Here is a 72,089-nt window from a genome sequence, read left to right as displayed (position 1 = left end):
CCAATAGCCCTGCACTATGGTGATACTAGATGCAGGGCTGGTGGTGGCTGAGGTGCTCTTTGGACTCTTACCAGATGGAGGGGGTGGGTCAGGTGATGCAAAGAGGTTAATTTTGGAGAGGAAAAGTTTTTTAGGAGCAATGGGAACGGTAGGTGCAGTGGGTTTTGGAGTGGAGGAAGAGGATGTGGTTGTAGGAGAGTCAAGTGTGCTGTCTTTGGGTGCAGGTGCTTGGGTTGGAGGCTGTCGTGAGGTGGATGGCTGTTGGGTGGGTGGCTGCCTGTGTTTGTGTGGTTTGGAAGAGGGGGTGACAGACACAGTGGGAGAGGACACAGGGGACGTGTAAATGGCAGTGGGGGTGGTGACTGCAAGTGTGCTGACTGTAATGGAGGGTGTGCTGGTGATGGAAGTACTGGCTGATGGTGGTGTGTATGCAGGTGTGAGTGGAGACGTCACAGGGAGGGAGGAGGGAGACGAGGAGGAGGGGGACACAGAGGTGGTAGTGACTGTTGGCATGTCTGCATCTGGATGTTGTTTGTGTGAATGCTTGTGGGATCTGTGGTGCTTATGTCTGGATGAGCTGCCCTTGGGTGTTGAGGTGTGTGCAGGCTGGTCTGATGGTGTGGATGGGATAGGCTGAGGAACAGGAGACTGGGACTGGGTGGAGGGAGTTAGAAGAGGGAGGCTGGAGACAGGGACAATGGCTGCCGTCAGTGCTGAGGCCAGAGCGTTGAACGATCGCTGATGGGCAGCCTGACCCGAATGAATGCCCTCCAGGTATGCATTGCTCAGATGCACCTTCCTTTCCACCCCCTGGATGGCATTCAAAAGGGTAGACTGCCCAACAATGAGCGTCCGGAGGAGGTCAATGACCTCCTCACTGAGGGCAGCAGGGGTAACTGGGGCAGGGCCTGAGGTGCCTGGGGCGAAGGAGATGCCCGCCTTGGTGTGCGAGCGGGCACGGGGCGAACGCTGAGGGGCTGCTTGGAGGGCGGAGCTGGTGCGCTGGGTGGCGGCTGTACCTGTAGTTGCGGTGGGCACAGATGTTGCCGCCACCGCAAGGGAGCTCCCTTCCGAGGACGTGTCGGTGTTGCTGACGTCTCCACGGGTCCCCGCTGTGGAGCTCCCCTCGCCCTCCGTCTCACTGCTGAACTCGGAGTCCGTTGCATGGCCCTCCGGGGCCATGTGAGATGCAGCTCCCTCGTGCGCCGATGCCACTTCTCCTCCGCCTGATGATGCTAATGCACACATGCACAGGAAGAAAAAGAAAATGGGTGGGGGGAGAAATGAAGACAGGTTGAGTGCATGCATTGGCAACACCGTTGGCGGAGAGGACAGACACAGAAGCTCCCTGCACTACGCTGCGCAATCGGGGTACACTACTCAGTTCTTGTGACTAGGCCTACAGGTCTATGGACGACAAATGCACACATGGGTGATGCAGGACTATGGATAGCTGTACTTGGCACCCTACAGAGGTGGGGGCGGGGGTACAGGGCCATGCCTAACGGAGGGGACTAGCCTACAGAAAGCGCCCTGGCCTTGAGTTACCCACAGCCCTCCTCCCCCACCCAGACACCTCCACTGCACGCAAAGATAGCAGAATGTGCTGATACTCACCCCCTTGTGTCTGCTGTGATGTCCTCACGTGCCCATCCAAATCGGGGTAGGCCACCGCCAGGATCCGGGACATCAGGGGGGTCAATTGGCGGCTGGCACCCCTCCTATGTTGGGAGGCCATCCCCAGCAGAGACTCGGCGGTCTTTCTGGTCCCGCGGCGGATGTCCTCCCACCTCTTTCGGCAGTGGGTGCCCCGTCTGTTGTGGACCCCCAGGGCCCGGACATCCTTGGCGATGGCACGCCAAATGTCGACCTTCTGATGGGCGCTGACCTATTTGACATGTACAGGGTGGGAAAGGAAATATCATCACTTTTCAGCATGGTAGATGTGAGTGGCCCCCCCTCCCCAACCTTGCATTGTGGCACATGTTCCCATCTGTCATGCGTTGCACTCCTCATTCGCTCCCCTCCGCACCATCTTACAAACACCCCACTCAACACAGGCATAGCCCATTCAGCGTGCACCCTGTGTACTAACCTGTTGGTCTGGAGGACCGTAGAGTAGCGCATACTGGGGGAGGACCCCATCAAGAAGTTTCTCCAATTCTTCGGAAGTGAAGGCAGGGGCCCTTTCCCCAGTCGCAGCAGCCATTGTATCTCCCAGACCGAGGTCACAGCAGCACTTGCAGTATAGGTTCTCTCCTGTGGATGATCAGGTCTCGAGTGATTAATCAGATAGAAAATGGCGGTCACGCCCGCGGCGGTGCGTACTGCGGCGGTGCGTACCGCGACAGCCGGCGCACATCGTCACTGGCTCCTGAGACCCATAGGGTTCAATGTTAACCAATGCTGCTTTGCGCCGCGGTCTTCGACCGCCTACCGCCACGGTGTGCCACGCCAGCGCAGTGACCTCACATCCCACTGTCACACTTCACAGGTCAGGCAGCCGCTATTTCAAGGGCCCACATGGCATGATTTCTACTGCGTCACACAGGCCTAGGCCTTGCATTGCCACTCATACAAGCCGTTCCATGCATAGCGATTCGTGTACTGTGCAAGCTGTGTGAACAAACCTGTGGTTTGCTTGACTCTGTGCTCCATGTTGTCCTTCCTAGGCACCGTCCACTGGGACTTGCGAGGAGAAGGATGAATCCTCCCGTGTACCGACCGCTGGTGGACCTGTCGACAATGGAAGAACGACATATCATACTTACATACCGGCTTGACAGAGCAACTATACATGAACTATGTGCCCAGCTGGAGCCAGACCTGATGTCCCCCATCTGCCAACCAACAGGGATTCCCCCTCTGGTGCAGGTTCTGTCAGTACTCCATTTTTTGGCAAGTGGGTCGTTTCAGACAACAGTGGCCATATCATCTGGGATGTCTCAGCCTATGTTTTCTAAGGTTTTGTCCAGAGTGTTGTCTGCCCTGATGAAATACATGCGGAGCTACATTATTTTCCCTGAGGTGGGCGAATTGGCTACAGTGAAGGGTGATTTCTATGCCCTTGGCCATATCCCCAACATCATTGGGGCCATTGATGGGACCCATGTGGCTTTGGTTCCCCCCAAAGACAGTGAGCAGGTGTACCGAAACAGAAAAAGTTATCATTCGATGAATGTCCAGGTAGTCTGTTTGGCTGACCAGTACATCTCCCATGTAAATGCCAAGTTCCCTGGGTCAGTGCATGACGAGTATGTCATGCGAAATAGCAGCATCCCTTATGTGATGGAACAGCTACAGAGACACCATGTGTGGCTAATTGGTGACTCTGGTTACCCCAACCTGTTGTGGCTACTGACCCCAGTGAGGAATCCCAGGACAAGGGCAGAGGAACGGTACAATGAGGCCCATGGGCGAACTAGGAGGATCATAGAAAGGACCTTCGGGGTCCTGAAGGCCAGGTTTAGGTGCCTGCATATGACAGGGGGATCCCTCATGTACTCACCAAAGAAGGTGTGCCAGATCATCGTGGCCTGCTGTATGCTTCACAATCTTGCATTGCGACGCCAGGTGCCTTTTCTGCAGGAGGATGGTCCAGATGGTGGTGTTGTTGCAGCTGTGGAGCCTGTGGAGAGTGAAGAAGAGGAAGACGACGGGGACGACACGGACAACAGGGATACAGTCATACAACAATACTTTCAGTAGCACACAGGTAAGATACAGCCACCCCAATTTACATTTACTTAAGGCCTCATGCGTCTCCACTGTCTGTGTTTCCCCCCAGTTCCTGTTAACTGATTTGTGACTTTCCCTTCCCTTTTCAGAGCTGTATGACCCACTGCCTGACTTCAGCTTTGTTTGCCCATGGACTAAAGCTTATTGAAATTGGTATGTTGTCATCACAAAGTAACTGGACATTATTGAACCGTTATGTGTAATACATTTGTTAAGAATACAAGCAGACTCCTGTTTATTTAAGTGGAATAAGTGATTTATTTTAAGTGCTAGATATAGGTAAATGATTGGGAAGCGGGGATGGGTGGGGGTGGAGTAATGTCCATGGCAGAGTCCAGTTCTCAGTCGCACAGGTGCATTGTCCATATGCCTGTGGAAGGATGGAGCAGGGGCAGTTCAAGGTTGGACAGGGTGACAATGTGGGACAGTGGGATGACATCAGGGGGTATCTTAGGCTGGCGGGGGTCTTGCAATCCAACTCTGTCTTCTTGTGAGATCTCAGGTTCCGCTTGCGGGGTGGTTCTTCTTCTGCAGGAGGTGGGGTTCTGGTGGCCTGTCGTTGTGTGGGGGCCTCCTGTCCACTGGCGCCGGCGGAGGTGGTAGGCTGTTCCTGGCCTGGGCTAGTGACAGGGGCCTTTTGGGGTGCCACATGGTCCCGCAATGTGGTGACGATCTGGGTAAGGGCCAGGACGATGGTCCCCATTGCGGAACCGATGTTCCTCAGTTCCTCCCTGAACCCCATGTACTGTTCCTCCTGCAGTTCCTGGATCTCCTGGAACCGGGCCAGTACCGTCGCCATCGTCTCCTGGGAGCGGTGGTATGCTCCCATGATGGTGGAGAGGGCCTCTTGGAGAGTCGGTTCCCCGGGCCTGTCCCCCCCCCCTGTCGCACAGCAGCCCTCCCAGTTCCCCTGTGTTCCTGGGCCTCTGTCCCCTGGCCGGTGTGCCCACTACCACTGCCCCCAGGTCCCTGTTGTTGTTGGGGTGGTGGGTCAACCTGGGTGCCCTGTAGTGGTGGACACACCGCTGATTTACGTGCCCTGGAGACAGAGGCATGGGCCCGCTGGGTGGGAGCTGTGCTGGTGTTCCCAGAGGGGGTTGAGTCTGGTGTAGCCTGTGCCTGTCTGTGGGGAACCAACTGTCCAGAGTTCCCCGATGGGCCGGGCTGGTCGTCTGGCTCCAGGGAGACAGAGCTGCTGTCATCGCTGGGGGCCTCTTCTGGGGGTGGGATGGACATCTCTGGACCCTCCGTGGCGGTATGGTGGCATTCGGGTCCTGAAGGGGTATAAAGGTATGGTTATTGCTTCTGTGTGTGGCATTTCGTGTGATGGGTGGGTGTCCGTGTACCCATGTGCAGGCATTTCCTTGTGGGGGCTTTTGTGAGGGTGGCTTGTGGGGGTGATGTGTGTGTGCAGTGGGCATGCTTTGGTGATGGGTGTCCATGCTTTGGGGTCGCATGCAGGGCTTGGTGTTGGGATGGGTGGGTTGTGATGGTGAGGCTTTTGCTAGGGGTTGGTGTGATGGGGAGGGGGTGAGGGTGGGGGTATGATTTGGCATTCAGATGGGGTGGGGGTGGGAAGCAGTAGTGAAGATTTGCCTTACCAGAGTCCATTCTTCCGCCTACTCCAGCGAGGCCCTCAGGATGCAGGATGTGCAAGACTTCCTCCTCCCACGCGGTAAATTCTGGGGGAGTAGGTGGGGGTCCGCCACCAGTCTTCTGCACCGCTATGTTGTGCCTTGATACCATGTAACGCACCTTCCCCCGTAGGTCGTTCCATCTCTTCCTGATGTCCTCCCGATTGCGTGGATGCTGTCCCACCACGTTGACCCTGTCCACTATCCTTTGCCATAGCTCCATCTTCCTGGCAATTGTGGTGTGCTGTACCTGTGCCCCAAAGAGCTGGGGCTCTACACGGACTATTTCCTCCACCATGACCCTGAGTTCGGCGTCACTGAACCTGGGGTGTCTTTGGGGTGCCATGGGGTGGTGTGGTTGAGGTGTGGGGTGGCGTTTGTGGTGATGAGTGTGGTGCGTGTGGTGGTGTGTGGTGTTTGGTGCGTGGATTCTGTGTGGGTGATGGTGTTGTGTGCCTCTGTGTTGTGGGATTCTCTATTCTGTGCTCTGTCTCTAGCCTTTGTCAATGATTTCGGGTGGTAGGGGCTTGTGGGTGATGTGGGTGTGTGTTTTATATTGTGTTGTGTGTGTGGTAGTGGTGTTAGTATGTGTATCAGGTGTGTGTATTTCGAACTGACCAATGTGGCTGAGTTTTCTATGGGTGTGTGTATTTTGACCGCGGCGGTGTGTACCGCCAATGGAATACCGCGTTTGAAAGACCGCCGCGTGGATTTGTGGGTCGGAATGGTATGGGCGTATTTCTGTTGGCGTGACGGTGGAGGTTTGGTCAGCGCCATTTTTTCGCTGACCTTTGGTGTGGTGGATTATTGAGGATGTCGGGTTTTCGGCGGTTTGGCAGTTGCGGGTCAGAATGACTGTTGCGGTTTACCGTGGCGGTGTTATGGCGGTCTTCTGACCGGCGGTAAGCGCCTTTTACCGCCGAGGTCAGAATGACCCCCTATGACTGGTGCCGCTGCAACACCAAGCTTGGATTTGGGGAGGTGGGGTGGTACTGTATTTTACAGGCTTAAAGGCACCTGCTGCTGAGTGCTTTGTGTGTAAATAATCCTCAGGCGGTAATAAAAATGTCAAGATAATACTTGTGTTTAATGTACTTGCTAGAGAGATCTGAGTGTTGTCTATTTGCAGTTTTGACAAATCATAAAGAAGTATGGAGTGTTAAAAGTGCCTATTGCAAATCAAAACGTGTAATATATTCTTTTTAATGCAGACAACCCCAACCACTGCTACCTTCAACATTTTGACTTTGTGATTCTTCAGAGCAAGCAATCTTAACAATCATGCTTACTAGTAAGGATGGTATGTGACATCTGCCCCTTGAAGCCTTCATTGTCTTATGAATCATTTTGTATGCATTGCTTTAAAACGTGTATTATACATTGTCTTTCTATGTGTGTTTGATTTAAAGCACCCTGACAGTATACATTGGGATGAGAAGCTCCATAAAATAAATTAATTAAATGTGAAAGGTGGCTATGTAGAGATGTGGGGCACCGTTGGAGGGGGGTAGTGAAGGAATCCGTGGAGAAGAAGGTAGTTGGATGGGGGAGGTGCCAACAATGGTTGTCACACCGAGCACCCCCAGTGCTAAAGCTGGCCATATGCCTTGCACAAACCTAGGCAAAATGTAGCAGAGCCTAGTGTACTGGAAGACAGTTTTCAGGATTGGGTGTAGGAACTCTACAATCACTGGTTAGTCCACAGAATAAGACTGACCCTCAACACTACCTCTTTAGAACCTTCTTGTACCTAAGAAATCATCTTGAACAAAGAATGCAGCCTCTGACCAGATGCTGGAAAAAGAAGACCCAAGGACTACAGACTCCTGCTGCCACCCAAGTACTGAGACTGTTCTTCAGGGGTCGAGAGGCTCATTTCATATTACAGGCTACAGGAACACAAAAAGCAGAATGACCCTTCTCCTGAATCTAAGAAGGCCCATTTACCACTCTGGACAATCACACTTAGTTTAGCACACTCTGGGCTTGTGGGGAATTTACTGTCAAAAGGAGAGCAGGGGCACATTATCAGAGGTTTGCTGCAATGGCATGTTCACCAAATTATAGGGGATACCTCTGTAATTACAGGGGCCTATAAGCTTACAAATAAAGTATGGTAAAGCCTATTAACCCCGCAGTGCCCTGTATGTAACGGTTACGTCCTGGGCAGCACCACTTGGGTCCAGAGAGGGGCCCATGGGGGAAGCGCTAGCACTCCCCCCGGGGGCCTGGCACCCCTTCCCCTGGGCAGAGATGGCAGGGGAATCGCTTCTCCTTTCACCCCGCCCCCCTAGCCCCCTTGTGGTGTCTGATGACGTCAGCGTTCACTCTGGTGCTGACTTCATCAGAGGCTGCCCCCACAGCTTCCAGCACGGATCCGAGGAGAAATGCAGAAGCGTTTCTGCTCCGATCACGTGGAGGGGGCGAGAGAGGCATGAAAGGAGAGGAATGGCCTTTCCTCTCCTTTTATGTCTCTCTCAGCATTTCTGCTGCCCGATCGCGATGCGTTCGGGCAGCAGAAATGCCACTAGACACCAGGGAATGCTTTCGGTTTTTTTGTAATTGAATAAGGGGAGCGGCCCATTGGGGGGGCAAGTTATTTTTAGCCCATTTCTGTCCCCCCGGGGGGAAGATCGGCCTATTATAATTAGGCTGATCTGCCCCCAGGGGGGGGCAGAAACCACTAGACACCAGGGATCATTTTTTGTTGGTGTTTTTTTTTTGTGCTATGTATGTGGGGAGCGACCCCTTAGGCAAGGGTCACTCCCCGGGGGTCAAAATTACTTTTAAGCCTTTTCTATCCCCCTTGGGGGCAGATCGGCCTATTTTTATTAGGCCAATCTGCCCCCAAGGGGGCAGAAACCACTAGACACCAGGGAATTTTATTTTATTTTATATTATTCAATGAGGGGAACGGTCCCTTGGGCTAGGGCCGCTCCCGAGGGAGGAAATATTATTAGGCCTTTTCTGCCCCCGTGGGGGTGGATTGGCCCATTATAATTAGGCCGCTCTGCCCCCAAGGGGGACAGAAACCCCTAGACACCAGGGATATGGGCGGCAAATTGTATTTAGGCCAATTTCACGCAAGGGGAGCGACCACTTAGGCAAGGGGTGTTCTCCTGGGGGGCAAGTTTATTTTAGGCCATGGGGCAGATTGGCCTATCTTTATCAGGCCGATCTGTCCCCCCTTGGGGGTAGAAACCACTAGGCACCAGGGATTTTATTTGCACCAATTTCACACAAGGGGAGCGACCCCTTAGGCAAGGGTCGCTCCCCTGGCAGGGGCAAATTTATTTTAGGGCATTTCTTCTCCCTTTGGGGGTAGATTGGCCTATTTCTATTAGGCCGATCTTCCCCCGGGGAGGGGCAGAAACCACTTAGGCACCAGGGATTGGTATGTGTGTGTTTTCTTTGGGGGGGCAGCAAGGCAAGGGAAGCTCCCCATGGGGGCTTATTACTGTTGGCCATATCTGCCCCTATTGGGGGCAGATCAGCCTATTTTTGGAAGGCTCATCTGCCCCCAAGGGGGGCAGAAAGCTGACCAGAGACCAGGAAAGATTTTTTTTCCAAAATAAGATGGGGGGGTATGGCCATACCCCCACCCCAACTGAAGAGGGGAGCAGCCTTTCAGCTCTCCCACTGCACACTAAACCATCCTATACCACGGCAAGCAAGAGGACATTTGGTTATTTTGGGTTTTAGTTTTACATTTGGGCCATGAGAGCTTGGCTAACTCTCAAAATCGTCCGACTTGGAATGGCGATGGCTGCACTTTTTGGACTTTGGGACGCTGACATGTTGAAAAATCCACAAGACCTAGACACATCTGAAAACTAAACATCTGGAAGATTCCAGGGTGGTGTGCTTCACATGCACCCCACACCATTTTCTTATCCACAATGCCCTGCAAACCTCCAACTTTGCTGGAAATCACACATTTTCCCCACATTTTTGTGATGGAACCTTCCAGAATCCACAAAATTCCTACCACCGCGCATTGTCTCATCTATACTGATAAACATTCTGCTGCACTTGTCAGCCTAAAAATGTGTTTTTTTCAAACTGCCCCTTTGGACCCACTTTGGTTCCCCCTCAATTTTGACATATTTTTCGTTCTTCCCTGTCAAAGGCGCTTGGCCCACCTACACAACTGAGGTATAATTTTTACCGGGAGACCGAGGGGAACGTTGGGTGGTAGGAAATGTGTCCAGGTGTGGTGATCTCACACAGAAATGTGAGGAAAATGTGATATTTAGCTAAATTTGAGGTTTGCTGAGGATTCTGGGTAAGAAAACATTGGGGGAATCCACGCAAGTCACACCTCCCGGGACTCCCTTGGGTGTCTAGTTTTCAGAAATGTCTGGGTTTGGTAGGTTTCCCTAGATGGCTGCTGAGACCAGGGCTAAAAACGCAGATGCCCCCCGCAAAAACAGGTAGTTTTGTATTTGATCATTTTGATGTGTCCAGATAGTGTTTTGAAGCTTTTCCTTTCGCAAGCACTAGGCCTACTCACACAAATGGGGTACCATTTTTATCAGGAGACTTGGGGGAACACTGGGTGGAAGAAAATCTGTGGCCCCTCTCAGATTCCAGAACTTTCTGTCACCGAAATGTGAGGAAAAAGTGTTTTTTGGCCATATTTTGAGGTTTGCAAAGGATTCTGGGTACCAGAACCTGGTAGAGCCCCACAAGTCACCCCATTTTGGATTCCCCTAGGTGTCTAGTTTAAAAAATGCACAGGTTTGGTAGGTTTCCCTAGATGCTGGCTGAGCTAGAGGCCTAAATCCACAGCTAGGCACATTGCAAAAAACAGGTCTGTTTGCTTTGGGAAAATGTGATGTGTCCACGTTGTGTTTTGGGGCGTTTCGTATTGGGGGTGCTAGGCATACCCACACAAGTGAGGTACCATTTTTATCGGGACACTTGGGGGACTACTGGATGGAAGGAAATTTGTGGCTCCTCTCAGATTCCAGAACTTTCTGTCACCGAAATAAAGAGGAAAAAGTGTTTTTCTTGGCCACATTTAGAGGTTTGCAAAGGATTCTGGGTAACAGAACCTGGTGAGAGCCCCACAAGTCACCCCATTTTGGATTCCCCTAGTTGTCTATTTTTCAAAAATGTGCAGGTGTGGTAGGTTTGCCTAGGTGCTGGCTGAGCTAGAGGCCAAAATCCACAGCTAGGCACTTTGCAAAAAACTATTCTGTATTCTTTAGGAAAATGTGATGTGTCCACGTTGTGTTTTGGGGCATTTCCTGTTGCAGGCGCTAGGCTTACCCACACAAGTGAGGTACAATTTTTATCGGGAGACTTCGGGGAATGCTGGGTAGAAGGACATTTGTGGCTCCTCTCAGATTCCAGAACTTCCTGTCACCGAAATGTGAAGAAAAAGTGTTTTTTGGCCAAATTTTGAGGTTTGCAAAGGATTCTGGGTAACAGAACCTGGTGAGAGCGCCACAGGTCACTCCATCTTGGATTCCCCTAGGTCTTTAGTTTTCAAAAATGTGCAGGTTTGGTAGGTTTCTCTAGGTGCGGGCTGAGCTAGAGGCCAAAATCCACAGCTAGGCACTTTGCAAAAAACGGGCCTGTTTTCTTTGGGAAAATGTGATGTGTCCACGTTGTGTTTTGGGGCGTTTCCTGTTGCGGGTGCTAGGCATACCCACACAAGTGAGGTACCATTTTTATAGGAACACTTGGGAGAACACTGGGTGGAATTAAATTTGTGGCTCCTCTCAGAGTCCAGAACTTTCTGTCACCGAAATGTGAGAAAAAAGTGTTTTTTGGCCAAATTTTGAGGTTTGTAAAGGATTCTGGGTAACAGAACCTGGTGAGAGCCCCACAAGTAACCCCATTTTGGATTCCCCTAGTTGTCTATTTTTCAAAAATGAGCACGTTTGGTAGGTTTCCCTAGGTGCCGGCTGAGCTAGAGGCCAAACTCCACAGCTAGGCACTTTGCAAAAAACTGGTCTGTTTTCTTTGGGAAAATGTGATGTGTCCACGTTGTGTTTTGGGGCGTTTCCTGTTGCGGGTGCTAGGCATACCCACACAAGTGAGGTACCATTTTTATAGGAACACTTGGGAGAACACTGGGTGGAATTAAATTTGTGGTTCCTCTCAGAGTCCAGAACTTTCTGTCACCGAAATGTGAGGAAAAAGTGTTTTTTGGCCACATTTTGAGGTTTGTAAAGGATTCTGGGTAACAGAACCTGGTGAGAGCCCCACAAGTAACCCCATTTTGGATTCCCCTAGTTGTCTATTTTTCAAAAATGAGCAGGTGTGGTAGGTTTCCCAAGGTGCCGGCTGAGCTAGAGGCCAAAATCCACAGATAGGCTCTTTTCAAAAAACTGGTCTGTTTTCTTTGGGAAAATGTGATGTGTCCACGTTGTGTTTTGGGGCATTTCCTGCCGCGGGCGCTAGGCCTACCCACACAAGTGAGTTACCATTTTTATCAGGAGACATGGGGGAACACGGGGTGGAAGGAAATTTGTGGCTCCTCTCAGATTCCAGAACATTATGTCGCCGAAATGTGAGGAAAAAGTGTTTTTTGGGCCAAATTTTTAAGTTTGCAAAGGATTCTGGGTAACAGAACCTGATGAGAGCCCCACAAGTCACCCTATCTTGAATTTCCCTAGGTGTCTAGTTTTCAGAAATGCGCAGGTTTGGTAGGTTTCCCTAGGTGCCGGCTGAGCTAGAGGCCAAAATCCACAGATAGGCACTTTTCAAAAAACGGGTTTGTTTTCTTTGGGAAAATGTGATGTGTCCACGTTGTGTTTTGGGGTATTTCCTGCCGGGGCGCAAGGACTACCCACACAAGTGAGGTACCATTTTTATCAGGAGACATGGGGGAACACGGGGTGGAAGGAAATTTGTGGCTCCTCTCAGATTCCAGAACATTATATCACCGAAATGTGAGGAAAAAGTGTTGTTTGGGCCAAATTTTTAAGTTTGCAAAGGATTCTGGGTAACAGAACCTGAGGAGAGCCTCACAAGTCACCCTATCTTGAATTTCCCTAGGTGTGTAGTTTTCAAAAATGCGCAGGTTTGGTAGGTTTCCCTAGGTGCCGGCTGAGCTAGAGACCAAAATCCACAGCTAGGCACTTTGCAAAAAACTGGTCTATTTTCTTTGGGAAAATGTGATGTGTCCACGTTGTGTTTTGGGGCATTTCCTGTTGCGGGCCTAGGCTTACCCACACAAGTGAGGTACCATTTTTATCAGGAGACTTGGGGAAATGCTGGGTAGAAGGACATTTGCGGCTCCTCACAGATTCCATAACTTTCTGTCACCAAAATTTGAGGAAAAAGTGTTTTTTGGCCAATTTTTGAGGTTTGCAAAGGACTCTGGGTAACAGAACCTGGTGAGAGCCCCACAAGTAACCCCATCTTGGATTTCCCTGGGTGTCTAGTTTTCACAAATGCGCAGGTTTGGTAGGTTTCCCTAGGTGCCGGCTGAGCTAGAGGCCAAACTCCACAGCTAGGCACTTTGCAAAAAACTGGTCTATTTTCTTTGGGAAAATGTGATGTGTCCACGTTGTGTTTTGGGGCATTTCCTGTTGCGGGCCTAGGCTTACCCACACAAGTGAGGTACCATTTTTATCAGGAGACTTGGGGAAATGCTGGGTAGAAGGACATTTGCGGCTCCTCACAGATTCCATAACTTTCTGTCACCAAAATTTGAGGAAAAAGTGTTTTTTGGCCAACTTTTGAGGTTTGCAAAGGACTCTGGGTAACAGAACCTGGTGAGAGCCCCACAAGTAACCCCATCTTGGATTTCCCTGGGTGTCTAGTTTTCACAAATGCGCAGGTTTGGTAGGTTTCCCTAGGTGCCGGCTGAGCTAGAGGCCAAACTCCACAGCTAGGCACTTTGCAAAAAACTGGTCTTTTTTCCTTGGGAAAATGTGATGTGTCCACATTGTGTATTGAGGCATTTCCTGCAGGGGCGCTAGGCCTACCCACACAAGTGAGGTACCATTTTTATCGGGAGACTTGGGGGAGCGCGGGTGGAAGGAAATTTGTGGCTCCTCTCAGATTCCAGAACTTTCTGTCACCGAAATGTGAGGTAAAAGTGTTTTTTGGCCAAATTGTGAAGTTTGCAAAGGATTCTGGGTAACAGAACCTGATGAGAGCCCCATAAGTCACCCTATCTTGAATTTCCCTAGGTGTGTAGTTTTCAAAAATGCGCAGGTTTGGTAGGTTTCCCTAGGTGCCGGCTGAGCTAGAGACCAAAATCCACAGCTAGGCACTTTGCAAAAAACTGGTCTGTTTTCTTTGGGAAAATGTGATGTGTCCACGTTGTGTTTTGGGGCTTTTCCTGCAGGGGTGCTAGGCCTACCCACACAAGTGAGGTACCATTTTTATCGGGAGACTTGGGGAAATGCTGGGTAGAAGGACATTTGTGGCTCCTCTCAGATTCCAGAACTTTCTGTCACCGAAATGTGAGGTAAAAGTGTTTTTTGGCCAAATTGTGAAGTTTGCAAAGGATTCTGGGTAACAGAACCTGATGAGAACCCCACAAGTCACCCCATCTCGAATTTCCCTAGGTGTCTAGTTTTCAAAAATGCGCAGGTTTGGTAGGTTTCCCTAGTTGCCGGCTGAGCTAGAGGCCAAAATCCATAGCTAGGCACTTTGCAAAAAACTGGTCTGTTTTCCTTGGGAAAATGTGATGTGTCCACATTGTATATTGAGGCATTTCCTGCAGGGGCGCTAGGCCTACCCACACAAGTGAGGTACCATTTTTATCGGGAGACTTGGGGGAGCGCGGGTGGAAGGAAATTTGTGGCTCCTCTCAGATTCCAGAACATTATGTCACCGAAATGTGAGGAAAAAGTGTTTTTTGGGCCAAATTTTTAAGTTTGCAAAGGATTCTGGGTAACAGAACCTGATGAGAGCCCCACAAGTCACCCTATCTTGAATTTCCCTAGGTGCCTAGTTTTAAGAAATGCGCAGGTTTGGTAGGTTTCCCTAGGTGCCGGCTGAGATAGAGGCCAAAATCCACAGCTAGGCAGTTTGCAAAAAACTGGTCTATTTTCTTTGGGAAAATGTGATGTGTCCACGTTGTGTTTTGGGGCATTTCCTGTTGCGGGCCTAGGCTTACCCACACAAGTGAAGTACCATTTTTATCGGGAGACTTGGGGAAATGCTGGGTAGAAGGACATTTGGGGCTCCTCTCAGATTCCAGAACTTTCTGTCACCGAAATAAAGAGGAAAAAGTGTTTTTTGCCCAAATTTTGAAGTTTGCAAAGGATTCTGGGTAACAGAACCTGATGAGAGCCCCACAAGTCACCCTATCTTGAATTTCCCTAGGCGCCTAGTTTTAAAAAATGCGCAGGTTTGGTAGGTTTCTCTAGGTGTCGGCTGAGCTAGAGGCCAAAATCCACAGCTAGGCACTTTGCAAAAACTGGTCTGTTTTCTTTAGGAAAATGTGATGTGTACACTTTGTGTTTTGGAGCATTTCCTGTTGCGGGCGCTAGGCTTACCCACACAAGTGAGGTACCATTTTTATCGGGAGCCTTGGGGGAGCGCGGGTGGAAGGAAATTTGTGGCTCCTCTCAGATTCCAGAACATTATGTCACCGAAATGTGAGGAAAAAGTGTTTTTTGGGCCAAATTTTTAAGTTTGCAAAGGATTCTGGGTAACAGAACCTGATGAGAGCCCCACAAGTCACCCTATCTTGAATTTCCCTAGGTGCCTAGTTTTAAGAAATGCGCAGGTTTGGTAGGTTTCCCTCGGTGCCGGCTGAGCTAGAGGCCAAAATCCACAGCTAGGCAGTTTGCAAAAAACTGGTCTATTTTCTTTGGGAAAATGTGATGTGTCCACGTTGTGTTTTGGGGCATTTCCTGTTGCGGGCCTAGGCTTACCCACACAAGTGAAGTACCATTTTTATCGGGAGACTTGGGGAAATGCTGGGTAGAAGGACATTTGGGGCTCCTCTCAGATTCCAGAACTTTCTGTCACCGAAATAAAGAGGAAAAAGTGTTTTTTGCCCAAATTTTGAAGTTTGCAAAGGATTCTGGGTAACAGAACCTGATGAGAGCCCCACAAGTCACCCTATCTTGAATTTCCCTAGGCGCCTAGTTTTAAAAAATGCGCAGGTTTGGTAGGTTTCTCTAGGTGTCGGCTGAGCTAGAAGCCAAAATCCACAGCTAGGCACTTTGCAAAAACTGGTCTGTTTTCTTTAGGAAAATGTGATGTGTACACTTTGTGTTTTGGAGCATTTCCTGTTGCGGGCGCTAGGCTTACCCACACAAGTGAGGTACCATTTTTATCGGGAGACCTGGGGAAATGCTGGGTAGAAGGACATTTGTGGCTCCTCTCAGATTCCAGAACTTACTGTCACCGAAATGTGAGGAAAAAGGTTTTTTTGGCCACCTTTTGAGGTTTGCAAAGGATTCTGGGTAACAGAACCTGGTGTGATCCCCACAAGTAACCCCATCTTGGATTCCCCTAGGTGTCTAGGTTTCAAAAATGCGCAAGTTTGGTAGGATTCCCTAGGTGCCGGCTGAGCTAGAGGCCAAAATCCACAGCTAGGCACTTTGCAAAAACTGGTCTGTTTTCTTTGGGAAAATGTGATGTGTCAACGTTGTGTATTGAGGCATTTCCTGCAGGAGCGCTAGGCCTACCCACACAAGTGAGGTACCATTTTTATCGGGAGACTTGGGGGAGCGCGGGTGGAAGGAAATTTGTGGCTCCTCTCAGATTCCAGAACATTATGTCACCGAAATGTGAGGAAAAAGTGTTTTTTGGGCCAAATTTTTAAGTTTGCAAAGGATTCTGGGTAACAGAACCTGATGAGAGCCCCACAAGTCACCCTATCTTGAATTTCCCTAGGTGCCTAGTTTTAAGAAATGCGCAGGTTTGGTAGGTTTCCCTAGGTGCCGGCTGAGCTAGAGGCCAAAATCCACAGCTAGGCAGTTTGCAAAAAACTGGTCTATTTTCTTTGGGAAAATGTGATGTGTCCACGTTGTGTTTTGGGGCATTTCCTGTTGCGGGCCTAGGCTTACCCACACAAGTGAAGTACCATTTTTATCGGGAGACTTGGGGAAATGCTGGGTAGAAGGACATTTGGGGCTCCTCTCAGATTCCAGAACTTTCTGTCACCGAAATAAAAAGGAAAAAGTGTTTTTTGCCCAAATTTTGAAGTTTGCAAAGGATTCTGGGTAACAGAACCTGATGAGAGCCCCACAAGTCACCCTATCTTGAATTTCCCTAGGCGCCTAGTTTTAAAAAATGCGCAGGTTTTTAGGTTTCTCTAGGTGTCGGCTGAGCTAGAGGCCAAAATCCACAGCTAGGCACTTTGCAAAAACTGGTCTGTTTTCTTTAGGAAAATGTGATGTGTACACTTTGTGTTTTGGAGCATTTCCTGTTGCGGGCGCTAGGCTTACCCACACAAGTGAGGTACCATTTTTATCGGGAGACCTGGGGAAATGCTGGGTAGAAGGACATTTGTGGCTCCTCTCAGATTCCAGAACTTACTGTCACCGAAATGTGAGGAAAAAGGTTTTTTTGGCCACCTTTTGAGGTTTGCAAAGGATTCTGGGTAACAGAACCTGGTGTGATCCCCACAAGTAACCCCATCTTGGATTCCCCTAGGTGTCTAGGTTTCAAAAATGCGCAGGTTTGGTAGGTTTCCCTAGGTGCCGGCTGAGCTAGAGGCCAAAATCCACAGCTAGGCACTTTGCAAAAAACTGGTCTGTTTTCTTTGGGAAAATGTGATGTGTCAACGTTGTGTTTTGGGGCATTTCCTGCAGGAGCGCTAGGCCTACCCACACAAGTGAGGTACCATTTTTATCGGGAGATTTGGGGAAATGCTGGGTAGAAGGACATTTGTGGCTCCTCTCAGATTCCAGAACTTTCTGTCACCGAAATGTGAGGAAAAAGTGTTTTTTGGCCAAATTTTGAAGTTTGCAAAGGATTCTGGGTAACAGAACCTGATGAGAGCCCCACAAGTCACCCCATCTTGAATTTCCCTAGGTGTCTAGTTTTCAAAAACGCGCAGGTTTGGTAGGTTTCCCTAGGTGTCAGCTGAGCTAGAGGCCAATATCCACAGCTAGACACTTTGCAAAAAACAGGTCTGTCTTCTTTGGGAAAATGTGATGTGTCCACGTTGTGTTTATTGGCATTTCCTGTTGCGGGCGCTAGACTTACCCACACAAGTGAGGTACTATTTTTATCAGGAGACTTGGGGAAATGCTGGGTAGAAGGACATTTGCGGCTCCTCACAGATTCCATAACTTTCTGTCACCAAAATGTGAGGAAAAAGTGTTTTTGGCCAACTTTTGAGGTTTGCAAAGGACTCTGGGTAACAGAACCTGGTGAGAGCCCCACAAGTAACCCCATCTTGGATTCCCCTAGGTGTCTAGTTTTCAAAAATGGCCAGGTTTGGTAGGTTTCCCTAGGTGTCAGCTGAGCTAGAGGCCAATATCCACAGCTAGGCACTTTGCAAAAAACAGGTCTGTTTTCTTTGGGAAAATGTGATGTGTCCACGTTGTGTTTTGGGGCATTTCCTGTTGCGGGCGCTAGGCCTACCCACACAAGTGAGGTACCATTTTTATCGGGAGACTTGGGAGGAACGCAGGTGGAAGGAAATTTGTGGCTCCTCTCAGATTCCAGAACTTTTTGTCACCGAAACTTGAGGAAAAAATGTTTTTTGGGCCAAATTTTGAAGTTGGCAAAGGATTCTGGGTAACAGAACCTGATGAGAGCCCCACAAGTCACCCCATCTTGAATTTCCCTAGGTGTCTAGTTTTCAAAAATGGCCAGGTTTGGTAGGTTTCCCTAGGTGTCAGCTGAGCTAGAGGCCAATATCCACAGCTAGGCACTTTGCAAAAAACAGGTCTGTTTTCTTTGGGAAAATGTGATGTGTCCACGTTGTGTTTTGGGGCATTTCCTGTTGCGGGCGCTAGGCTTACCCACACAAGTGAGGTACCATTTTTATCTGGAGACTTGGGGAAATGCTGGGTAGAAGGACATTTGCTACTCCTCTCAGATTCCATAACTTTCTGTCACCGAAATGTGAGGAAAAGGTATTTTTGGGCCAAATTTTGAGGTTTGCAAAGGATTCTGGGTAACAGAACCTGGTGTGATCCCCACAAGTAACCCCATCTTGTATTCCCCTGGGGGTCTAGTTTTAAAAAATGCGCAGGTTTGGTAGGTTTCCCTAGGTGCCGGTTAAGCTAGAGGCCAAAATCCACAGCTAGGCACGTTTCAAAAAACACATCAGATTTCAATGTAAAAATGTCATTTGTCCAGGTTGCGTTTCCTGTCCTGAGCATTAGGCCTACCTGAGGTACCATTTTTATCGGGAGACTTGCGGGAACCCAGGATAGCAAAACAAGTGTAATTGCCCCTTGTCTTTCTCTACATTTTTTCCTTCCAAATGTAAGACAGTGTTTAAAAAAGACTTCTATTTGAGAAAAGCCCTGTAATTCACATGCTAGTATGGGCACCCCTGAATTCAGAGATGTGCAAATAACCACTGCTTCTCAACACCTTATCTTGTGCCCATTTTGGAAATACAGAGGTTTTCTTGATATCTATGTTTCACTCTTTATATTTCAGCAAATGATTTGCTGTATTTCCGGTACAGAATGAAAACTCATTGCAAGGTGCAGCTCGTTTATTGGCTCTGGGTACCTACGGTTCTTGATGAACCTACAAGCTCTATATATCCCCGCAACCAGAAGAGTCCAGCAGACTAACGGTATATTGCTTTAAAAAATCTGGCATCACAGGAAAAAGTTGGTAGTAAAACGTGGAGATAAATGGATGTTTTTTAACCTCAATTTCAATATTGTTTTATTTTAGCTGTTATTTTCTGTAGGAAACCCTTGTAGGATATACACAAATTGCCCCTTGCTGTATTCAAAATTGTGTTTACTTTTTAGAAATGTTTAGCTTTCTGAGATCCAGTATTGGTTTCACACCCATTTTTGTCACTAACTGGAAGGAGGCTGAAAGCACAAAAAAATAGTAAAAATGGGGTATGTCCCTGTAAAATGCCAAAATGGTGTTGAAAAATGTGGTTTTCTGATTCAAGTCTGCCTGTTCCTGAAAGCTGGGAATGTGGCGATTTTAGAACCGCAAACCCTTTGTTGATGCCATTTTCCAGGGAGAAAACCACAAGCCTTCTTCTGTAGCCCTTTTTTCCCATTTCTTTGAAAACAAATGAAATTTTCGCTGTATTTTGGCTAATTTCTTGGTCTCCTTCAGGGGAACTCACAGTCTGGGTATCTCTAAAATATCTAGGATGTTGGAAAAAAAAGGACACAAATTTGGCGTGGGTAGCTTATGTGGACAAAAAGTTATGAGGGCCTAAGCGCGAACTGCCCCAAACAGCCAAATAAAAGGCCTGCCACCTGAGGGGAAAAGGCCTGGTAGTGAAGGGGTTTAAGGCTATCTGGCAGTGCAGTGTGGTACGCAATTAGAATAGGCTTAAATATAACATGGTACAATCAATATCAACCAATTTGGGATTCTTCAGACACCCATGTTTTTGGTAGGATCTTTTCAAAGCTTATAAACCCCTATATTTAGTATTCAGAAGACAAGTGGTATGTTGGATGGAGAAGTCCTTTCCTCATGGAAAGAAATACAAGAGAGATTGAACTGACATTTCTCCTTATTCTGAATTATGCAGGCTAATTCTTGGTACTACTCCTTTACATTGGCTCTCAAAATCAGGACAAGCTGGATTTTATAAAAATACTTTGGGACAGCAAATTTACAAGAATAGAACTGACGGCAAGGTGGAATCTTCTATATTGGTGGGTAAGGTACAGATGTTGTCAATCAGTATTGATTATCCACATATCTTTATGGATCATGCTATGCTAACTTGTCTCCAGCACATTCCATAGAAAAGAAAGTGACCCCGCTATAAAATAGGCTAAGCACTCGAAGTTGGAGTGCAAAGATATAAAGACAAAACATATGTAAACTGCACTGTAGACCTAAAACGAAATCAACAGTTAGTCGACTTCAGAAAACCGACACACATTGGGCAATTTAATTTCTGAGTTAAAAAAGTGTGAAAAGGGGAATGAGTGGGGTGTGGCCAACCTAAGATGGCATTAGACGCGAGCCTGTGAAGCTCTGTGATCCGGGCCCTCCTGGGAACAGTTGTCCGGTGTAATCAGGGGCCAAAAGTGGAGGACGACTGGTGCAATAAGTGGGGATGGACCCTGACTCAGTGGGGGCAAAGGATTTTGCTTTCTGGATGGTTCCGGGCCTCCTCACCTGGAGGGTACCTGTAGGGGGAAAGCCAAAGCCTGAAGCTCTAACTCTTACAAGATGTGGGAGCAGCAGTGGCTCCCATGCCTTGGGGGACAGTGAAAAAGGCTGGGGAGGCGTCAGGAACACAGAGAGCAGGGAAAGGACCCCCGTGGGCCCACGTGTTTCCACACGAACGTTCGCCCCACAGGGCCTGCTGCACCTGTCTGCTGTAAAATGGTGGCTGCCCTCCGCTGATGACAAGCGGGAAGTGTGGAGACCCACACTCAGGTATTGTGGAGTGGGGGAGAGAAGAGGTGCATAGAGAGACCAAGAAAGCCCACATGGAGAGGGGGTCACCCGAGTGAAAGAAGGCCTAGTGACTGGCCTCTGGGAGTGCCAGCGTGGAATTCCTTCCTCCACCAAGGAGCCAAGCTCATCAACTACATTGGAGGCCCCAGTCCTAGGTGACCAAAATCTAGGCACCTGGAACAGGGGACCTTAACTATTCTCAGGCACTCCCCCGGCTTGTACGGGAGCAAAGACTGGAGCGGCAGCCAGTCAAGGACCGGGCCATGAGAGGTGTAGCCCCACCCGGTAGGTACTGACATACTGAAGGGACAAAAATGTCTCCAAAGCCTGGGGCCTGTGGGACAACTGGCCATCTACAAGAAAAGGAGGGGTGAAACCGAGGACTCCACCGGGTCGATGCCCAATGCTTGCCAGACTGCAAAAGCTGCTCTTGCGTGAAGAATCATGGACTGAGGTGAGCTGAGGGCACTTGTGCAGGTTGGAGGAATTGTTGGTCACGGGGGGTGGTTAGGCTGACACGGCTGCCCAGGCAGGTTTCTTCCCGCCAGCCTGAGGAGTCGGCCCAGAAGAGGGAGGAGGGCGGCAGGAGTCCTCCAGGGGGCCCCAGGAGACCCTAGTGCAAGGATGTCCCCATGGTCCTCGCCCTGGGAGACACGACACTGGAGTGTGCGATAAGCTGACCCTGGAAACAATATTGTGCACACCAAACATAGGCAACCAGACCCCACACTGACCGAAAAGAGCAACCACATAACCATGATACTGCCAGCCCACTCCACGCCTACAGAGGGACTGGAAGCCCACACAGCAGCCATACTAGTGGCCGTACGAGAGACCAAGTCGATGCTGGAAGGGAAGATCGATGAAGTGGCAGTCAACCTTAGTTTGCTGAGGGCAGAAGACTGCACTTTGGCTGGCAGGGTAGGAGAAACAGAGAAAGAGGGTAGAAAACGCAGGCTGCCGATTGCAATAACATTTGGGTGGTGAGCCTTCCAGAACACTCCAAGGGGCACAACATGGAACTCTACATGGAAAATGTACTCCTACAAGAGGTCATGGGGGGCAAGGCATTTCAATTCTTCACCATTGAATGAGCGCAAAGGGTGCCCATGGGACAGCCAAGGCTGGAAGCGCCCCCTTGGTTGGCAGTTGTCCGCCTCCTGAACTACCGCAACAGGGATAACACCCTGCAGCGTGCCCGGGCACAGGGCTCATGGCAGGTGGAAGGCAGGCAGATGAATATCTATATATCTCCACTACACCCAGGCAGTCCAATGCCAAAGAAAAACATTTGCGGCCGTAAAACAACAAGTGCGAACTCTTGGTTTGAAGTATGTGCTCATCTTCCCTGCTCAGGGTGGTAGACCAGAAGCCCTTTCCTTTACAGGCCTGGAAATGGCTGGAAAGTAAGCCATGTGCCTGTGCACAGGCGATACCACAGGACGCAGGAAAAGTGGATAGAGATCAGGCCAAAGAGGAAACACGGACAAACCTGTCAAAGATTTTAAGCAAGTGGTGTTTGCATGTCTAGAGAATACAATGCGGAACAAGCATTGGCAAAACCAATAGGTCTTGCTTTTGCTAGAGTTAAAGCTATTTGCATTGTAAATAGACCATGTGTTACGGAGTGGAGAGGATTATATGGTGTGGAGTGGAATTTTGTGGGTTGGATTGCAATTGTAAATTGTGGAATTATGTGGTGTGGAATTATGTGGTGTGGAGTGGATTTTTGTAGTAGAACTATGTGGCACAGTGTGTAGTGGAATTATGTGGAGTGGGATTGTGTGTCATGTAGTGTAAGTATGTGGAATTGTATTTTGTGTTGTGAAGTGGTATGTAATGGAGTTTAATTATGTGGTGTGCTGTTGGATTTTGTGGGAATGATGTGGAATTCTGTGGTAGATTGGACATATGTGGTGCATTGTGTAATTGTGTTGTTGAGTTGAATGATGTGGTTTGGTGCTGAATTGTGTGGTGTGGAATGGAAATGTGTGGAGTTGAATTGTGTGACTTGAAATGTATGGCATTGAGTGGAATTATGCTGATTTGAATTTTGTGTCATGATCTGGAGTGTATCTATGTGGATTGTTGCTATGTGAAAGAGTGGTTTTATCTGGGGTGTATTTATGTGGTATTGAGTAAACTCAGCTCAACCGGAAATAATAATAATAAAAGTATTACTGGCACAGTAATATATATTACAGTCATGTTCATTGTGGCAAGTGACCCGAGTGAAATGAAGGAGCTAGTTTGTGAAAATATTGATGGCTAACTGGCTCTATTATTATGTTGTTTGACAGGGTTTCCTTTTACCGCAGCCAGGCTATGTTCCAAGCCCAGCAAAAGTGTAAGTCTATCAAGTATTACCACCGGTGCCCCTACACTGTAATTTTACGCAAAGGCATTGTTTGCGCATGTTGGCAGCGTGATGCCAATAGAACGGATGCATAAATAACCAATGAGTAGATTGTATGTGTGCACCAAGAGTTTGATTTTGGAGTGATGGGAAACACGTCATGTTGCGCACCTCACCTGCAAAAACATCATGGTGGGTTAGTCAGTATTTGTAGCACGCCGGGTTATGTACGTGCTGCGTTAACTGAAGCGTCTTGCATAGTCTTTCTTAATACAGATGATTAATTAATGTGAATCTATACGGCTGTGAATGGCCTTGGTCTCTTACTTTACCCCACTAGGATGCTGATCACCATTTGCTACAGGTGATTATTGGAACCATCATTCACAGAATGAAATAGATGGAAGCAAAGAGAGGGCAGACATTAAACAGGTGGGGGCATATTTAAGAGCCCCTAGCGACTCCTTGTGCTACATTAGTGTCATTTTTCTTACGCTAATTTGGCCCAAAGAGGCCAAAATTGTCATGCCATATTTACAAAGTGGCGCAATGCATGCATTGCGCCACTTTGTAAACACTTGCGTGCACCAGGCATTATGCAAGGAGAGGGGCGTTCCCCTGTTAGGGGGAACCGAAAGAATCTAAAAGATTTTTTTGTGTCATTTTTTGGGGCAGTTTTATTGCCTGCTCAGAGCAGGTATTAAAGGGGGCCTGGCATTGTTTTTGTATGGGCCTCTTCGTACTGCTCAGGGTTATCCCTGAAAAGTACATCAATAAAAAAATCGTAATCAAACAAATTATGAGAGTTCTGTTGCCACAATACTAAAATAACCGGACAGAATTATAAAGCAAAGTCTGATTTTCGTTGCAAGTGTTATTAAACCATTACAAGTGTCCATAAAGTAATTCGAAATAGAAGTAAACGCTTGGGACCCCAGTCTTCTACGGTTTATCCAATGCCTAGGACTAGCTGCAGAAGCACATCAGTGACACCGTGTGGTAAAAGTATAAATGTGCCAGCAAAATGAAAGTGTAGGGCAACGGAGTCTGAAACATGGCGTACTTGAACCTACTTGGATTTTCATTCTCTCTGTGGGGCTACCACTACTCAGAATCAGTCTATGCTGCAAATCATTTCATAAGTAACACAAACGATAAGAAACAGCGATTCAGTTAGCCCAGTGATGCCCTGCTCGACGGAGTATTTCTAGCGCATCAAAGAATTACATAAAGAAACTGACGTCGCTCCTCAGATGGTGATTTATCAATTATCACGTTTAACTTTGCAATGACCATGCCACATGTGACATTTAAACAGTCATTACACACCTACTATAAAGATAAATACGCACCCATTTGTCTGTGAAAAAAATTAATATACTTAACTCACCAGGCAGACAACCCATGAGAAATAAATAGTTCTTGAAAATCTAAATGAAGAGGCCAAACAATTTAACTCGAGAGAATCTTTTAATTTAGGCTATAATTTCCAAAAGATGATGGTCTCCTCAGCCGGGACGGGCCAGTTAATCAATATCAAGGTGTCATTCTGCAAGTGAGAAAGGCCACACATAAAACCTAATGAATCGAGGGCGGTGTGAAGCAGCAAAACTTACCAAAGCATTCACTGCGACCTGCCAAGTAAATAGAAAGATATTGATCACACCTGATAAAATCCGACTCAGCCAAGCTGGAATGCATCGGGTGTGCTAAATACCAGTCAAGTACCATTTTGGGAAGGAATTAACATGCGGGTTTTGGTACCACAACACCTGGCATTTCTCTTCCAATGAGTATTTGTAGGTTTGTTGAGCCAATATTCGTTACAGGACCCATAATTGCGACATGTGCACTAAGATTTACTGCACATATCAATTAACTGGCCAGCTCCTAACGAGGCCCATAAGAAAAGCTGTGGTGGGGGAAGACACGTGTTGGTAAACATCAGGGTGCAGGGTATCTAAATTGAGGAGATGCTAGGACCCCCAAATTATCCTGAAACTATGTGCAAATAGTTTAGAGACCTGGATGGCAAGTCCTTAATTTGTAAATAAAAACGTGCCTGTGCCCAAAGCTCTCCTCTGAAACACGCGACTGCAGTAATTAAATGTGTGAGCATGGAATACTGTGGCAGCGTAATCCTAAAGCCATCTCGGGCCTCTTTACTCCATTTACAGTCACCCCCTGCCCCTTCAGCTCACTCCAACAGCTTTCTGCTTTTTCTCCATGTGACACTTTCCTTTTTCTCTTCCTCGTCTTTCCCATATGTGTATGTTGCTCGTGGTAAATGCTTGAGGCAGAAACGTTAGTGCCGGCCCTCAAAAATAAGTGCCGGTGGCCCACACCGGCCACTACCGCTCAAATTAAGCACTACTGACGCTCATCCTTCCCCCAAATCTATTACCTCGAGGGCTACAGCAAGAAAAAAAAAAGGAGAAAGAGAGAGGGTTTTTTATAACCTCTGCGAGTTCTTGTGAGCGCCACTGAAATGTCTACCTTGCAGCCATTCACAGTCCGAGATGCAGAAAGCCTCCAACACATAGGATGAAAAGACCACCATAAAGGTAGGGTGACCAGCATAGGCGTAGGAAGTGTGGGGGCCGCGGGGGATGTATCCCCCCCAGATTTTGGAGAGTGGGGGACACGGGGGACGAAGGTGGGGGGGACAAGGGGACAAAATAATTTACCCTTTTACATCTATTATTCAGAGGGCCATTAGCGCACAAAATGGCCCTAATGGGGCTACCTTTAATAGCCCTGTAGGGACCATCCTCCAATCTGATGGTAACAGAATGAAGGTGATTCAGGAGGCCCTCTGTCGTTTTGTTTGTCCTGTTCACAGCTGTGGGCATTAAGGGTGCTCATAAGAACAAAGGGCACGAGGAGGAGAAGAGTTTTGGATGATTACTGTCTGCATCACCTGCTGCCGCCTTGAAGAGGAGCACTGCAGGAGGCCTTTAAGAGGAGCTGCAGAACAATGAGGAAGATCTAAAGAGGAAACAGAGTCCCACTCAGCCTCACACCTGCAGGCTAGAAAGGAGACTGTGAAACACAGTATTTGTATTTGCCTAAGATCACACCAGTTGGTAAAACAGTGAAGTCGAAATTGGGCCCAGATGTTACCCTTTCCCACAACAATTTAGGAATTAGAAGGGTATATTTTTCTAAGATTTATGCTTAATGCTTTTTTTATCTAGGTAATGAAGGGCTTGATTATAGCGTGGCTAACAGGGAGAAGCTATATATCATTTTGGGCCGTTATGCCTAGCGTTATTATTTATGTTGTTATTATCGTTACATACTTGAGCATATTGAAGTATATTATCTTTTCTTTATCTTTTCTTCACTCTACTCTGAAACAATCTACCCTATGCCACTGCACCCTACACCACTTTTCTCCACTCTGTGCTACTCTACGGCACTGCAATCTATGCTGTACCACTCCACTCTACATCACTCTACTCTGCAGCACTCTACACTACGCCACTGCAATCTATGCTATTCTACTCTAACCATTGTACACTACACCCCTGCACTCTGCCAGTGCACTCTTCACCACTTTACTCAAAACCAATGCACTCTATGCCACTGCACTCTATGCCAATCTACTCTGCACCACAGCACTCTATTCCACTGCTTTCAATGCCACTGTACTCTGCGCTACAGCACTCTAGGCGACTGCACTCTATGCCACTCTACAATACACCACTGTACTCTGCGACCCTCTAATCTGCAACATTACACTCTGCCACTGAACTCAACGCCACGCCACTCTACTCTGCACCACTGCATTCAATGCCACTGTACTCTGTCCCAATGCACTCTTTTCTGCACCACGGCACTCTAATCTACTCTACTCTACACCACTGTAGGCACTTCAGTCTACTTTGAAATCATCTCCCCTATGCCACTGCAATCTACGCAATTCCACTCTTTGCTATGCCAGTCTAATATACCCTGCACCACTGCAATGTACCCTGCGCCACTCCAATCTGCTCTGCACTGCTTTATGCTACTGCACTCTACATCACTATGCTCCACTCTGCAACAATCTACTCTTCACCACTATACTGTACTCTGCAGCAATCTACTCCATGCCACAGCACTCTATGCAACTCTAATCTACTCTGCACCACTATACTCTAAGCCACTCTTCTCTACTCTGCATTACTCTACATCACTGCACTCTACGCCAATGCATTCTATGCCCCTCTACTCTACACCACTGCCCTTTATGACACTCTGCTCTGCAACACTGCACCACAGAACTATACTCCTCTCTACTCTGCACCACGGCACTCTACTCTGCACCGCTCAACTATATGCCACTCTACTGCACTCTACACCAATGTACTATATGCCACTACACTCTATGCCACTCTACTCTACATCACTGCACTCTACACCAGTCTACTCTACCTTGCACCACTCCACTCTACCATGCACCGCATCACTCTATGACACATCACTCTGAACCACTGCAATCTATGCTGTGCCACTCCACTCTGCCCCCCTCTACTCTTCACCACTCTACGCTACTGCACTGTACGCTAAACCAGTGCAGTCTTCGTCAATGCACTCTACACCACTTTACTCAAAACCAACACACTCTATACCACCACACTCTACACCAATCTACTTTGCACCACTGTACTCTATGCCACTTCACTCTAGACCACCCAACTCCACTCTATGACACTTCACTCTGACATTACACTCCATGATACTAGACTCTGACACTCTATTCCATTAAACTCTAACACTTTCTCCACTCTGTAACTCCCTACACAACTCCCTATACACCACTCCATTCCACCTTACTCCACTCTATGCCACTCCACACCACTCTATGCCACTTCAATCTACGATACTCTACTCAACGCCACTGCACAACCCTCTATGCCACTCCACTATACAACAATGTACTATGTTCACTGTAACACTCTACCCAACTTTCTCTATGCCACTTCACGTTACTTTACTTCACTCTACTCCAGTTCACTCTTCCTTATGCCTTTCCACTCTACGACACTCTGCCACTCCGCTCTATGACACTCTATTACACTGTGACACTACTCCACTCTACTACTACTTTATGGCCTTGGCGCTTGATTACAGATTCAGATCTCCATTGATTGCCTTCTCACTCATATGAGAAGTAAGTCCGATTTATCTTCGCCGTTTTGGTTACAAGCACTCTGTAACCCTTTTATCTCAAGCCTAACGAAGGCTTAGGATGATCCTGATACTTGTCTAGGGGATCGAAATATTGTCGGCCAAAGTACCTTGACTTGAATTTGTGATATTGTACATAAGTTGGCATAAGCATAGGTACTTTGAGCTAATGACTTCTTGATTCACTATTTGAGTCATTCATGTAAAAGTCGGTGTATAAAAGCTTGTAAATCATTATTGTGAATGCTAACCTTGTAGGAAAGTAGCCTCTTTCCAGCTTGGTTACCCCCACATTTGGCCTGTTTGTCAGTGTGTTTGAGTGTGTCTACTGGGATCCTGCTAATCAGGACCCCAGTAGTTATGCTCTCTCCCTTAAATTATGGTTGTTGCATACTGGTAACTCAGTATTTCACCCAAGATTTGCATACTGGTGCCCCCTTATAAGTCCCTATTATATGGTACTTGGGTACCCAGAGCACTGGGGTTCCAGGAGATCCTTATGAGCTGCAGCATTTCTTTTGCCACCCATAGGGTGCCCATGCAAAGGCTTCTGCAGGACTGCCATTGCAGCCTGCGTGAAAAGGTGCATGCACCCTTTCACTGCCAGTTACACTGCACCAGGTCACTTATAAGTCACCCCTGTAGCAGGCCCTCCACCCCTGAGGGCAGGGTGCAGAGTACCTGTGTGTGAGGGCACCCCTGCACTAGCAGAGGTGCCCCCACGACCTCCAGGACCATTTTCCTAGACTTCAGGAGTGCGGGGATGCCATTTTACACGTGTACTGGAAATAGGTCACTCCCTATTCCCAGCTACATAATGGTAACTCCGAACATAGGTATGTTTGGTATCAAACATGTTGGAATCATACCCCAAGGCTTTTGCAAGCATTGGTTGTATGATTTCATGCACTCTGGGTGCTCCTTAGAGGACCCCCAGTATTGCCATTCCAGCCTTCTGAGGTTTTCCTGGCAGCCCCAGCTGCTGCCACCTCTCAGACAGGTTTCTGCCCTCCTGTTGCTTGAGAAGCTCAAGCCCAGGAAGGTAGAACAAAGGATTTCCTTTGGGGGAGGGGTGTTACACCCTCTCCCTTTGAAAATAGGTTTGGAAGGGGTAGCTTCCTTCCCCAGGCCACTGGAAATGCTTTGAAGGGCACATTTGGTGCCCTCCTTACATAGTCCAGTCTACACCAGTTCAGGTACCCCCAGTCCCTGCTCTGGCACGAAACTGGACAAAGGAGAGGGAAAGGACCACCCCCTGTCCATCACCACCCCAGGTGTGGTGCTCAAAGCTCCTCCAGAGGGTCCCTGGGTTTTGCCATCTTGGATTCCAAGTTGGCAGCGACCTCTGGGAGCATCTGAGTGGCCAGTGCCAGCAGGTGGTGTCAGAGCCGTCCCCTGATAGGTGCTTACCTGTTTAGCTGACCAATCCCCCTTTCAGGGCTATTTAGGGTCTCTCCTTTGGGAGGATCTTCAAATTCAGATTGCAAGACTCCAGCAGAAATCCTCTGCATCCTTTACTTCACCTTCTCACCGAAGAAACTGCATCTGGACCCTCTAGGAACTCCACAAACTGCAACAACGAAGCAAAGACAACTTCTGCAACATTGTAACTTCAGCTCCTGCCAGCAACTGCAGCTGTTTCCCGGTCGTGCATCCTCAGAGGACAGCCTGTCTTCAGTCTGCACCAGAAGAATGAATCAATCCCCTTCGAGTGAAGGAGTCACTCCCCTGCTTCAGCAGGCACCTCTCTGCAATGATGACCATCTGCATGGGTCCCCTCTCCTGACGAGTTGCATGGATCCTACATCACGGGTGGTAGACTGAAGTGGTCCCGATGGTCCTGACGTCCTACTGTCCAACTTTGGTGGAGGTAAGAGCTTGCCTTCTCACGCAAGACAGTACCCCGTGCTCCACGTGTTTTTCAGTTGCCAAGGCGTGTGGCATCCTTCTATGAAATTCTTTGTGCACAATGTAGCTCTGGCCCCCAGCACTCCTTCCTGAGATGCACAGCTTCCTGAGTGGTTCTCTGGCAGCGTGGGATCCTTTGTTTTTGTGCTGCGTGGGCCTCCTTTTGCAACTCCTTTGTCCCCGTGCTGGGGGACTCCTGTGTGTGCTGGATGGTATTCTGTGGGCTCTCTGAGTTGCTGAGAAACCCCTCTGACTCCTCCTCCTGGGTAGAGTCCACCAGGTCCCTCCTGGTCCCGGGCAGTGCCATTTTCCACTAACCATGAGCTTTGCCTGTGCCAAGGCTTGTTGGTGGAATCCAGCGATGCAAACCAGACTGCAATCATCCATCCGGTGTGGGATATCATCTGCACCAACCCGCATCCATCTTCTTGGGTGCAGTACTGACTGTTGTTCATCACCAGTGGTTCTTCTTTTGCACCTTGATTCAGGTTAGCAGGGGCGCCTGTCCTCCCTGGACTCTTCTGTGCTTCTTGGACTTAGTCCTATTCTTCCACAGGTCTTTAGGTCCAGGAATCCACCCTTTGTGTCTTGAAGTATCTTCTGGTTCTTGCATTATCTTCTTTCTCGTGTTCTTGTGTGTTCTGGGAAAGTTACTGTGATTTACTCCTGCTTTCAGGGCTCTGAGGTGGGTTCTATTACTTACCTTTGGTATTTTCTAATACTCCCGGCGCCCCTCTACACACCACAGTTGCCTAGATGGGAAACCGACATTCGCATTCCACTTTCTTAGTACATAGTTTGTGTTTCCTCTAGGCCCATTTCTAACCATTGTGATTTTCACTAATTGCACTGTTTTCTGTTTTTATTGCTATTGCTGCATACTAGTGTATATAATTGGTGTATTACTTACCTCCTAAGGGAGTATAGTCTCTATGGTATTTTTGGCATTTGTGTCACTAAAATAAAGTACCTTTATTTTTGTAACACTGAGTATTTTCTTTCATGTGTGTGAGTACTGTGTGACTACAGTGGTATTGCATGAGCTTTGCATGTCTCCTAGATAAGCCTTGGCTACAGCCACCCCTAGAGATCCTGGCATCTAGGCACTGCCTACATTTCACTAATAAGGGATAACTGGATGTGGTATAAGGTGTAAGTACCATAGGTACCCACTACAAACCAGGCCAGCCTCCTCCAAACCACTGTACAATATAGGTTACTTTTTAATTTTTTCTTGTAATTGGCGACATTGGGTCATCCAGATAACTTGTGTAATGCCCGAATACCAGTCTTTCTCGATTTCCCCTGTTGATGTTTTTCCACTACATTTGATCTTTTATATTTTGGTTTAACCGCTTCTGTGCCTTGGACGAGATGATCTCGTCCAAGGCTACAGTTCCCCTATGCCTTGGACGAGATCATCTCGTCCAAGGCACAGGGGAACTTGGGGGAGTGCTAGCGCGCCCCCCGTGCAACCCCCTCCCCCCCAGGGCGGGGATGGAAGGGGAACACCTTCCCCTTCCACCCCCACCCACCCCTGTGACGTCAGCGAGCGCGCGCGCGCTGATTTGTCACAGGGCGATTGAAAGAGAAATGCAAAAGCATTTCTCTTTCAATCACTGGGGGAGGTCCGGAGGGGCTTCAAAGGGAAGGAAAAGTATTTCCTTCCCTTTGAAGTCTCTCCGAGGGTTTCAAAAGCCGGATTGCTTGCAATCCGGCTTTTGAAACCCCACTAGACACCAGGGATTTTTTTTTTTTTTACAGAAATTTCCATAAGGGAGCGACCCCTTGGGCAAGGGTCGCTCCCATGGGGGGCATTTTTTCTGGAAGGCCTTTCTGCCCCCCTCATTTAATTTTTTTAGGTGGGGAGCGACCCCCTGGTCGCTCCCCTTGGGGGAAAATTATATTTAGGCCATTTCTGGGGGGCAGATTGGCCTATTTTGATGAGGCCAATCTGCCCCCAAGGGGGGCAGAAACCACTAGACACCAGGGAGTTTTTTCTTTGCGTGAATTTCACGCAAGGGGAGCGACCCCTTAGGCAAGGGTCGCTCCCTGGGGGGGCACATTTATTTTAGGCCATTTCTGACCCCCTGGGGGGGCAGAAACCTCTAGGCGCTATGGGAAAAAATTTTGGGGTGTTTTTTTTTTTGTTTGTTTGTTTTTTTAGAGATGGGGAGTGACCCATCAGGCAAGGGTCGCTCCCCTGGGGGGCAAATTGTATTTAGGCCATTTCTGCCCCCCTTGGGGGCAGATTGGCCGATTTTAGGTCAATCTGTCCCCAAGGGGGCAGAAACCACTAGGCACCTGGGATTTGTTTTTTGGCACCAATGTCACGCAGGGGGAGCGACCCTGTAGGCAAGGGTCGCTCCCGGGGGCGGGGTGGGGGGGGCAAATTTATTTTAGGCCATTTCTGCCCCCCCTGGGGGAAGATTGGCCGATTTTAGGTCAATCTGCCCCCAAGGGGGCAGAAACCACTAGGCACCGGGGATTTGTTTTTTGGCGCCAATGTCACGCAGGGGGAGCGACCCCGTAGGCAAGGGTCGTTCCCGGGCAGGGTGGGTTTGGGGGGGGTGGGGGGGATCAAATTTATTGTAGGGCATTTCTGCCCCCCTCCCGGGGCCGGCGGAGCTAGAGGCCAAACTCACACAGGTAGGCACTTTGCAAAAAACACCTCTGTTTTCTGTGAAAAAATATGTTGTGTCCACGTTGTGTTTTGGGCCATTTCCTTTCGTTGGCGCTAGGCCTACCCACAGAAGTGAGGTACCATTTTTATCGAGAGACTTAGGGGAACGCTGGGTGGAAAGAAATTTGTGGCTCCTCTCAGATTCCAGAACTTTCTGCCACAGAAATGTGAAGAACATGTGTTTTTTAGCCAAAGTTTGAGGTTTGCAAAGGATTCTGGGTAACAGAACCTGGTCCGAGCCCCACAAGTCACCCCATCTTGGATTCCCCTAGGTCTCTAGTTTTAAAAAATGCACAGGGTTGGTAGGTTTCCCTAGGTGCCGGCTGAGCTACAGGCCAAAATCCACAGGTAGGCACTGTTTTCTTTACAAAATGTGGATGTGTCCACGTTGCGCTTTGGGGCGTTTCCTGTCGCGGGCGCTAGGCCTACCCACACAAGTGAGGTATAATTTTTATCGGGAGACTTGGGGGAACGCTGGGTGGAAGGAAATTTGTGGCTCTTTTCAGATTCCAGAACTTTCTGCCACAGAAATGTGAGGAACATGTGTTTTTTTAGCCAAATTATGAGGTTTGCAAAGGATTCTGGGTAACAGAACCTGGTCCGAGCCCCGCAAGTCACCCCTCCTTGGATTCCCCTAGATCTCTAGTTTTCAGAAATGCCCAGGTTTGGTAGGTTTCCCTAGGTGCCGGCTGAGCTAGAGGCCAAAATCTACAGGTAGGCACTTCGCAAAAAACACCTCTGTTTTCTTCCAAAAATTTGGATGTGTCCACGTTGCGCTTTGGGGCGTTTCCTGTCGCGGACGCTAGGCCTACCCCCACAAGTGAGGTATCATTTTTATCGGGAGACTTGGGGGAACGCTGGGTGGAAGGAAATTTGTGGCTCCTCTCAGATTCCAGAACTTTCTGCCACAGAAATGTGAGGAACATGTGTTTTTTTAGCCAAATTTTGAGGTTTGCAAAGGATTCTGGGTAACAGAACCTGGTCCGAGCCCCGCAAGTCACCCCTCCTTGGATTCCCCTAGGTCTCTAGTTTTCAGAAATACACAGGTTTGGTAGGTTTCCCTAGGTGCCGGCTGAGCTAGAGGCCAAAATCTACAGGTAGGCAATTCGCAAAAAACACCTCTGTTTTCTTTCAAAAAATTGGATGTGTCCACGTTGCGCTTTGGGGCGTTTCCTGTCGCGGGCGCTAGGCCTACCCACACAAGTGAGGTATCATTTTTATCGGGAGACTTGGGGGAATATAGATTAGCAAAACAAGTGTTATTGCCCCTTGTCTTTCTCTACATTTTTTCCTTCCAAATATAGGAGAGTGTGTAAAAAAGACATCTATTTGAGAAATGCCCTGTAATTCACATGCTAGTATGGTCACCCCGGAATTCAGAGATGTGCAAATAACCACTGCTCCTCAACACCTTATCTTGTGCCCTTTTTGGAAATACAAAGGATTTCTTGATAGCAATTTTTTACTCTTTATATTTCAGCAAATGAATTGCTGTATACCCGGTATAGAATGAAAACGCACTGCAGGGTGCAGCTCATTTATTGGCTCTGGGTTCCTCGGGTTCTTGATGAACCTACAAGCCCTATATATCCCCGCAACCAGAGGAGTCCAGCAGACGTAACAGTATATTGCTTTCGATAATCTGACATTGCAGGGAAAAGTTACAGAGTAAAACGTAGAGAAACATTTATGTTTTTTTCACCTCAATTTCAATATTTTTCTTTTTCAGTTGTTATTTTCTGTAGGAAACCCTTGTAGGATCTACACAAATGACCCCTTGCTGAATTCAGAATTTTGTCTACTTTTAAGAAATGTTTAGGTTTCTGGGATCCAGCATTGGTTTCATGCCCATTTCTGTCACTGATTGGAAGGAGGCTGAAAGCACAAAAAATTGCAAAAATGGGGTATGTCCCAGTAAAATGCCAAAATTGTGTTGGAAAATTGGGTTTTCTGAATCAAGTCTGCCTGTTCCTGAAAGCTGGGAAGCTGCTGAGTTTAGACCGCAAACCCTTTGTTGATGCCATTTTCAGGGTAAAGACCACAAGCCTTCTTCTGCAGCCACTTTTTCAATTTTTTTTAAAAAAAACTAAATTTTCCCTGTATTTTGGCCAATTTCTTGGCCTCCTTCAGGGGAACCCACAAAGTCTGGGTACCTCTAGAATCCCTAGGATGTTGGAAAAAAAGGACGCAAATTTAGATTTGTTAGCTTATGTGGACAAAAAGTTATGAGGGCCTAAGCGCGAACTGCCCCAAATAGGCAAAAAAAGGCCTGGCACAGGAGGGGGAAAAGCCCTGGCAGCGAAGGGGTTAATAAATGCATAAAACATTCCATTTGCATACTACTTTAATATCATTGTTTATGGGAGTGGTGTTGCATTTTTTTCCAGGGACCCATGTTCCTTCAAATTTAAGTTTACTGCTCCATTCTAGGACACTCTACTTACTCCATGATACTATTCCACACTAGTCGATGACACATCATTCTCCTTTATGCCATTAACTTTGAGCCATGCTGAATAGTAGTCTCACTAGTGTACAGCATGGCTAAAACACATTGGCAAAGGCAATAGAACTTACATAGGCGAGACCTATTGGCTTTGCCACTGCTTGTTTATAAGGTATGAACTTTAAGGTGACTTGCAATATCCTTATGTACACAGGGGGTATTTTACCCCATATAATACATGGTCACACCACCAACTTTCCCACAAACCACTTAAAACCTTAGTGCATAGGTTCTGTCATTCCAAGCTATTAAAGTAGAGCAGAAGAAAGAAAAGCAACATTCAAGTTTTTGCTTTAAACAGCTTTATTAATTATGCTTCTTGACCTGATCTGCCTTTTACCTTGGCTGCTAGCTCTGGCAGAAGGCATTGTAATGTCAGAACTCGACCTTAATAACCCTATCATAGTCATTTTCTAATGTCTTTTCTATATAATCAGTGAATGTCTTTTCTTTACACGCTGTGACATGTTGCATCACAAACAGCCGTTTCTAAAGAAATTAGTGACTGCAGTTTATACAGAGATTAGAGAATCCATGTTTATATAGACTGTAATTCCAAGAGTTTCTTCAGTTGAAATGCTTCTAGTTATGACTGATGTGGAGCTGAGCTTCCCAAGATCACACACAGGAGTAGAAGTGTTATTAGAACTATGCTTTCCGAGCACAGTTTACAACTATTGTACCTAATCGCTTTTGATCTCTCCAGTGCGGTTCCAATTGGCATGAGGGGAAGGGCATGATGGGTGTGGGGCGCAAAGGGTATGTTCTTCCTTTTTACCGTCCTACCTTGATTTGCTTGGTGCATGAAGATGCAAGGTTAATCAACATGTTATTTTCACATTTGAGCTAATTACTTTGTGAATAGAAATAACAATAAAAGATACTTTTAGACTGTGTAAACATGCCTTCCTTTCTCCCTATTTCACTTCCAATATATATGATTGTGTATATTTATTGGAGCCTGCAGTTCGTAAACAACGAGCGATTTGTATAGGGTTGATGGAAAGTCCCCAAGGCTGTCCCTGTCCCCCCCAGAAATTTATTGTCTCCTACGCCCCCGAGTGACCAGATTTTGAAATAAAAAACAGGGACAGGTTATACATAAAAGCGCGTAAAAACCGGGACAATTATTTCCAATAAACAAAAGCATTCCCAGGTTGACCTGACCTTTGCCCCAAAAACCGGGACATTTATGTGAAATGAACGAAAGCATCGGACACCGGGACAGTCCTCCGAAAACCGGGACTGTCCGGTGAAATCCGGGATGTCTGGTCACCATACATAAAGGGCAATGTTTCTTGGCCTTGTATCATTCCCTTACTTTGTTCCTTAACACGTCAGCTCCCCAAGCATTAACTCTTTGAAGAATGTCAGGACAGCACTGCAAACTGCAACCTTGCAGAGGGTGCACACACTTCTTCGACCCCATCATTTATTGGCTCATCCATCACTGTGACCTTCACACAGAACGACTTACAAATCATGTAGGGGGTTCAATCCACCCTCTGTAGCAATATGTTTACGCCACACATTTCTGGTTAAATCCTTTCACAATCGATCAGTGGATTAATGCACTGATCGGTGTATACTAAATGTAAATCAGAAACTGAACAAGTTAATTTGAGAGAAATAACAAGTGAGTGGTTGTATTTCACGTCTCCGACAGCAGACTGTGCATGCGTTTAATAGGGGGAACGTGGAGAGGCCCATGCAACGAGTAAACTGGAGTCGAGGGAGCCTGACAAAGGAAAGAAGGCTGCGACCCCGCCATGCTCAAGGGGCTGAGACAGCACTGCACAGCAAGCACTAACACAAGTGTAGCATTAAGAGGAGATGCGAGGAAGACATGCTATATTAAAATGTAAGCACCTATGCCTTGTAGGTGAACACAGGCAAAACAGTAAGACAAGTAAGAACCAAAGAAAAAATAGCCCCCTAAAGAACAGATAAACAGCCAAAGCGTAATGGTACAGTACTTGGTCTGTGCTCCATGGTAAAAACAAAAGAGAACAAGCATTTGCAATGCAATGGGTCTCGCATTTGCTCGAGATAGAGCTATTGGCACAGTCAATGGCAAGTAAATGCATAACTGGACTCTTCTTGCCACATAAATTGGTTAACCCTGCTGCATAATTTGGTCCTCTCTGCCACATAATTCAAGTGGTCCTGCATATACCTAAAGCACTTCCATTATAGCATTACAGAGGGGAAACCCTGGAAATGGTACTGCACGGCTAGGGTAAAGGTGGAAGTGGGTTAGGGATTTAGCAACCAGCCACCACAGACAGACATACTAGCAGGGGCGTAGGGAACATAAATAGTGACAAACAAGTTATGTATCGGCCGTTGCAAGACAGCCAACTTCAGACAATCTAAAACACAGCTGCAAGAATCGTTATGCAAACTGGATGCATAGAACATCTATTGCCAATGTTCTTTGTATCTCAATGCCTACCACAATTCAAAGCCACAAAGCCCTTTCATAATAGTTCACCAGCATCTAATTTATAAAGGACCCAACAGTTCCAGAATTAGGGCAGTTATGACACTTATCCACTCAGAATTTGGTTGCAAAAACAAAATGAACAGCACTGGCTAAGCCTTTGCGTTTGGCGTTTTGTACGGCGTGTTATTTTTGAGTAATACATGTTTATTGGCTGAGGCATGACCTCAGGCTAAATCATCTAAAAATGGATTATACAAAAAATAAGGCAATGTTTTGTTTTGTATAGCATCCACTATACAAATGCTTTTATCAGCGCTCACCTCTCAGTGCTATAGGGCTGATCACAGATTCTTGAACAGTCCCTCAAGCATTATAATGAAGGCAGAAGAACACACCCAATTAAAAATGGCAAGACTGTCCTATGTGAGGAGAGCTGATGAAGTTTCACGCCAATGGATGACGGTTCCAGAGCAAGCTAAAGGTTACATGAGCCTGACCCAAGCCCCTTAAAGTAAGTATAGGATACAATTTGTTTGCTTGAAATGCACCGGTGATATACACATCAATGTAATTAAAACAAGCTAGTGGTGAATGGAATGAAAAAATTCTGTGAGCAGAGGGTCGAACAACTTTAATTCAGATTTTATGGCATTGCAGACGCCTGGATCATGAGCAGTTATAGCTCATGATTTATCAATCACGATGATCGTATGTGTAAACAAACAGTGAGTCTGTTCATGCACTCCGGTAAACCAATCATATTAGCAAAGGTAGTTAATTTTGAAAAAACATTGGGTAGCGGAAGCCAAATGGGGGATGCGATCGGCAAAGGAAAACTTGGTTGCAGGCAGGGGGGAAGAAACAGGGGTGATGGAAACAATATTGGAGGGGCAGAAAAGCACACATGATAAATAAAGCAACATGGGGAGCAAAGAAGCACAGTGCAAGGCAGAGCAACACAGAGACAGAGGGCAAGAGATGTATATTATTGACATCAGCTACAGCTTTTGTTCATATGAGCTGCAAGTTGGTTAGAGGATGTAGTAACGCTTAAGTAATTTATTTTAGTACCAATTAGGTTTAAATGAAGTAGTGACTGCATTAAAACTTTTCACTTAATTGCGGTGGCAATGTTTTTACACACATATGTCCATTGATTACAAGCTCACTTTAGCTGAGCTGCAAGCACATTCATACTAGCATGTGTAATCAAATACAGTGTTGTGGCATTTTTTGGTACAGTGTCAGGTCTCGATGCATGAGGACTGCCTGTACATGTGTGAAGCACGGACACTTGTGTGTATGTGTGTGCTTGCACGCACAGGTGTGTGGTTGCAGCCAAATGGGTCTTATAATTCAGATCCACCCCTAAGTGAAAGGACCTATAATAAAGAAGAGCGACAGGGTAATGACACCAGATGAAGGCCCATATTTATACTTTTTGACGCAAAACTGCGCCAACGCAGTTTTGCGTCAAAAAAATTAGCGCCGTACACCAGGCAGCGCCGGCGTAGGGGGATATGGGGCTTGGTCGTCAAGAAATGGGGCAAGTCAGGTTGAGGCAATGTTTTCGCCTCAACCCGATTTGCGCCATTTTTTTTCACTCCCAACCCCCATAGAAATGACTCCTGTCTTAGCAAAGACAGGAGTCATGCCCCCTTGCCCAATGGCCATGCCCAGGGGACTTCTGTCCCCTGGGCATGGTCATATGGCATAGTGGCATAAAGGGGGGCACAAATCAGGCCCCCCTATGCCACAATTTTTTTTTTAAAAAAAACACTTACCTGAACTTACCTTAATGTCCCTGGGATGGGTCCCTCCAGCCTTGGGTGTCCTCCTGGGGTGGGCATGGGTGACAGGGGGTGTCCCTGGGGGCATGGGGGGGCACCTCTGGGCTCCTTCAGAGCCCACAGGTCCCTTAACGCCTGCCTTTTGCTGGCGCTAAAAAACGGCGCAAAAGCGGCGTACGTCATTTTTTTGACCCGCCCACTCCCGGGCGTGATTTTTGCCCGGGAGTATAAATTCCACGCACATGCCTCGGAGTCGATTTTTTAGACGGGAACGCCTACCTTGCATATAATTAACGCAAAGTAGGTGTCCACGCTAAAAAATGACGCTAACTCCATGGACTTTGGCGCTTGACGCGTCTAACGCCAAAGTATAAATATGGAGTTAGTTTTGCGTCAAAATTGCGTTAAAAAAAACGACGCAATTTCGTCGCAAACGGAGTATAAATATGCCCCGAAATGTCTAATGAGTGACCAATGCAGAATCTCCACGCCATCTCAAACTAAGAAAAATAAAAATAAAACTTGCATTCATGCTGGACTATATAGTCAAGCAAAATGTTTAAATGTGGTAAAGCATCTACCTACCCCTCTACGCCCACCTCAGTTGAAGAAAACAATCTTAAATATTTCAGACTAAACTATACCTGCAATTGCACTGTTTTCATTCCTATGATAAAAGTGTGTACGTTTGTAGTCATGAGCTAAAAGACCCAATAAAAAACAACAGGAGTGCGGCCTCCTGAAGCAGCCGCAATACTTAAACATTTTGCGCGGAAGCCGTGAATTGGTGCCGTGCTGATCATTATCAAAATGTAACATGAGGGCATGTGCATAAAATCAGAAAGGCGTGCAGCCTTCCGAAATGGCTGCCTTGCTTGAAAATGAAGTTGGTTCAGTGTGCTGTGGCTTGTTGACTTTCTGTCTGTTTGCCCCTCAAAGCATTATGGGGCGACTTTACCCAAATGCAATGACTATTGTAGGATCGGCTCTCCTGCTGTGTTTGGAGAGCCGCATTGAGGATTTCTCTTTTATTTTAGTTATGAAACAGCTTCAAAATGCCATGACTGCCATGGCGTGCGAGAGAGGAGAGACAAGAGCAACAAGGGGAGGGACAGGCGGGGTGGGTATAGGGACGAGGAGAGGGAAAATTAAAAATATATAACAAGTGTGATCACGCTGTGTAAAACCTTTAATTCACCAAGGAGCGCTAGGATAAACAATGCAATTAAACTGGTAGTCATGCAAAGCACCTGATTACTGCCCAGCGAGATCATGCTGCCTATGAAATAAAAAGAAAAAAGTAGTCCGGAATCCATGTAAAAAACAAAGAGCCTTGTATGTTTTCAGTAGTTTACCGGTGCGCTTGAGGGAGGCTAAACATCGGAAAAGGCACGACGTATGCATGCCTTTCACTATTAAAATCAAGCAAATTTTAAAAGACAAGCCCACGAACCAACGAAAGTGATGGGCATGACATGGGCGTGGTTACAAGTCCACAGAGAGATTACAACAGAGGGCAGAGCGCTTGCGTACTCAACCCTAAAAAGGAGGGACACAGAGGCAGGACTGACCACTACAAAGCAAAGATTTTTAAACAAGACTCAAACAAGCAAATGAAAAGCAGGGGGATAGCTTTAAGCCCACAAGAGAAGTATATACTAAAGTATATACAAGAAGTCCTGAATGTTCGACCTAAATAGGACTTAAGTATAAGTTTGAATGGGGAAATCAAGCATACACGTGGAAACTCAGCACTGCGAAAAATCACAACAGGGAAACCAACAGGGATACCAAGGAAGATTCTACTCAGTTTTAAAACATATTTTGTGAGAGAACATGTATTTCAAAATGCTACGGTAATGAAAATAGGCCCATTGAAGAATCTTATGTTTATTTTTTGACCCTACATCTCTGCTAGGCCTGTGACAAAATGGTGGATGATTCAAACATTGATGGACTATTTTAATGCAAAGAAATGCTTAGTATAAGTATTCCATCCACCACTGCTAAAGGTGGCACATAATAACACAACAAACTGCTTTACTGAAGTTGAAGCAGATCAGATGTACATTACTTAATATAATCACTTTTACTTTTAATTATATAAGGTGAGTGCATGATCTATGCAAAACTTCTATAGTAATTCCACACACAGAGCACATAACACTACTTACAAACACTTTAAATAAAAGTGCCTCAATCAAATGAATGTATTTGGTTGATAAGTATGTTGACACTAAACGTATGGGAGTCAAATGTATTTGGTTGATAAGTATGTTGACACTAAACTTATGGGAATCATTCATCCTATTGAAATGGCTTCCCAGAGTAATAACTGTAGGGAAGATGTGTGGTTATCAGGGTGACATAGTTTCAGAAGGGTAGGGTAAACATATTTAAAACGGAAAAGATCTAGATTTCTCACAAAAGACAACTTACAATTGAATATATCTGAATGAGTAACTATAGTAAGCTGGAATGTCAATGGCATGAATATAGGCTCTAAAAGATCATTTGTGATGGATGTCATTTATATGATTAAGGCTGATATTATTTTATTGTCAGAGAAACCCCTAGCTCTTGATAATGTGAAGTGACTTTAAAGGACATAGTTCAAACACCTAATTTTAGTTTGTTGCAGTGGAGATATAGAAGGGGTGGCTAATCTAAAGAAAAATTGAGATTTTAAAATTAAACACAGCTTAGTTGATGCCATGGGCCACTAGCAGTAGTTCATATCAAGATATCAGACAGCAATGAAATAAAGGCGAAGAACTTTTATAAACCAAATAACGACAATTACACATTCTTGCTGAGGATCCTAAATGATTTAGTATACATTGATGGCCATATGTACTGGGTCAAGAAGAGAACATTACCATGGCTCACATTGATTAATAAATTACTCATAAAGAAGGATTTGAGGGACTGGACAGGCTGATATGTGAACAATAAAAAGATGTTGCTAATACCGTGGCAACCTATTTATTATCCAGGTATGTAGGTTTTTAGGAAACAGGTGATTTTTCTGTGAGAGCGATGGAAAGTGTATATTGGTATTTAAGAAAAGAGGATACACTTGAGTTTTCATCCTTCCATCATATTTCACTCATCAACTTTGAGTCTAAAATATATGTGAATTGTTTCTCTAAAAGCCTGAATAGAGTTATTAGGGGACTGTGTAATGATGATAAGCACAGTTTTAAGCCTCAAGGGAATATTATTACTAGATATATTTTCAATATTTGTTTAATTACAGATTATTCATCTGCTTATAATAAGGTAATATGGATCAGGGTGGTCGACACTGAGAAGGCTATCAACTGGGTCAGGTGGAATTACCCAAAGACTTTGTCAAGTTATCCATATATAATTTAGTCCAGAGTAAAATGGAGATAGCAAAGCTCAACACAGATTTTATATCTCAAGTTCAGAGAGATACAATGACATACAAAAATCCATATTGACCTACCTAACATTTACCAGCATAATTATGTTGCCTCTTGCAGAGGTATAGAGACAGATGGATTCTAGTTACTGTGATTGGGCTCAACAACTATTTCAAGATATCAGTACTACCAAAATTGGAATACACATTTCAGCATGAATCCAAAGTAGTACACAATCGTTTCTTTTAAAGATAGAAAAAAGCATCTCCAGAGTAATATGGGGTACCAAGCAAGTAAGATTATAAAAAAAAACTTTTCAAGCATTCAGGAACGGTGCACTTGGACATCCTTATTAAAGCTGCTCTTCTGGGAGTTGAACCATCAGAAAATCCAGCAGCTGACAGAACCAGATCAATGTTCAGTTGGGAATTTCTCCACCTTAAAATTTCTTATTTCCTGAGGTGGATTTGAGGATCCCCATATACATTTGAATTACTTACAATTTTTCAAAAAGATTTATCTAGAACTTTTCGTTATCTTGTATAACATATGTAATAAGATCAGCAGAGAATATAAGGTTCCTACTCTAAGACTGCCCTAGTCTTGAATAACTTGAATCCCCACACTCCTTTTACTGTTATAGAGTCGCAAAGATGGGACTATGATCCGTTAGAGAGAGTGGTAGATCAATTTACAACATATAGCATATTTATAACTTTGGAGGAAATTAAAACATTACTATATGGTGTTAAATGTAGATAGTACCTGCACTAGGTCATGCCATTAATGAAGAAGATCAATTTGAGTCAAATGCATTAGATAATTGAATTATTACTTGATACAGCATATTATTATTATTATAACAGCATGTTATTAGATACATCATACTCATACCTTTGAAGGAATGTAAATTAAAAATTCAAGGAAGTATATTAAAGTGTAGATAATTCCAGCTCCAGCCCTACTTCTTTGTGTCATTAATGAAGAAGACCAATTAAAGTCAAATGTATTAGATAATAGCAATATTAAAAGATTGTTGGTTAGACAAACATATACACACAGATTTACTGAAGTGTTTTGATGGCACATGCATGACTCAGTGCAGAACAAATGAGTGCATTTGTTTACTGATAAGGCAAAGATGTACTTAATTTGAATTTGTTCATCTGTTTGTGTCATACTGCATCAAAATTATTTTCCTTTGGGCACGGTGGCCATTTTTTAAACTGAACCTGTGCAAACACCTTTGAAAAGGCACACAATAGCTACCTATGAAAGTGAGGCAAAGTCAGGGTAGTAGGGTCAATGCATTTTGTGTAAAAAAACACAAGCTCAAAGCAGGTGAAAAAGCCTTGGGCATATTACCACCATGATAAAAAGTAGCAGTAGTAAATAATTAATTTCATTTGAGCCAAAGTCCCTTAAATCATAAATATCAAACAGCAGGGTGCAATATTAAAATACTGTTAAAAGTAAAAGTCTTAATGCATTATAAAATGTACAAATATTAGTGTATCGCCTATTACAGGTATGACATCTTTTAAAACCATTAAAAATCTAGCCAGTGCACAAGTACATCCAAATGATGCATATGAAGCAGAAAAACTCTTGCTGTCAAATTTGCCATCATAGTACATTTTAAAAGGAATGATTTTAAAATTCACTGACATAAATTAAATAATAGGGACAGTCCAATCCAATATGTATGGTTGCTAGATGCATATTTAACTGACAACTACATAAACCATCTGAATTCTTAAAAGATGGTATCCCGATCGCATGACATTAGAATGGATGCAGACCAATTAAAAACCTTAAAACTGCATAATGCATTGCATGGTTGGACAACTAGTGCAAATACGGGATGGAGCTATTTGATTTCAAAACCTTGCAAAGATCACCACTACAGGCATTTTTTGTCTTAAATACTCCAGTTATTTTTCTCTCCTGGCTCTCACCTTTAATTCATTATTTGATAGAGCAGTGGGATACGCAATAATATAATTTGCAATATCTTTGACGTACCAAGCAGAAGCTTTTTAACCTTCCTGCCCAACCTAAATCAATTTTCATTATTTTATTTATGCATTAGGATGCTATTTTTGGCTGCTCATATAGTACTAGTTTTTCCCAGAATGTCAAGGATCGGGCAACAGTAAATGTTGACCATGATTCCAAACATGATTTCAATCCAGACCCCTTCCTTATTGCTGGGACCATAGCACATTTTGGTAGGGAGAGCAGATTCCTTTAACATAAATCCTCCATATTTGCCCAGCCTTAGTACCACTCAAGCCCAGGACCTTCACTCTGTACAAACGTGTGGGAGAACCATAGCCCTAAATGTGTCCAGAACTGAGTGAACTGAGAGACCACCACATTTACTTTTGAATTTTTTCAAGCCACCACTGGCTTTATATTTCAGTGCATCATGATAAAAAGTAGGGTTATGGACAACAAACATGTGAATCTTGTTCCACCAAAAGACAAGGCCCACCTATATTAAAATAGGAACCATACATATTCTATCAATGTGCAAGTCATATATGATCACAAATAATGCTTCACCAATGTTCTGGGAGATACCTGGACAATGCTAATGACTTATTTATTTTCTGCAATTCTACCATAAATTAGTGTTTAAGAATCAAGTGTCTGGCAATGGAGTTCGAGACGTGTATTTTTTATTTTTCATTTTGGGAAACTAGTTTCTATAAACACATCATTCTCAATCTTCAATGCATTACCACACATGAACCGTGGTATACAGTGAAATTACAATGACATACAGTTCTTGTGCCTCATGGGCTTGATTGACAATAGTAAACTTACGCTTTGGTGTACGTTTACGATTGTTTGCTATTCACCACCATTCATCGCCACTTGATTCTACACTCTACTCTAGGCAACTCAGCTCTACCCTACTCAACTCTATGCCACATGACTCTATGGCACTCTACTGTACCCGACACCACTTTACGCCACTCAGCTCTACAATATTTCACTCTACGCCACACAGCTCTACCCACTTTAGAACACTCCACTCTACGCCAATCCACTCTACGCCAATCCACTCTACGCTACTCCACTCTACAGTATTCCACTCTATGCCAGTTCAATCTATGCCAGTCCACTCTACACTACTCCTCTTTGCAATTCAAACCTATGCCACTCATCTCTACACAATTCTACTGTATGCCACTCCAATCTATGATATTCCACTATATGCCACTTTATGCCACTCCACTCTACTCTACTCAAGTCTACACCACTCCACTCTACGCTATTCCACCCAACACCACTCCACTATGCATGAGTCTACGCCACTCCACTCCACGGTATTCCACTTTGTGCCACTGCACTGTACACTATTCAACTGTATGCCACTAGACTCTATGTCACTACATTCTCTGCCACTACACTCTATTCCATTCTATGACGCTCAACTGTACAGCACTCCACACTATGACAGTCTACTCCACTGTGCTCTATGACAGTCCAATTAACAACACTCTACTCAACGACACTCCACTGTAGAATTTTAAACCCACTTTTATTAAAAAATAAAAAAGCAATGCAATTCAATGAAAAAACAAAGGTTAATGATTAATTATAGTTAGGGAAACTTTATTTATTCTTTCTATACATACCAAACTTTAATGACACAAACATTAGAAATTCTAAATTTATAGTTATACCATAAATGTATACTTGTCAGAGCGGCTCCTTCAAATTACTATAGCTTTATGTGTTCCTTTAATATAAATCAAAATTAAACTACACAAATGTTAAAAATTCTAAAGTTATAGTTATATCTTAAATTCATAATCTACGCACCGTTTTCAAATTAATATAACTCGCACACTGTTTGCAACTCGATAGCTACACTACATTAACTATAACTGGCTACTCTGCCAAGCAGTGCTTTATAAATAATAATTAGACATGCCATGAGTTTTCTTAGGAATATTATGATTTAACATGCTGTACGTGGTGTAATATGAGGGGTAAAAGCAGTGTATGGAGAAGGCACAAGCTATAGGTAATCTACTCTGGAGAGTGAGGTGACACCAGTGTGTACAGAGGTGTTTGAGTTATGGTACTTTGTCAGGGAACTAAATCTTTATTCTCTGCCCACACTTTCCCACGCAAGGAACAGAACATTGCTGCAGCCTGGGTCGAGAGAAAAAGCTGCTCTCACCCAGTTGGGCACAAAGGAACAGAGACAGCTCCACCCACTATTGGTGCTGACTGGTGAGCCGGCTGCAGCTGTGGAAGCTTCCCCCTGTGCCCCGAATGATTTGGGCTGATGTGGGTGTCCCAGGTGGGAACCAGGGCACCCACTTATTAAAAATGTGTCCTGCTGCACCCAATATGGGTGCTGGTTGTGGGGCCTGCCAGGGCCTTGAGGCTCCCTGCACAGCCCCTAACTCAAAAAAGGTGTGGTTGTACCATGGGGGAACTGGGGCACATAAAGAAATAAATTCAATTGCTGGCTCCTTCCAGCACCTCAAGGAGTGTCGCTGAGGAGTTGGTAGTGACTGTGAAGGCCTTGGGACTTACCTCCCTACCTCAGCCTCAAACATATGCCATGCTGTGGGAACCCCAGTGGGCATTGGGGCACCAATTAAAAAAAGTGAGCAGCAGGGGCCACTCATTTATTCTTCACTGCTCCCACAAGGAGTGCCCCATAATGCCCTCTAAAGACTTTTTTAAATTATAATTTTTCTTCCTGGTGGTGTCCATAGAAGAGGCACAGACGTCACCAGGCATTTTGTAATGTTGTAGAGGCCAGCAGGAAGCACAGCAGCCCCCAGCAACATTAAAAAAAACACAGTAACTTTCCTGGGTCATTGAATCCAGGAAAGCTTTTTTAAGCACTTCGAGCTGTATGCCCTTTGTGGGCTAAAATTGTTTAAAAAAGATTAAAATACTGTTAATGTTTTTTTTTTAATACTTTATTAAAAATAATTTAAGACAATCACTATTATTAATGTGTGACTTTAGAAAATATACATTTGATTATAGTCATTTGTTACTTTGTGACTAGCCAATAGGTCTGCTATAAATATGTTTCTGTGCTGACCCTTTGATAAAGTCAATAGGTCCAGCTATTTTTATATTTTGGCATTTTGAGCCTTTGACAAAGTTCTTAATTAAAATGACACCATATTGTTACATGACGTAGACAGCCATGCATGGCAGCAGAGAGCTGGGCACCCGCAGGGGAGTGGGCTCAGGGCCTGGTTGCACACCAGGTTGTGCCCCAAATTCAGTGCTATGCCCGGCTGAAGGCCATGTGTGTGCTGTGTTGAGTGCCCGGAGGTGGGGTTGGCACAGGGTCTGGCTACAGGCAGAACCTGCGCCCAACCAACATCACGCCTGAGGATGGAAATCATACTTCACTTTAAAGAAAACATAAAAAGCAACTAAAGCAATGATTAAAGTGACATTATGATTAGATTAGAACTATGGCCCTCATTCTGACCCTGGCGGTCTTTGACCGCCAGGGCGGAGGACCGCGGGAGCACCGCCGACAAGCCGGCGGTGCTCCAATGGGGATTCCGACCGCGGCGGTAAAGCCGCGGTCGGACCGGCACCACTGGCGGGGTCCCGCCAGTGTACCGCGGCCCCATTGAATCCTCCGCGGCGGCGCAGCTTGCTGCACCGCCGCGGGGATTCCGACCCCCCCTACCGCCATCCAGATCCCGGCGGTCGGACCGCCGAGATCCGGATGGCGGTAGGGGGGGTCGCGGGGCCCCTGGGGGCCCCTGCAGTGCCCATGCCACTGGCATGGGCATTGCAGGGGCCCCCGTAAGAGGGCCCCTACATGTATTTCACTGTCTGCTGCGCAGACAGTGAAATACGCGACGGGTGCAACTGCACCCGTCGCACAGCTTCCACTCCGCCGGCTCGATTCCGAGCCGGCTTCATCGTGGAAGCCTCTTTCCCGCTGGGCTGGCTGGCGGTCTGAAGGAGACCGCCCGCCAGCCCAGCGGGAAAGTCAGAATTACCGCCGCGGTCTTTCGACCGCGGAACGGTAACCTGACGGCGGGACTTTGGCGGGCGGCCTCCGCCGCCCGCCAAGGTCAGAATGAGGGCCTATATGTTACTTAACATGGAAAAAATCAAAGAATAAAGGAACACTATAGAGTGGATAAAATGTTGGTTAAAACATAATAAACACAAACAAAACCACCAAGATTTACCATTCAGCACTAAATCTGTGCGTGAATGCGTCCTCACATAAATTTTTCATGCAAGAATGCATTTTGCACTGACAAATAGCATGAAAAACAGAGTTGTCATGAACCACAGCCACTTACTTTCTAGTTGTTCGCCTTGTACCAGCACTATAATTTTACAGCAATCTGTAGTGTAATTATGCAACGTAACTTCTGGTGTAATTTTGGGAATTTCTCATAACAGGCGTAACACAAAATTGCTGAAATTATGTGAATTAAGCCAGCTTGATTTCAATTTCACTAGGCCTCAACTATGCATATATATATTTTAATTATAGTCAAAATATTGTAAATTATTTTAACATTATTTTCAATTGGGTATTATTTTAAATTGCTGGCTTCATTATTTTCTATAGGAAAATCTTGCAGTACTTGTGAGTGACATTTTAGATGCTAGACGTACTCCAAGACTGGACTGACGTATAGCCTTTAGAGCTGTAGCAACTTTAGAAGTGTAGTTTGTGAGCAGCAATGGTCTTGTACTTTTGTGGGTGTGTTTTTACATAGCAACCCCATCTCTGAATCTATTCTTAAATTTCCTTATGACACTTGATGTTGATTAGTTCTTCCCCATTTTCTTACAACTCCCCCAGAATCTCCCACGTTTAAAACTAAATCAAATACTCACATGTACAGGCAGCTCCGCTACATGCCAGTATGTACTGAGCATTGTAGTCAGGCACCCACCAAGTGCAGGAATATGAGCCAAAGTAAAGGTTTGTCTCACACCCTGAGTATGACACATGTTGTAGAACACCATAGGACCAGTCCCTATGATGTTATTCTCTGCTTGAGCCAAGCAAAGTATTTCATATTATTAAACATGCCACACCTTGTTCTATCAAAAGAGAACGTAGAAGAGAGAGCGAGAGACACTTCTTGACATTCTGGGAGGGCATGAAAAACATGGTTTGCGAGAGGAACTCCAATTTTTCCCCATGCAAACGTCCAAGAAACTGGAGGATTCTAAGTGCCTGTTAGTAGCGTTGTCGGTACTGTTACCATCATCTCCTGGGCTTACTCCATGATACATTCTAAACATTGACATAGGTACCAGTCAAGCGAAGGACTGCAAGATGTACAATTGGGTCCACAGGTGCATTATGGTAAGAGTCACCAAAAGCTAGACCTGTGAGTAACTGAGTTCACACAAGATTGATGGTTTATCCTGATGGAGCTTGTGCCAAAGTCGGATTTCTCAGACCTCTTCCTCATACGTTACAAAAGCTTCAATTTAGTCACAACAAATTAAGTCCCCAAAGCTGCTGCACTTGCACTGACTGGCCATGAGCTTATTCCTAGCTGCTAAGGGATGGACCTATATGGTGCAGCCCCTAACCACTAGACATCTATTAATACAAACCTACATGGATTGTGCTGCTGTAGATCCTGAAAATGAAGCTGCATGCTCACCATTTCATCAACATTAGGAATTGGTAAAATATATATTTAAAATAAATATAAATACAGGAGAGGTAAACAATCAGTTGTGGTAGTCTTTTATCTACGTGCATCACAGCCTATTAAAGGGGCAGAGGAACACACCATCAGTAAAATAAGAGATGAGGAAAATGAAGTAGGGAGAACACAGGTGCGGGATAGGAGAAGAAAAGAAAAGTAGATTCAGAAGAGGAGAGAGGGCTTTGCTGTACTGAGGAGTGCAAGAGAAACAAGGAGTAGAGAGAAGGGACATTTATGGGGACGCCCCCAAAAATTAGAGGTTATGGAGAAAGGAGATAGGAACATAAAAGGGGATTAAGGGATGACCGCCATTAAAAAGATGTAAGATGGCGTAGAATTGGAATAGCCTCATTGACCATCTAGCCAGCCTGGCATAAAGTGCCCATAAAATTGTGGGGGGAGATTTTAATTATCAGCATGAGCCCGTGGATGCTATTGTGAACAATCTTAAGCAGGAGGAAGACACAGCACTGTCAATCACAGATTTGACAATTACCCCAGTAAAGACATGGTCCCTATTAGCTTTGCAAATAAACGCCTTGGCCCTCAACCATAGTATCTGGGCAGGCAATGGGAGGACGTGGCATGCTATGGGAGAGAGGCACACTTTCAATCAGCCCAAGAGCACTAGTCTGATAGATTACATATTGGTGGATGTTAGATTATGGCCTGACAACACCAATATGACAGTAACACCCAGACATGACAGTGACCATAATGCCCTAGTTCTTGTTATAGACCCCCTCCCAGTCTGTAAAGGCCATTCTTGCAGAATTAACCCCTTTGATAATAGGCACCAACTGTTTTACAACGGGTGCAGAATTAAGGGGAGAACAGTGAGCCATTCCCAAGAGAGAGTTGAATCTATATATACATTAGTGGAGGGCTCCCTGGGGGATCAGCCTGGAGCTGGGCCTTGAGCAATCTGTAAATCGGGGAAAGATCGGGGAGATCAACAAACAATTGTTTGAGAGTCTGACGCATTTTTTCCTTGCTGAAACCAATTCGGAGGGGCACACCAACGGCCACCCCTCCTGGTTTGGTTCATTAATGCAAAACCACTAAGCTAGCCCCTATAGATGTAATTACATCACGGTATAGAAGATTGATCCAAGCCCGGAGGGAGGCATATAAAGAGGTTTTCAAAGAAGGATAGGGACATAACAAAAGGGGAGGGCTTGCTGGCAGCTGTAAAGGATGGTGATTACCGCACATTCTGGAACTGGGAACAAGGAAGCCATTGACCCGGTTGAGAATAATATTGCTGCTGAGGTTTGAACATCTAATTTCTCCAGAATATATTGTCGAAGGCCTGGAGATGGTGCTACATCAGTGGAGATGAGGGATCCCTTTAGAGACACTTTAAGAGAAGCTATTGGTTGTAATAAGTGCCCCACCATTTCGTGTAATGAAGTAGGATGGGCTGTTAGGAAAATTGTCCCTAACAAAGCGCCATGGATGGATAAGATCCCTGGTGATCTATTTTTGTCAGAACCCAATGTACGGCCCCATACTTTGCTTTGTTATTCAATGCAATTATGAAAGGCTTGTCTACTCTGCACTCCAGGGCTGGAGCCAAAATAATTCCCATTTATAAAAAGGGATCCCCCCCTACTGCCATCCAACTATAGCCCCGATAGTCTTGTTGACACGAGATAGAAATTGTTATGCAGAATCATCTTAGCAAGGCAGGAGGAGTTGACGGAGGATAATATTCTATCTTCATTGCAAGCAGGATTTTGAGAATGTACATCCTATGTTGGGTAAATATTTAGGTATCAGACACTTTTTTGGAAAACTGTCACTATAGAGGGTGGGAGACTGTCAGTGGCCTTTGTAGATCTGTCATCTGCTTTTCCCAGACACACACTGTGGAAAGTGCTATGCAACATGGATGTACTGGTGTGCCTCTTGGTAGTCTTAGTGAGGCTCCATGCTGAGAATTATGCCCAGGTCAGATGTGGAGGGTTGGGGGAAGGGACCACTCCTTTTTCAGTCATTCAAGGGGGTGAGACAGGGCTCTGTTCTTGCTCCTATCCTTTTTACACTGTACATAATTACCTAATTGCCCATCTGACTATGTGCGTGAACGATGCCCCAAGGCTATTTAGTATGAAGGTGGTGGTGTTAATGTACCTCCTCCTGCCCAAGTCACCCATGGGGACCCAGAGGTGCTCTGCAGCCAGAGGTGGCTGGAACTGAATGTGGCAAAAACAAAGTTTATGGTTCTTAACCCATGCTGTACAAAACACCCAGTCCTTCCCTGGATGGGGTTCCCTCGAAGGGGTACACACCTTTGAATATCTTGGAATCACCCTTAATGAGAAAATTGATTGGGCAGCTCACATGTCCAAATGTAGACTCCGGCAGGAGCAACATACGGGGGTCTAATGAAAGTCCATCGGCCCTCAGTCTTTAAACCAATTTCTCCTGTGATACAAATCTACACAAGCCAAGCATTAGGTGTGGCGCTATATGGTGCAGAGCTCTAGGGGTCACAAGAATGCTTGCGCATTGGTGCTCTCTGAAAATTTATTCTTGAGTCAGCTGCTGAGTCTCCCAGTCAGCACTCGGCTGCTTCCCCTAAGGTTGGCTGTGGGGCTCAGCCCAGAATCTGAGGGATTTGCTGCCAAGCCAATCATGTACTGGGGAAGAGTGTGGGCAACCCCTGAGTTGTATTTATATCGACAGGGGCTAGAGGAGCTCCTTTGTCTCTCCCGGGGTCAGGTGATCTTCCTTTGTAAAGTAAGTTAGAGAGACCATAAGGAAGATGGTGAATGAAAGGCTATGGGATGATCCCGGGGACTCTTCTCTACTCACTTCCAAAATAGCCCTAAAGAGGAGCATTAAAGAGTATAACTTGAGCAGGCCTACTAGGCCAGCTCCAAGCTCTTGATTTCTTCTTGCAGTTCAAGGACACCTATAAAGCTGAGTAGTTTCTAGATGAAATACAACCTATCCTGGCCCGGAAGCTGTACATTCACTTCAAGTATGGGCCCTATTATTGCATTTGTTTACCGCCAACTGCGGTGGACACTCTGGAGGCTTGGGGGGCTCCTGTCTGGCATGTGTAGCTGAGTTGGAATCATTTTGCAGTCCAACAGTTGCCAACCAATAGTGTTTGCCATTTCAAGGTTTTTACTTTTAATGTGTCGAAGAAGACAAAAGTGTGTTTCGATGAACTGTGCCACTTTTGCTACTAGGACAGAGCAATCACATGGCTTCAAATACAGTATGAACTAAGACAATTTTATATTACCTAATTTTAATCTTTGCATCAACTTACACAATTTTATTGTTTGTACTCACTTTTTATCAATGTTTTATCTAAATATGATTTTATTTGCTGTGTTCTGTTCTTTAATGGCAATTTTCCAAAATAAAGAGTATTGACTGGGAATAGAAATAGGAAAGATTAAAAAAGGGGCCCCTTTCATAAAATTTGTAGTCTTAAAGAAAACAACCAGGAAGAGAGACTTTTTCACCAATCCTATAATTTCTTGATACAGTGAGACTGCTTTTGCAGAACTGTGCCTTGGGAAACAAAAATGTCAGAATTCAGGGGCTGCACCACTTCCCCCAAATCAGTACTGTCACACCAAAATACCTGACTAGCTCACAGTGCCTTACATGCCCTCTTAACCTTACAGAGTGACAAGTAATTGTGGCAACCCAAAAGGCATGACACTCTAGCCCCCTCTCCCAGGGAACAGTGGAAAACAGGTCAGTCCTGTTCATACATTATCTCAGCCATAGCAACAGTAAAAAACACACAATGGCCCTCATTACAACCCTGGTGGTCGGTGGAGAGTTGGCGGTAATACCGGCGGAAAAAAATGGCATTACAAGCATGGCGGTGACTGCCATGCTAAACCGCCATTTCTCCACTCCGACCGCCAGGGTGGTAACGACCGCTTGGCTGGAGACTTTGGTCTTCAGACCAGCGGCTGTCACAACACCGCCGGCGGTATCACGACCCTGCATACCGCCATGGATTTCGTGGGGTTTTGTACCGCCACGAAATCCATGGTGGTAGGCACAATCAGTGCCAGGGAATTTCTTCCCTGGCACTGATAGGGGTCCCTCCCACCCCTTCCCCCACCCCTGAGTCCTCCCCCAACACCCCTACCCCCCTCCCCAACCCCTCCCAACATCGACACACACCCCTACACACACAGACATTACCACCACACATACTAACAAACATTCCAACAGACACAGTCATACACGCACACATACATAGACATACATGCACACATACTCACAGACATACAGACAGACACGCACACATTTCCAAACGCACAACACCCCCACATGCATACACGCACTCACACACCCCCTCTACACACTCACACTCACACCCCCATGCACGCACACAACACCCTCCCACCCCCCTCCCATAACGGAAGATCACCTTACCTGTTCCGGTGATCCTCCGGGAGGGAACGGGATCCATGGGGGCTGCTCCGTCACCAGCACCCCGTCACCAGAACACCGCCACACCGAATCATGGGACGTGATTCGGTGGGCGGTGTTCTGATGACGTGGCGGTGGAGGTGGAGAAGCTTGCCCTTCCCCGCCGACCGCCAGTATGGCTGCTGGCGGTTCTCGATCCGAAAAAGGACGGAGGGCTGCCAGCTGTCATAACACGGTGTGCGGAAATCCACCTGCACTGGCGGTCTTCAACACGGCTGTACTTCGGCGGTCTCTAAAAAAAGACCTCCGAGGTCGAAATCAGGGCCAATATATTTATTGCAACTAAGAGTCTATTATGAAACAAATTAGATGTGATTAGAATACTAGCAATAATTTAAAAAATCAGAATAGCAGTTAGAAAACTGTATAACACAAATAGTGCCACCATAATGCAAATCTAGTGGCCTGAGTCTACCCTGTAATTGCATGCGCAGTAAGACTTATTATTATTTATGATCTCTGGGAATGGAGAACTTCATACCTCTGTTTGCGTAGTCTAGTAGTCCTCCTAGGGAAGTGTAAATCCAGTTTACACAGGCTGCATGCCCCAGAGGGCATCAGTTCCCCAGATGTGTCAGCTCTGCTGGAATCCGCCTCTCTAAAATTAAATGCTACAGGACTGAAATTATGACGTCATGTTGATGCAGTGAAAAGCTACTATGTTATGTCTTTAGGAGCCTAGGAACGATTGATGACCAGACAGAGAACAACACTTGGCACTTGTTGTGCCCACCGAGCAGTCGGAGCACAGAAAACTGGCTGCACAGCAAGTGAAATTAGTGTGTTTCAAAACAATGGCACAAAGAAAAAAATGTGCAATGGTCAACAATGCAAGGCAAAGACCTTGTGATTTCTAGAGTGCTAAAAAATGAGGCATAACTATACTGTAGTGAGTCCATGCACAAGCCTCATGACATTGTCATTTTATTGAAATTGCCTGCTGTCTTGCTTCTTTATCTCGTATGTTAAAACAGTCAAACAAAAAGCTTTATTGAAAAAACAGAAATACATTCACTACATTGGCTTTGTCAGTCCTATAAAAGCCATTTTAGGGGAAAACATTGTAATGAATGACCCGTGGTACAAGTAAAAATAATGTTATTCCTGGTGCTGAAACACCGAAGCAGTGATGAAGAGCTACCCTTTCTTATCTGCCTTAGATTCTAGTTCATAAAATAACAATTCTGGAAACCAAGGCAGCGGCTACGAGCAGATGCTAAACTCTTAAAGAAATAAACACAACACACCTTGTGTTAACAAAGAAACAAACAAAATAAAATACATCAGTACATATATGGTGAAATCTATAAAAATGTTCAATAGAATACATTTTTTAAAGATCCTAATCAAATTAACATATTAAGTACCTTTACATATTCAGAATTTTATGTCAGGACCAAAAGCTCAGATTATACTGAACTTTCTTTACAGTTAACTCACAGAAGCCAATACAACACAAACTACAATATCCAGAAGGCATGTGCTAAAAATTACAAATCACTTGATGTTAAAATTTCCAATCTCAACATTGATAACCCCATTAAATACTCCTGTCATACTCCCTCTCTATCTTTCTTTGCTGCTCCTATCAGCTGAGATAAGTACTACTAAACCATTATTATTGTTATATTTTTTCTGTGACTGTGGTTTATCAAATGTATTTAACGTAAGGTGATTTTTTACTTTTTCTCTGCATGATCTACCACACTCAGTGCATTCCGCTTGTTAGCCTACATTACCAGCTCGTACAATGCATGTCACAGTTTCCTTAGGGCCTGTCTTCCATTGGGTCCCTGACCTGCGTGCCTCTCCATAAAGCAGAAGCAGACACTGGAGAGGGCACAAGTCGAGTAGCAGCAGAGTTTCCTGAGGACCATCCCTTTAGTAGCGAGGTTCAGAACGCAACCTCACAAGCAAGACCAGTCCTCTCTCAACACCTCTACAGAATACATTGGCCATTTTGGTTACCCAGCGGCCAGCACACTCTCGAGTCGGACACCCCCTATGCTCCAGAGCGGGAAATTTTAGTCGATATTGTGCAATAAAATGAGTTAGGATTTTTCTAGGTTTTTTTTCTTCCCGATTCAGCCTTCTGCCCTACTGGGCTTATCATGGCAGTAGCCCATGGTTATATCAGGACCTTGAATCTAACTTTTATGATATGGACCCAGAGCTCTTTCATATGATAAACCAGGAGGTCTCACAATTCTTTAAAGTTGCATGGTCCAAGGCCTTACAGCAGCTGCAGGACATTCCCACCTCGAACTCACAGGGTTTGCATTGTTAAAGCACTGATATGCCAGCAGGTGCAGGTAAGCTGCTCATTGAGGAGTTGGGACTATAATATCCTTCAGACAAGGTGGATTCCTTTTCCAAACTTTGTAAACTCGTCCATCATTCCCAGTTGGATTTGGAACCCAAAGAGGTAGTAGGTCCCAGTGGTTTTTCCTATTGTACCAGGTTACCATCTTTTTCCACCTCTGACTATGACTGCGGATATTCATATTTCTCTACTTTGGATGACTAAGACAGAGAGTCCAAGAGATTGAGGGACTGGCATCCCTCTAAGGGTCAACTAAAAGGCTCTGGAGAGAGCTGGACAAACCCTCCAAGACCAGGATCAACGTAAAAACCTGTCCAATCCTGAAGATATTAGACACCAAAGCTCCTCGGAGTGGGAGCCCACTCTGAAGGTAGCCTTTTATTTGAAGCAAAAACTTCACCAGCCTATGGACAAGGAAGTTAGAAACAGAGTAAGGGCTGAATGTCCCAGATTGGCTATAGAGGATAACATGGCCCCCAATCCTGAGTAAGATGCCGCTTTGGACACCTTTCTTGGGAAATTAATCAAGGACCCCAAAAAAGGCATTGTTTGGTCTAGGTGGGCTTGCCAGGACAAGCACTTGGACCTGGTAGGCCCCCTCACAGAGATACTGGAGTTTGACGAGGTGGCTAAAGAATGGGGGAACCATATTAAACCTGAAATTCAGTCAGTTTGGGCCCAAAAGCCCAGATGTGTGTTGTGCATTGCAAACTGTGCCCTGTCAACAGGGCGTAGGCTTTCTAGCTTTATTTTACTAAGGTTGGACCCAAATCTGGGGGACTTAGTGACAAATTAAACAGGCGCCAATGTGAAAGGATTTTTTTTCGGGGACACCTTTTTAATGATTTTTCCAAATTTGTTCAAGCCTTCATGACACTTGGCAAGGCTCAGTACCTTCTAAAAAGGTACTTTCTCACCTAGGGTTTTCACTTGGGCTGGACGTTGCAGGAGATGCTTATCCAACAAACCATTCTCTAATAGCTCCAAGGACTGCAGGGTTCAAAGAGAGTTGACTGGTCAGCCCAAAGAGGTTACATCCCTTCTTGCCATCCTGAAACAAATACCAGACAGGACATTTCTGTGGAAGATTCCAGCTGAGGAAACAAGAATATTGCAGGTGAGACTTTGATATTCTTCCCTAACACAATTAGGGAGCAGGACGGAAGAATTACTTGTCAAGTGGAGGTAAATTCCTTCGGATGCCCAGCTCCTCGGGATGGTCCAGGGGTTCTAAATAGAATGTAGGGGTTCTTCTTCTCAGTCTCCAAGACAAAACTCCATTTCCATCTCAGAAATGGTCTCAGCCCTGATTGATCAGGCAATCCAGAGCTTAAATGACAAGGTATAGAAGAATAGTTTTTAAACCCAAGGAGGTTTTTAAGCAACCTATTTATGGTGAAGAAATTAACTCGGAGTTCCTTCTTTTACTACTACTGAAACAAATATTGTTTAGGCATTGTTGAATTTGTCATGGTTGGCAATTAGGTATTTCAGTATCGAACAAGAAGCAATGAGGTTCTCAGTCAAAGAAAAAGGAAGAGGGTATACAATAGGAGCATTTTATGGGGTTACTAATATTGTGATTGGGCATTTTAAGATTAAGGGGGAGATTATCAAACATTTTGTGCTGTGTTAGCATCACAAAAGTGACACTAACCTGTACAAAATATTTTTTTCCTGATTCTCTTTCCAATGCAAAATTTGTTTTGCACTGGAAAGTGCCCAAAAGTAACACAAAGCAGCGTAAGACACTGCTTTACATTACTTTTCATCAAGAGGGCATTACATAGGTGTTACATGGGTTTTCCCATGCAACCACCCACACTTTTTTATGCTAAACCCTATCTACTAACACTAGTAGTCAGGGTTTAGTGCCAAAAATTAATGCTGCTGAAAAGCAGGCATTAAAAGGAGGAATGTTCTCATTTCTCCTTTCTTTTCCAACTTTGCAGATGTATACACTGTACAGCATACATACAAAGTAGGAAAAGGTTTTTCACTTCTCTAGCCATAGTATTTTGCACAGAAAGGGTACTCTTTTTGTACAAAAGCTATGGTAGACTTAGGCATGCACCCTAGCACTAGGGCGCTAAGGTGTGTGCCTGGTGCCCTGTAGATGAAATCAGCGCCAGTGCTAGGGAGAGTGCTATCTCTGTGGATATGGCACTCTCTTGCTCTCTCCCTTTCACGCAACAGAGAACAGCATTTTTGGCTGCTGCACTGTGTTCCATGACACCTTTCAGAATCTTGGGCCCATGTGTTTAGTCGTTTTTTAAACATAACATCGGGGTATTGTAGTTTGTGTTGTATTGGATGCTGTGAGTCAACAGTGAAGAAAAGTCAGCATCATCCTTGCCTCTGTGTCCTTAATAGAAATGAAACTTTCCTTTACCATAGCTATAAACAAATTCAGTATGCCAAGGCACTTGAATTTCTGCCCCAACTCAAAAACACAGAAAGAGTTACAAGAACAAGAATCAAAGATGGCAGCATATAGAAGGCATCTAAAGTCATGTAATGTGACTTTTCCCAACTTTGCAGTACAAGAAGAGTAGGGAACTTTCTGCACTCACCAACAGAGGTGGACACACTTCTGTGCGGGCATTATTGTTACGCGGAAATACTTGAAGTGCCATGAAAATTCCAGGGTACATCCGGAACAGCTTGGTCCGGCGAAGCAAACAAAATTGTGTAGAGCGTTATTGAATTAGTCACTGCTGTGATCAGTTTATCTCCTAAACTGGTAGAAACTTCTACTCTGTGCCTCACTACATACAAGACAGTAAAACACTTGCCTGTAGAATAGCATTGAGTTCCAGTAATTGGATGGACATATGAAATAATACTGAAAAATCATACGCGTAGGACCAAATGGTGTTTCATCTCGTCGCCAATGTTGTAACAAATGTTAATCCGTTCTGCAGTTACAAATAACTTTATTGCTGGTACTGAAACAATGCAGCGGTGATGAAGAGCTCAGTAACCATTCTCACTTGCCAGATAACTCCTTTAGATTCCAGTTCATAAAATAACAATTCTGGAACCCAAGGCAGCAGCCAAGAGCAGATTCTTAACACTTGAAGAAATAAACACAACAAAAATGTATCAAAATGTGTTCCTCATTCAATTATCATTAGAACCAGTTTCGTCAGATAGTTTTTAGACCAATTTACAACCCCCCCCTTAGCCACTCAACTTTAGTAGCTGCAATATGACAACAGGCCCATCACGGTCCTTTCCGGCCTAGGTGCTAGAACAAAACTTCTTGGCACACATTTGGAGTCCTTGCCCTACTGAGCAACATGAACAGCACCTGGTTGACTTGTGCACTGAGGGGATCCAGAAACATGAAGAGGTAATGCGTGGTACTTGGGTCTGGCCTCTTTACTTGGGGGAACAATTATGTATATTTACACAAGGGATAGACCTCTATCTCCCCCTCTCTTCCCTTTAACAGGATCTTCCCCTCACTGGATGTGAAGTGTTAGAAATGGGGTATCTAGTTGTCAGAAGAATACACCCTTGTCCAAGTAGGGACTACAATCCTAGACAGGGCAAGTCACACACAGTCCAAATTATCCTGTGCCCACCCTCTTGTAGCTTGGCACTGAGCAGTCAGGCTTAACTTAGAAGGCAATGTGTAAGGTATTTGTGCAATACATCATACAGTAACACAGTGAAAACACTACAAAAATACACCAAACAGGTTTAGAAAGATAGATAATATTTATCTGAATAGCATAAGGTCAAAATGATAAAGATTCAATAAGCACAAGTTGAAATATCACTTTTGCAAGATTAAAAAGAGTCTTAAATCTTAGAAATCAACAGGTGTCTATTGTTTACACAAAGTACCTGGTTTGCACCAAAAATAACACGCATGGAGACCTCAGAGGAGGAGATGCGTAGAAACATAGGGTGTGCGTCGGATTTTCCGACAAGGCACAGACAATGCATTGTGTTTTTTCCACGCTCCGAGGGGCTTTGCATTGTTTTTCGCCATGCAGTCTTGGTTCCTCACATCAATGCAGGATCATTTTGACACCCAGGGACGATGTGGGGAAATCCTGAGTATGGGGGAAGAAGTCACAGGCATTGCGTCGATCCACTCTGGTGATGCATTGAATTTTATGTCACACAGCAGGCGCTGTGTCAATTTTCCATTCGGGGAATCAGCTGCATTGTTCCGGTTTGGCTGTGCGTCGATCCGGTAGGGCTGTGAGGGCAAATTTCCGGTCGCAAGGCAGGCGCTGCATCGAATCTTCACTCTGGAAGTCGAGCTGCATTGTTCCAGCTCGGCCGTGCAGCAATTTCTCAGTCGCAAAAAGGCTGTTTCCAGCAGGCTGTGCGTCGATTTTCGGTGCAAAAGGAGTTTCCTGAAGAGGTGAAGTCTTTTTGGCCCTGAGATATCAGAAAACAGGAGGCAAGCTCAATCCAAGCCCTTGGAGAGCACTTTTCAGCTGAGTAAGTTGACAGCAGGGCAACAGCAGGGCAACAGCAGGGCAGCAGTCCTTTGATGAGTCCTTCGGGCAGCCAGGCAGTTCCTCTTGACAGGTTTCAGGTTCAGAAGTGTCTGAGTTGGTGGGGTCAGGGACCCAGTTTATATACCCAAAAATGCCTTTGAAGTGGGAGAGACTTCAAAGAGTGGTTTTAAAGTGCACAAGTTACCCTTTCAGTACAGGTCTGTCTGCCATGGTCCCAGTAGAAGGGTTGGCAGTCCATTGTGTGTGGGCAGGCCATTGGCCTTTGAAATGTAAGTGTCAGGCCCTCCACCCTTCCAGCCCAGGAAGACCCTTTCAGTATGCAGATGAGTGCAGGTGTGACTGAGTGTCCTGTGTTTGTGGTTGTCTGGCTGAAATGCACAATCGAGCTGTCAACCAGCCCAGCCCAGACGTTGATTGGAGACAGACTGTAAGGCACAGAAGGATTTTAAGTGCAGAGAAATGCTCACTTTCTAAAAGTGGCACTTCTAAAATAGTAATATAAAATCCAACCTCACCAATATGCAGGACTTTCTATTACTTTCTATTATTATTCTGGCCATACTAACTATGACCTACCCCTTTCTGATCAGAATCTACCACTCAAACAGGATATGAGGGTAGTTCTAATGCTATCCTATGAAAGGAGCAGGCCTCACAGTAGTAGAAAGCGAATGTAGGAGTTTTCCACTACCAGGAAATATTAACCACACATATACATGTCCTGACTTTTACCTACCTAGCACCCTGCCCTATGGGTTATCTAGGGCCTACCTTAGGGGTGACCTATATATAGGAAAGAGGAGTTTAAGGCTGAGCAAGGACTTTTAAATGCCAAGTCGAAGTGGAAGTGAAACTGCACACACAGTGTAGGAAGGAGTGGTCACTTACACCTGTAAGGGCTGTGCCCGCCCTCACACAATGCAGTCTCCAACCCCCTGGTGTGTGTCTGTGACCTAGCCTGGGAAAGGCAGGATCTTGTCAACAGAGACTTTCCTTTGAAGTTGGGAAACTTCAAAGGCAGAAAGGGGTAAAAGTATTGGACCCAAACCCCCATACTTTTAGAATCTTTCTGGATCAAGAGGAACCTTGGCCAAGGAGAAGAGCTGAAGAGCTGGAGGAGAAGTACTGTCCCTTTGCTGTGTTGCTTTGCTGGGTGAGCCTGCAGTTGCTGCTTCTGCCTTAAAAGAGATAAAAGGGTTAACTTTGCTGTGTATCCTGCTTGTGGAAGTTCAGCAAGGGCTTAGAGCAGAGCTTGCTTCATGTTGGAAATCCCAGGGATATCAAAGACTTCAGTTTTATCTGCCTACAGCACTGGGAACTGTTTGTTTAGTGCTGTTCAAGAAGAAGAACCACTGTACCGCCAACAACACCTCTGGCCTGCACTGTGACCTGCAGATACCGCACTGAGTCTCACTGCCACACTTTGCACCGCAACCCTGGTCTTACCGACGCTGCCATCTGACGCCGCCATTGAGCTGCTGCTTGCACCATGATCTGTAGGCCTGCACTCCGGGCTCGCACCATAGCCTGGGCATCCCCAACGATGACGCTCCTGCTGACACTGGCGCTGCTTCCTGCACCGTGGCCTGTGAATACCGCTTGTGAGGAACACAAAGCACCATCCCGCACCGCAGCCCCGGCCCACCGACGCCAGCCCCAGTGTTGTCAACAGATCTCCCTGTCTGCACCGTGACCCGTGGATGCCACATGGAGCCCATCCCGCGCCACACTGCCAACTTGGGCCTACCGACTACAGGGCTTCAGCAACAACGACGCTGCTTCCTGCACTGTGACCTATGGGCACTGTGCGTTGCATCGTCCCACTTCACACTGTAGCCCCAACACCATCAACTCCAGTGCTCCTGACTTCATCAGCCTGTAGCTCGATCGGCAACGCGTGTGACTTCAAGGGCCCGAGGACCCCTGCACAGACCTGTGGAACCAATGCCAGCGATGCCGCTCTCTCTGGATGTCCTCACGAGGACACTGTAGCTAGCATGTGACGCCATGATGCCATGGCCGGCCTGAACTGTTGGTTTTGTAGATCACAACGCCGCGATGACCCCAGGTGGAGCTATCTACTCCAAGGAACTGTATTTTTAAGTTAATTCTTGCAAAACTCATCTTTATTACTGTATGTTGGATTTTTCTCTTTTTGGTCTTGTATTACACAGATACATATTCGCTATGTTTCTAAAACTGGTGTGCTGTCCTTTTGTAGTGTTTTCACTGTATCACTGTGTGTTATGTGCAAATGCTTTACACATTGCTTCTGAGATAAGCCTGACTGCTCGTGTTAAGCTACCAAGGGTTTGAGCAGGGGTTATCTGATCTGGGTATCTCCCTTATCCTGACTAGAGTGAGGGTCCCTACGTGGACAAGATGCAAACTGACTGCCAACTAGAGACCCCATTTCTAACAGGAATGAACCAATGTTACCATGTTTAAGGGAGAGAGCATATGCACTTTAGCACTGGTTAACAGTGGTAAAGTGCACAGAGTCCTTAAACCAGCACAAACAGTGTCAGAAAAGTGAAGGGAGGCAGGCAAAAAGTTGGTGGATGACCACCCTAAGGCTGTCAGGTCTAACATCATGCATTTGCATTGTTATCACTTTTGGTTCACAAGGAACGTCATTACAGAGCAGTGAGCTAACTAGTCCATCCAAACCTCCCCCTTGTCCCAAATGTATCGTACTGTCATGCTCCCAGCCAAAGCACCTGCTGCTCCCAAGGTACAAACAACAGGGGTCCAAAGTCCATATGGTACAATTGGAGGGGCACCCACAACAATTTCAAAAGAGTTAAATCACCCAAACAGGTTGCTTCCAACACAGCCTTTATTATCTTCTTATAACAGAAAGCAACATGTGAACTTCTTCAGGGCTGTAAAACAGACATATATACAATATACATATTCTGCATTAATGACACGACACAACATCATAGTCTAAAAATATAATAAGACAACTTAGACATTACATTTAAATATTCAAGGAAAGGAATTAAAAATAGTACCCAAAACTGCTCAATACCACGTTAAAAAAACATTAAAAAAACATAAATCACCTCTGTGCATATTAAATACTAAAAAAAAGATGTATATATAAGACTCATAGCAACAAAGAATGAACTGTTTTTTTAACCATGGGTCCACTTCTAATTCAACAACCTTAATTCCTCCAAAGCCTAGGTGTGCAAAGATTTGCTGTATCATTTCATATTGCAGAGTACCATATTACAACATTCATTCGTTGGGTATATACTCTCATAGTGCTGTTTGATATATATATATATATTACACCTAAAGAGAATAACCATATTCACTTACCACTATGGCACATTAAAAAATATATACACCACGAATAGTAGTGCAGGTAATGCACAAGTCATTGTCCGTGGACCACTGGGCCCAAAATGCATGGGCGAGGCTCACACAAGATACCTGACCAGAAACGGAGAGAACACTGCTGGGGCATCAGATAGAAATACAACAGGCACCTCAGGGGGAAGGGAAGGGGAGGCACCTCAGCCGGATGAGTGCACCACGCCAGGTCCACGAGGGGGCTCCATGCCCATTCATGTATCCTGGGGAGTGCAAAGCCACAGTCTCTCAAGTCTCTACAGTGGGTGGTTTGCCCACTGTTACATCCCGGGAAGTGCAAAGCCACAGTCTTTCAAGTCTATACAGTGGGTGGTTTGCCCACTGCTTCATCCTGGGGAGTGCAAAGCCACAGTCTCTCAAGTCTCTACAGTGTGTGGTTTGCCCACTGCTTCATCCTGGGGAGTGCAAAGCCACAGTCTCACAAGTGGATAACAGTGGGTGGTTTGCCCACTGTTACATCCTGGGGTGTGCTAAGCCACAGTCTCTCAAGTGGATAACAGTGGGTGGTTTACCCACTGTTACATCCTGAGGAGTGCTAAGCCACAGTCTCTCTAGTCTCTACAGTGGGTGGGTTGCCCACTGTTCAATCCTGGGGAGTGCAAAGCCACAGTCTCTCAAGTCTCTACAGTGGTTGGTTTGCCCACTGTTACATCCTGGGGAGTGCAAAGCCACAGTCTCTCAAGTCTCTACAGTGGGTGGTTTGCCCACTGTTACATCCTGGGGAGTGCAAAGCCACAGTCTCTCAAGTGGAGAACAGTCTCCACTGGTTCTGGAGGGGGACTGGTACCCAGAGTGCTTCATCCTGCCAAGGACAGACTGAGTGGATGCATGTCTCCACTGGTTCTGTAGGGGGACTGGTGCCCAGAGTGCTTCATCCTGTGCAGGACAGACTGAGTGGATGCATGTCTCCGCTGGTTCTAGAGGGGGACTGGTGCCCAGAGTGCTTCATCCTGTGCAGGACAGACTGAGTGGATGCATGTCTCCACTGGTTCTGGAGGAGGGTGACTGGTGCCCAGAGTGCTTCATCCTGTGCAGGACAGACTGAGTGGATGCCTTTCTCCACTGGTTCTGGAGGGGGACTGGTGCCCAGAGTGCTTCATCCTGTGCAGACAGACTGAGTGGATGCATGTCTCCATTGGTTCTGGAGGGGGACTGGTGCCCAGAGTGCTTCATCCTGTGCAGAACAGACTGAGTGGATGCATGTCTCCACTGGTTCTGGAGGGGGACTGGTGCCCAGAGTGCTTCATCCTGTGCAGGACAGACTGAGTGGATGCCTTTCTCCACTGGTTCTGGAGGGGGACTGGTGCCCAGAGTGCTTCATCCTGTGCAGGATAGACTGAGTAGATGCATGTCTCAACTGGTTCTGGAGGGGGATTGGTGCCCAGAGTGCATCACTCTCCCCGTGATGTCCCAGTTGCGCCACTGCCCCTGCCGCTCATGGGCTAGCGGTGCTTGACTTGGCGGTCCTTGCCCTGTTCAGCGGTCTTTGTCCTGTTCAGCGGTGCTTGAGTTTGAAGTTTCTGACCTGTTCAGCGGTGCTTGCCATGGCGGTCTTTGCCCTGTTCAGCGGTGCTTGCCATGTTCAGCGGTGCTTGCCATGGCGGTCTTTGCCCTGTTCAGCGGTGCTTGCCCTGTTCAGCGGTGCTTGCCATGGCAGTCTTTGCCCTGTTCAGCGGTGCTTGCCCTGTTCAGCGGTGCTTGAGTTTGAAGTTTCTGACCTGTTCAGCGGTGCTTGCCATGGCGGTCCTTCATTGCCCGGCTGGGGCTGGCGGTCCTTCATTGGGCAGCTGGGCTGTGGCTGGCGGTGGCCTCCTGGCCACTGACGATCGGGCTGCCCTCCTGGGCACTGACTCTGGCGGTGGCCTCCTGGCCAATGACGATCGGGCTGCCCTCCTGGGCACTGACTCTGGCGGTGGCCTCCTGGCCAGTGACGATTGGGCTGGCGGTGGCCTCCTGGGCAGCGAGGATGATGGCAGTCTTCTCCGCCGTGCTGCTCCTCCCAGACTTTGGCGATTTCTTCTGCCCCTTCCCCACCTTGGGAGGAGTCACAGCTGAGTGGACACTTCACCTGGGACCCTTGTGAGCGGCTTTGCTGGCTGGAGTCTTCCCCGACTCCCGCCAGGCACTGTCCAACTTCTGGTGCTTCACGGGGGGGACTGGCTGTGCTGTGGCTCTGTGTCACACTGGCTGCCCTGGTGCCCGTGCACTCCACATACCTCTAACAACAGGCACCACTGGTCCAGGAGATTTTTTGGCTGAGGTGCTAGTACGGGACCTATGAATTGGAGGGGGGGATGGGAAAGAGGTCAAGCTTGGTCAGGAAAAGTTTCTTAGGAACACTAGGACGGGTAGCTGGAGGGGGTCTGGGAGTGGAGGAAGAGGAGGTGGTTGTAGGAGGTGTAACTTTTGTGGCTTTGGGTGCAGGTGCATGCGCTGGAGGCTGTCGTGAGGTGGATGTATGTTGGGTGGGTGTGTGCCTGCGTTTGTGTACTTTGGGAGGGGGCATCACAGACACACTGGAAGAGGACACAGGGGACGTGTAAATGGTAGTGGGGGTGGTGAGGGTACGTGAGCGGGGTGTGGTGGTGGGTGTGCTGGTGCGGGACCTAGTGGCTGTAGTGGTAGTGCATGCAGGTGAGAGTGTAGACGAGACTGGGAGGGAGGAGGGAGACGACGAGGAGGGGGACACAGTGGAGGCAGTGGATGTTGGTGTGTCTGTATGTGTGTGATGCTTGCGTGAGTGCCTGTGGGATGTGTGGTGCTTATGTTTGCCTGAGCTACCCTTGTGTGGTGAGGTGTGTGCATGCTGGTCTGATAGTGTGCTTGGGATAGGCAAGGGTACAGGGGATTGAGTCTGGGTGGAGGAAGTTGGAGGGGGGAGGCTAGACTCAGTGCTGAGGCCCGAGTTTGCAGGGTTCAATGAAGGGCAGCCTGACCAGAATGAATGCCCTCCAGGAATGCATCAGTGTGTTGCAATTCCCTTTCTACACCCTGGATGGCATTCAAAATGGTAGACTGCCCAACAGTGAGGGACCTGAGGAGGTCAATGGCCTCCTCACTGAGGGCAGCAGAGGTGACAGGGGCAGGGGCTGAGGTGCCTGGGGCAAAGGTGATGCCCACCCTCCTGGGTGAGCGGGCACGGGGCGAAGGCTGAGTGGCTGCTGGGAGGGCGGTGCTGGTAGGGGGGGTGGCGGCTGTACCTTCAGAAGTGGGGGGCACAGATTTTGCCGCCACCACAAGGGAGCTCCCATCGGAGGACGAGTCCGTGTCGCTGGTTGCTGATCCTGTCCCCGCAGTAAAGCTCCCCTCGCCCTCTGTCCCACTGGTGTATTCTGAGTCCGTGGTGTGGCCCTCCATGGCCATGTGGGATGCAGCTCCCTCGTGCTCCGGTGCCACTGTACCTCCGCCTGATGATGCTGATGCACACAAGAACAGGGAGACCGCAAAAAGAGGGGGGGGTGACAGAAGAAAGACAGGTTGAGTGCATGGCTTACCACTACAGTTGGCGGACAATACAGACACAGCAGCCCCCTGCACTACGCCGCGCTGTTGGGATCTACAGATGCAGTTCCTGGGATATGGCCTACATGGCTATGGTCGACATCTGCACACATAGATAACACAGGGGCTTGTATACCTGTACTTGGCACTCTACAGAGATGGGGTGGAATGCCACATGGCCTGCATTACGGATGGGCCTAGCCTACGGAACTCGCCCTGGCCTAGGGGAACCCACAGCCCTCCTCCCCCACCCAGACACCTTCACTGCCCGCAAAGTCTGCAGAATGATGTTGTACTCAGCCCCTTGTGTCTGCTGTGATGCCCTCAAGCATCCATCGAACTCCGGGTAGGCCACCGCCAGGATCCGGAACATCAGGGGGGTCATGGTGCGACGGGCACCCCTCCCACGTTGGGAGGCCATCTCCAGCTGAGCCTCCGCCGTCTTCTTGCTCCAGCGGCAAATGTCCTCCCATCTTTTACAGCAGTGGGTGCTCCGTCTGTGGTGGACCCCCAGGGTCCGGACGTTCTTGGCGATGGCACGCCAAATATCCTTCTTCTGATGGGCGCTGACCTAAATGAAATGTACAGGGGAAGAAGAGAAGTCATTAGCAACTGCACCGTCAAAGTGAGTGGCCCCCATCCCTACCCTTGCCATGTGGCACATGCATTCACAGTCCATCATGCACGCAGAACCGTGGCCCCTTCCTTCTTACAACCAGCCCTCTCCACTCAGGCATTGCCCATACAACGTGCTCCCTGTGTACTTACCTGTTGGTCTGGAGGACCGTAGAGTAGCGTGTACTGGGGGAGGACCCAGTCCACGAGCTTCTCCAACTCCTGTGCAGTGAAGGCAGGGGCCCTTTCCCCAGACGCACGAGCCATTGTCTCTTCCAGACCGAGGTCACAGCAGCACTTGCAGTGTAGGTCCTCTCCTGTCGAAGATCAGGTATCGAGTGATTAAACAGATAGAAAATGGCGGTCACGTCCGCTTCGGTGATGTCCGCGGCGGTGTGTACCATCACCGCCGGCGAACTTCATCATTGGCTCCTGGGACCCATAGGGTCCAATGTTAACCAATGCAGCATTGCGCCGCACTCCTCGACCGCCTACCGTGACGGTGTACAACGCCAGCGCAGTTATCTCACATCCCATTGTCCCACTTTAGAGGTCAGGCAGCCGCCATTTCAGGGGCCCACATGGCTTCATTTTCAACTGTGTCACACATACCTAGGCCTAGACTCAACACACATACAAGCACATTTTTGGATTATGTTTCGTGTTCTGTGTAGACCTTGGGTACATACCTCTGAGTTGTTTGACTCTGTGGTCGCTGTTGTCCTTCCTAGGCACCGTCTGCTGGGACATGTGAGGAGATGGCGGAATCCTCCGGTGTACCGACAGCTGGTGGACCTGTTGACAATGGAGGAGCGACATTTAATCATCACCTACAGGTTTGACCGTGCCACAATCCAGGAACTGTGTACCCAGTTGGAGCCTGACCTGATGTCAGCAATCCGCCATCCCACAGGAATCCCCCCTCAAGTGCAGGTGCTATCAGTGCTCCATTTCCTTGCAAGTGGGTCATTTCAAACAACAGTGGCCATAGCATCAGGGATGTCCCAGCCTATGTTTTCCAACGTGTTGTCCAGAGTGTTGTCTGCCCTTCTGAAACACATGCGGAGCTACATTGTTTTCCCTCAGGTGGAGGATTTGCCTACAGTGAAAGGTGACTTCTATGCCCTTGGACATATCCCTAACATCATAGGTTCCATTGATGGGATCCATGTAGCTCTGGTCCCCCCTCACAGGAGTGAACAGGTGTACAGGAACCGGAAGAGTTATCATTCCATGAATGTACAGATGGTATGTTTGGCAGAACAGTACATCTCCCAGGTAAATGCTATGTTCCCTGGCTCAGTGCATGACGCCTACATCCTGCGGAATAGCAGCATCCCTTATGTGATGGGTCAACTCCAGAGGCACCGGGTGTGGCTATTAGGGGACTCTGGTTACCCCAACCTGTCATGGCTACTGACCCCAGTGAGGAATCCCAGGACCAGGGCAGAGGAACGCTACAATGAGGCCCATGGGTGGACTAGGAGGGTGATAGAACGCACCTTCGGCCTCCTGAAGGCCAGGTTCAGGTGCCTCCATATGACAGGGGGTTCCCTATTCTACTCACCAAGGAAGGTGTGCCAGATCATCGTGGCCTGCTGTATGCTTCACAATTTGCCTTTGCGACGCCAGGTGCCTTTACTGCAGGAGGATGGTCCAGATGACGGTGTTGTGGCAGCTGTAGAGCCTGTGGACAGTGATGAGGAGGAAGCAGAGGAAGAAGACATTGACAACAGGGACTCAGTTATCCAGCAATATTTCCAGTGACACACAGGTGAGAAAACATTCCTGCCTACTACAAGTACTTTCACACTTCTACCTCTATCCTGTCTGTCGATTTCAACCAGTATATGGTAACTGAGTTGTACATTTCCATTACGGTTTGCCAGGTGTGGTTTCCAAAGTGTGTCATCTGCTTAGATTCCTCATGGACTTGAGATGTGTGACATAGGTATGTTGACATTACAATTGAGAACGCATTTTTTCACTGTCATTGCTAATATACATTTTCTAAATCACAGACTGACTCCAGGTTGTTTTGTGCTTCAAGGGTGTTTATTTAAGTGCTAAATATTGGAGGGGTGTTGTAAAATGGTGAGGGGTGATGGTGGAGGACTGTCCATGGCAGAGTCCAGTCTATGAGTCTCACAGGTGCATTGCCCATATGGGCATAGGAAGTGGAGCTGGGGCAGTTCCAATATGGACAGGGTTACAAAGTGGGACAGTAGGATGACAATCAGGGTGGTCTTATTTCTTGGCTGGGGTCTTGGCATCGTGCTCTGTCTTGTTCCTGGTTCTCAAGGACCACTTGCAGGGTGGTTCTCTGTCTGCAGGGGGTGGGGTGCTGGAGTGGTGGTCCTGTGGCGGTGCCTCCTGTTCACTAGCGCCGGCGGAGGTGGTGGGCAGTTCATCGTCCTGGCTAGTGTCAGGGGCCCCTTGGAGTGCCACAGTGTCCCTCCTGG

Source organism: Pleurodeles waltl, chromosome 9 (genome assembly GCF_031143425.1).
Source record: "Pleurodeles waltl isolate 20211129_DDA chromosome 9, aPleWal1.hap1.20221129, whole genome shotgun sequence".
NCBI classification, from domain to species: Eukaryota; Metazoa; Chordata; class Amphibia; order Caudata; family Salamandridae; genus Pleurodeles; species Pleurodeles waltl.
Note: the sequence above shows the minus strand (reverse complement) of the source record.